The following is a 72089-nucleotide window of genomic DNA, read 5'->3' as shown; positions in this document are numbered from 1 at the left end:
GGAATGCACAAGAGTAGCTTCAGAGTGAGGAGACGGCGTCAGCGAGGGAGTTAGGACTGGTGGGATTCAGCGCATTGGTGGGACAGTGGCAACGGAGGTAGCTCGGATGGGCCAGTGCGACGCGAGAGGGCCAAAAGGCGAGGTCCTTACCATTGCCGGGCAGTGGAGGGTCGGATACACCGCACGCTGTGGGGACAATCACACGTGCTCCCATGAGCACACACACGCGCTCCTCCAGCCGAGTGAGCTTCTGCAGCTTGGCGCGGCCACCCCTGGCATGGGCCTGGCGATTAAACGCTACTTTAGCCTGCAAGAGAAAGGACGGGCTGTAAGTGCGCAGTGAAGCCCTGATGTAGTGTGCACTGCCTCCCATGGTGGAATAGCTTGGACAGAGTGAAGCCCTGATGTAGTGTGCACTGCCTCCCATGGTGGAATAGCTTGGACAGAGTGAAGCCCTGATGTAGTGTGCACTGCCTCCCATGGTGGAATAGCTTGGACAGAGTGAAGCCCTGATGTAGTGTGCACTGCCTCCCATGGTGGAATAGCTTGGACAGAGTGAAGCCCTGATGTAGTGTGCACTGCCTCCCATGGTGGAATAGCTTGGACAGAGTGAAGCCCTGATGTACTGTCCACTGCCTCCCATGGTGGAATAGCTTGGCCAAAGTGTAGAGTGCCGAATGGCCATTTGATGCTCATGACTGTCCCAATGCTGCTGGCTGAGGGCTGGCCAAAAGGACTTTCAGGTCCCTTTGCCCATCATGTCAGGTGTACATGCAAGAATAAGGAGGAGACTGGAAAGGCTACTCACCCTCACAATCCTGGTCAGATCGTTGTATTTCTTACGGCATTGTGTGTGGGTCCTGGGGGCCTCGCCGGTGAACGTCACCCTCTGGGCGATCTGCTTCCAGGCTTTGGTGTAGTCGTGGTGGGTTGGATTCCTCCCACTGTCTGGAAACAAGATCTTGCGCCTCACCTCCAGAGCTGTGACCATTATGTCCAGATCACCCTCTGAGAAGCGCAGGGCACGCTGACGGGCCTTCTCTGGCGTTGCCATGACTCCCTGGGGCTGAGCAGTAGTGTTGAGGCCTCTTTGCAAGGCTGCAGTGTGCAGGGCGTGGCAGCAGACCAATTCGTCCCTTCCCCCTTTAAGAGCTGGTCGGCACCACGGGGTCTGCTGTCAGTGCAAAAATGACCGCACCCGTGCTGCGCCCCGCCTGGGCGCTATCCCTCTGGACCGCCGGCTTAGCGCCTAAAGAGAGTAGTGGAACGCCTCTTTTAGCGCTCCACCAACCTCTTAGGGCGAAGCCACTGAATTCCCGGCAACGGGGCGCTAATTTGGGGCGGGCGCTAACTTCGGGCGGGCGCTAAGGTTAGCGCCCCAAAACTGCCTATACTGAAAATCTAGCCCAACGTGTTAATTTAAATTTTTTGAATTGTAATTCAGTAGTGATATTATTAGTGTATAAGTTTTAATGTGGTACCGTTCCGGAATTGTATTGTGAATCGAGGTCACGGGACCTGATTACACCCCCCGAGCCAGGGGACCTGGCGAGATGTTTTTTTTAGTCTTTTTCAGAGTTCCGGAAGGCACAGAGGACCAACGTGTCGATGAGTGCTCAAGGAAGGAGCACTCCCAGCCCGCAAAGGAAGGGGTCTGCAGGAGGCGGATGCCCACAACATTTAAACTGTTACTGGAAATTCAATTTAAGATTAAGACTGGAAATTCAATTTAAGACTAAGGGCTAGATTTTCAGTATAGACAGTTTTGGGGCGCTAACCTTAGCGCCCGCCCGAAGTTAGCGCCCGCCCCAAAGTAGCGCCCCGTTGCCGGAAATTCAGTGGCTTCGCCCTAAGAGGTTGGTGGAGCGCTAAAAGAGGTGTTCCACTACTATCTTTAGGCGCTAAGCCGGCGGTGCAGAGCGCTGCGCCCGAGCTCGGGCACAGCGCACGGCAGACACTCTGGTGCCAGTGAGCTCTTAAAGGGGAAGGGTGCATGTGTTTTTTGCAAAGGCAGAGTCTGGGGGGGAAAAGATGAGGAGGAGGAGGAGGAGGAGGAGGAGGAGGAGGTGGAGGAGGAGGAGGAGGAGGAGGAGGAGGAGGAGGAGGAGGTGGTGGTGGTGGAGGAGGTGGTGGTGATGGTGGTGGTGGTGGTGGCCGGAAACATAAATACACCATTCACAACAACACACTGGATCCTTCCATTATAGTGCAGGAGGAGGGCCCTTTAATTTGCGCTCCCCAGGGTGTGTTGCGTTCCATTTTACAAACGCTCTGGACGCCAGCCGCACAATCGGGCGGTCCGACTGAAGTTTGTATTCGGGGCGGCCAAAGGGCGTTGCACGAGGATGTGATGTCATTTTCTGCGCCCGCATCCGGGCGGCCGCTAAACTTTGCGCCGGCGCTAACGGGCAACTTAATTTGGGGCGGGGCGCAAACTGCGCTGCGCCTGGGCGCTACACGCATAGCGCCCGAAAATCACTTCTCTTAAGGCGCTAACTGCTGGCGCAAGCAACTGAAAATCTAGCCCTAAGAATTTACAAAACTTGTTAATTATTTTACTGCTTGTTTGGAGTTAAGGGAACGAATTGCATATGCCTATGAATTGTTATGTTTGCATTGTGAAAATTTAAAATACATTTATGGCTGAAGAATAGTGCCATTCAATAAAGTGCCAGGCAATTGCATTGTAATAAAAAAAAAGGAAAGCTCGTTGTCTTCCATGTGTATTTTTAGCAGATATGTTGGCTGGGTGACAATCCCATTAAAGATGTTGTATCATGTTAAAATTATGTTACAAGTGGTGCAGGGGTGTCGGACCCCCTCCATGCTTGACTTATTGTGAATATAAGTGGTGCAGGGGCATTGGACCCCTCCATGTATTGATTATTTAATTAATCTTGTTTTCTGTCAATAGATGCCTACCGTACTGCGATTCTCTCTGGGCAGGGGAGATGGAGGTGTCGGGGGATCGTAGATAGATTTAGATAAGTATTAAGGAAAGGTTGTTTGTGGGGGGTCAGAAATTATTGCTCACTTTTGGACAGGATACTACAAGCAAGTTTTAGTATCCGATGGGAGACTGTAAGGGTTTCTCAATAATTTCGAAATTTCCTACAGTTCCAAAGATTGAATTTTGATTAAAGAATACCTGGGTAATATACCTTTAAAATCCAGGGATCAAAATGGCCATCAGACCTCATGGCAGAAGACAAAAGACATTCAAAAAGGTAGCTTGCTTGTGTCTGTGAAAAAGGGGTAATCAAAGATGGCTGATGGAAGGTGTCGTCGACAGTGCTATCAAGCAGCACTTACTCACGAATAACCTGCTCACCGATGCTAAGCTTGGGTACCACCAGGACCACTGGGCTCCAGACCTCATTACAGCCTTGGTCCAAGCATGGACAAAAGAGCTGAATTCCAGAAGTGAGGTGGGAGTGACTGCTCTTAACTGAGTGCGGCATCATGGAGCCCCAGTAAAATTGAAATCTAAGGGAATCAGGGGGAAATCCCACCACTGGCTGGAGTCATATCTAGCACAAAAGAAGATGGTTGTGTTTGTTGGAGGCCAATCATCTAAGCCCCAGGACATCGCTGCACGAGTTCCTCAGAGCAGTGTCCTAGGCCCAACTATCTTCAGTTGCTTCATCAACGACCTTCCCTCCATCATAAGGTCAGAAGTGGGGATGTTCGCTAATGATGGCAGAGTGTTCAGTTCCATTTGCAACACCTCAGATAATGAAGCAGTCCATGCCTGCATAGAGCAAGACCTGGACAACACTCAGGCTTGGGCTGATAAGTGGCAAGTAACACTCACCCCACACAAGTGCCAGGCAATGACTTTCTCCAACAAGTGAGAATCTAACCATCGCCCCTTGATATTCAGCAGTATTACCATTGCCAAATCCTCCAGCATCAGCCTCCTGGAGGTCACCAATGACCAGAAATGTAACTGGACCAGCAGTCTAAATACAGTGGCTACAAGAGCAGGTCAGAGGCTGGGTATTCTGTGACGAGTGTCTCATCTCCTGACACCCCAAAGCCTTTCCACTATCTACAAGGCACAAGTCAGGAGTGTGATGGAACACTCTCCACTTGCCTGGATGAGTGCAGCTCCAACAACACTCAAGAAGCTCGACACCATCCAGGACAAAGCAGCTTGCTTGATTGGCACCCCATCCACCACCTTAAACATTCACTCCCTCCACCACCAGCGTACCGTGGCTGCAGTGTGTACCATCTGCAAGATGCACTTCAGCAACTCACCAAGTATTCCTTAGTAGCACCTCCGAAACCCACAGCCTCTACCACCTAGAAGGACAAGGGCAGCAGGTGCATGGGATCACTATCACCTGCAAGTTCCCCTCCAAGTTAGTCACCATCCTGACTTGGAAACATATCGCCGTTCCTTCATCATCGCTGGGTCAAAATCCTGGAACTCCCTCCCTAACAGCACTGTGGGAGCACCTTCACCACACGGACTGTAGCGGTTCAAGAAGACGGCTCACCACCACCTTCTCAAGGACAACTAGGACGCCCACATCCCAGGAACGATGAAAAAAAAATGAACAGAAAGGTACTTCAGCACCAGCCAGACCACCCCCTGTAGACTATTCAAACTTTAGCCAAGTATAGGAAAGCTCCAAAAATATGTACAATTGCACTAGCAGCCAGTAGAAATAATCCAGCAACTAACCTGTAAGTAGTTCAAGATCCCTCTAAATAGCGCTGGTAGGTGGGGGTGGGGGGGGGGTCCTTCAATCCGTTTAACGCTTGTTCAGCCATGTGAGGTTAAGACAGGGTGTTGACTGGAGTGTGGAGTTGCAAATGGCAGCGCTGGCGTCAAATCTGGGTTGCACACTGATTGGCTCCTCTACGGGCTGCCGGCAATCATTATGTGTGTGCGCGCAAACCCCTTTATCAAGACGGCATCCTGCACACATCCCGTCGGAAGCGTGTGCACACATCTTGGACCCTGTTTTTGAATGTTAGGTGGCCATGTAGCGCCTAACTTAGCCGTGAACATTTCCCCAGTCATCATCATTAGCATACCAGTGTTTCCTGATGAAAATCATTGGTTTTACAGCCTCTGGGACTTCTTGGTCAGTCGCCCCTGATTGCCCTGAAATTTGCGCATGAACAGAGTCCGAGCACTTGGGGCTATGTGGAAAGTCCGAGCAATTGTACGCAAGCGCGAAAGCTGAAAATTTGTGCATGTGCAGAGCTTGCACATTTGTCTGCACATGTGGAGGTTACAGGAACACAGGGATCCTACTCTTGTTTGGCCTGTCATTTGATAGCAGACTGGGAAAAGAATTAAAATTCTTTGTACTGTTCAACATTATTTTAAACACTTCTGTTCCTAAAAACCACAAAAAGAAAGTGATTGTGCCACGTCGAATTTGGTAACAATACAGAAAATTTCCTGAAGTTAGCAACCGCTACTTTAATTTTAACATTTAAAATATTTGTAACTTTTCCAGAACAAAATATTTTGGGATTCAAAGGCTGAATCATGCACCAAAATGTATTAAAAAATCAATATTTCCTTATGGAGACATTCCCCAGATTCATTTGGAAATAAATGTTATATCTTCAGCATTCATTTCTTACTTCACAAATTTCTAAATCTACCACTGACAAAAATGAATTTTTGTGTATGTTACAAGTAATGAATACAACAATTGTAAGTGCCATGCACTCTCAGCATAATCACTCGTTTTCACATCATAGGCAAAGCATTTAGGTTTTGTTTTTCAAATTTAAACAAGTATCAAATTATAAAATGTGATAACTGAAACACTAGTTCAATTGCTGGAATCTCATGTAATAAAAGAATTTAACCTACTCAGTCACTGAAAAGTAGAGGCCCTAGCCAGGGGCCTATATTCGGGTTGTTTGTTGGTTATTATATATGTTTACAGCTTTTTTTTAAAGTTGCTTCTCAGCATTTCTGAGGTTTTTAGGTTGCTACTGAAGCAGACAGGCTATTTTTCATAAAATACAAGTTGGTCTCCTCATACAGGAACTATTCAAAAAGAAAATGAAAATGATGCTGTTCAGGCTGATCTCCAAAGCCAGGTGGCAGCAGTAATATACCTTCTGATTCAGACCCCTTCACCTCTGCTCAGTTTGCTTCTACCAGCGTCACTGTGCACGATTCTGTTCTAACAGAGATCTGCCAGGAACTTTGAAGATAGGCGTCTCTCAGATACACTTTAACTACTCATTAATGGTGACATCTACTAGTCAGTTGACCAGCAACAGTAAACAACAAATAGGTCAAGGAAGGAAGCTCCAGCAGCATACAAGAATGGTTGTAGGAAACCACCTGAAGAAATGCTGAAAATAAAACTGATATTGGAGAGTTTTCTGATATATGTAAGGTAGGGGTGAGAAGGTGCTGGGGAGGGGGCACACCCAATGAGATGTGGCATACCAGTCTCCTGTAGGGCATATTTTCTTCCTTAACCATCTGGCGCCTTTTAGTTTGATACTTCACCTGTCACGCTCTCTGACTCTCTACTTTCATGTCTTGGCACGACAGGAAGCAATAGGGCAGGTGTGTAAAGAAGTTAACACTTGGGGAGGGCACCTGACTAAGTTGATTGGGAAGCATTCAAGCTGACTAACTAGCTAAGCAGCTGGGCTGGGAAGCACTCAAAGGCAGGGGCACTGGGAAGTACTGAGGGAAGGCTGGCAAGCAGGTGGGCTGGGATGTACTGGAGCAGGTGGCTGGGCCAAGAAGGACTCGGGGTGGACAATTGAGTATGCAGGCAGGCCAGAAAGCGCTTGGTCTGGGTGATAGAGCTTGCAAGTACAGTGGTATATCAGGCAGACAGAGAGTCAGCAAGCAGGTGGGATAGCACATTAGGCAGATAGAAGTACTTCGGAGCCAGGTCTGCCCAATCTAACTCAATCCCCTTCCCCCTGGGTACCTGTGTACATTGCTAATTAGTTCTGCTCCAGCCCTCGAAAGTATTCTATTTTATGACAACTGAATTTCTGATATATATCATTACCATGGATACTTTTATATGAGACTGCTATGTATACATTTGCAAAACAACTTCTCTATAAGTTATGGGGTACACATACTAGCTATTAGTAAATAGGAAAGGATATGCCACATTCTCTTGTTTCTTGCCTGTACTAATTTTATTTGTATGCTTGAATGATTTGGTGGTGGACACTGCAACTGCAAGATTAAGGATTAAAGTTGAATTAGTGAGGGGGGTGTAGCAGTTTGGCTGCCAAGTCATTTCCAAACTTACAAACAAGTTATAAACTCACTGTATCAATATAACTGAGCCAATAATTGGAACTTCATTCATTGGCATTAAAAAGTCTTCAAAAGAATCTTGCCTTAGCTTATCAACGTTGCAGATTTGAGAGGATGTTGTGAAAGCCTGCAAAGCACTACACTTTATTACTAGAAATTTGATTTCCTACAAAGCTTCTTGATAGACATAAAACCTCCTTCACTGATAATGTTCACCCTTCCATTGTTAGATTGTCTAAAGGAGGAATATTGCCTCCAGAACTAGCTATTATCATCTTTTTAGTTTAACAACACAGAACAATTTCTTATCACAATTTCAGTAAAATATAGACTGGCACTGGACGAGTTAATTCTATTAGCCTAACGTTGTTGTTTATCCAATTCTGAATTCAGAAGCAAATTCACAGGGGGGTGAAATTGGGTATCGCCCCGTTGGGGGCGCTAACTTTTGAGAATTTGAAAATTTAGTGCCAGGCGCTAAAGGTTCTGAACTTCTAGTAAATTGAGTGTTAGCACCCCAGGAAGGAAGTGGGATGCTAAATCAAGGCTAATGAACTCAGTGGGGTGCTACAGGGGCACTATCAGCAGAGCACTAATGAATTTTAGGTGCAATGCTTTCAGCAATGATCATTCACACTGGTTCCTTCCAGCTATTAAAGGGGAGGTTGCATCATTGTGCAGATGCCAGCCTAGACTGCTGCTGCCCAGCCTGAGGTGGCGCAATGTACAGCCGGGCCTTCCAGGCTCAGAGCTGGTCGAGGGCGTCCTGCAAGGCCATCTGTAGTCTCTGGCACCAACACTAAGCAGCCTTCCACCAGCTCTGCTGCAGCCACTGGGGATAGACTACATTGGAGCAGTAGATTAGGGAAAGTCACTGTAAAGTGGGGAAGCAAGGGTTTGCACAAGGGTGATTAGTCAATATTGTTGTTGTATATATGTGGTTAATGGTTGTTGATAAATTTATTACTGGAATGTTGCAGATTTGGTGTGGTGTCTCATTTCAGTTCTGTGGTGTGGTATGGAATCACAAAGTGATGGAATGATGGCGACGTGCTCAGCAACCGGAATGAGGACTCGAAGTCACTGGAAACAAAGTCTGATGAGGTGGTCACGGACCGACCTTGCAGAATGTCGATTGAGTGGCTGCCTCCTCCGTCGCTGCTGTTCGTCCTTCTGTTCCTCCTGCTCCTCTTCCTCCTCCTCCTCCTCTTCCTCCTTCTCCTCCTCGTCCTCGTTCTCCTCCTCCTCCTCCTCGTCCTCGTTCTGCTCCTCCTCTTCTTCCTCCTCCTCATCCTCATTCTCCTCCTCCTCTTCCTCCTCCTCCTCCTGAGGTGGTGCGGCTATGCCTGGTGGCAATGGCTGCGCCCTCGTAATGGCCAAGTTGTGCAGCATGCAGCAGATGATGACGAAAAGTGACACCCGCTCAGCCGAGTACTGGAGGGTTTCTCCTGATCGGGCAAGGCAGCAGAACCGTTGCTTGAGCACTCTGATGGTCTGCTCAATGATGTTCCCGGTGACAGCAAAGCTCTCATTATATGAGTGCTGGGCACGAGTGTTGGGGTTGCGGGGGGGAGTTATGAGCCAGATGGAGAGAGGATAGCCCTTGTCTTCCAGCAGCCAGCTGCAAGCTTCATGTGGTGGCTGGAACAGATCTGGCACACTGGTCTGACACAGGATGAAGGCATCGTGGCTGCTGCCAGGATAGCGGGCATTGACGGTCAGGATTCACTGTGTGTGGTCTCACACCAACTGCACATTACGTGAGTGGTGGCCTTTGCGGTTACGGAATTGTATGAGGATTGTTATGAGGTGCCCGCAAAGTGATGTGGTTGCAGTCAATGGCGTCCTGCACCATGGGGAAGCCCGCTATCCTCGCAAAGCCACATGAGCGCTTGCACTGCTTCTCTCTGGTCACGGGGAAGGAATGTAGTCCCTTCTCCTTCTGTACAGAGCATCTGTGACCTAGCGGATGGAGCAATGGACGGTAAACTGGGAGATGTTGGAGATGTCGCCTGTCGCACACTGGAATGATCCGCTGCCGTAGAAATTGAGGGCGACAGTGACTTTGACTTCCACTGTGAGAGCCGTAGTGGTCCTGATCTCAGGCTCGAGGTCTGGCTGCAGGAGGTGGCAGAGCTCTGTGACCACGCCCTTGCTGAAGCGGAGTCTTCTAACACACTGGTCCTCAGTGAAATTCATGTAGGAGAACTGCTGCTGGAATACCCTGGGTAGGTAAGGCCTCCTGTTGAGAGCCATGTTGGCCCTCCTCCCTCTGGCCACATTTTGCACTCTTTCTCTGTGCCTCAGTTGCCTCTGACATTGACGCTGGCGGGCAAGGTCCAGTGCCAGTACAGCCCCCATGAAAGGATCCAAATATTGCACTTTCAAACCTCCCCTCAATGAAACTCAATATTCTTTATGTGCCAGAACACTCGTTGAAATGCAAAATGCTCAAATCGGTAAAAAGGCCTCTTTGCCGATGTGAAATTAACAACACAGCATTGTTGGCCGATGAAAACTACACCGGAAGTGGACGCCTTTAAATAGCGCTCCTCCAGGGGACATCCAACTGAAAGCCGCCTCCCCTACCTGTCGCTATTAATGGCAGGCGCACAAGCAGGGGGCGAGAGGGAATTTTTCATCCGGGGCGCTGTGCACGGCAATGACATCATGATCTCCGGGCGCAGGAGATCGGGGTGCAACGTCTTACCACCGCCGCCGCAAAACTCCCACTGAGTTTATCGGGAGGCATTGATATTGCCGTGCCCAGTCGCAAACCATTTGCACCCCGTTAACGCCCCCGGAGGCGCTAACGGGAGGCGCAAAGGAGCCCATTTTTTAGCCCTTAATACAATTTGCATATGCAATTGGCATTTTAGTTTATAACTTCATCTAGTCATATAATCCCTGCAGATAGATTCTCCATTCAAGCATTACAGCTGTTTCACAATCATCGTACATAACTAGAAAGCCACCTGTCATAGTTGGATTCAGTCCATTAGGTGTTTTTTTTGTGTTCGTAAAGACTTGCCTAGAGATTTGAAGCTAAGTGAATTCCAGCTGTCAATATGGGTATTTTCACTAATTGGTCATTTTGCCTGTGGAAACCTGAAACAATGTTAAAGGTAGACATAGCTTGATTTAGTTGGAGCTGGAGATGTTACAAAAAACATACTGCAGGTTTTATAACTTGGGTGAAGTTGTTAGAAATTGACAGTATATGGGAGAATACACCTCTCCTGGGATGAAACCCCATTAAAGTAAATTTTAGTTGAAACTGGGAAGAACGCCGCAGAAAAATTAGACATAAACTACCAGGGCAAACTTGAATAGGAGTAACAGTTAACTATGTGGACAAATAGGGAGGTATAGATTTCAAGTGTCGGGTTTCAAGGAAACAAATTGCAGAGGGAAAAATATTTATTCAGGTAGTTGAGACTCCGTTTTGATACACTGGTGTACCTGAACTAATACCATTATTACATCTTCTATTTAGTAATGACCCACAAAAGGTCATAGCCTAGCAATTGGACCTCATTGTAAAACGGGCACAAAGAGGGCCAAATTGGGGCCCAAGAAGGCCTGAAAGATACTGAAAGATGCTGGACCTGCTCCACTCAGGTTTTGCTGGCGTGGATGTGGCCGAAATGGCGAGCGGAAATTGGCTGCTGCGTTTCCTACATTACAACAGTGATTACACTTCAATGGTACTTTGTCAGCTGTAAAGTGCTTTGGGTCATCCTGAGTTCGTCAAAGGAACTATATAAATTGCAAGTTCTTTCTTCTTACTTTTAGAAAGCTGTTGCCATCACAAAAGATAAGTTAAAACAAAAAATTGATGTGGGGCCAGAAGGAGCAGGCATGCTCCTGTTGGCTTCATAGCCCTCCTGAGGGCCACGGACATGATCAGCCTCCTCCCTTTCTGGCACTTACCTGAGGCTGCTGCCTGTAAGGCAGGCAGCCTGAAAATCATACCTGCCGAAGGGCAAGCTGCCTGTGGGGGTGCGACAGGTGCTAGCTGCTTGTGCAGATTATTTAGATGAGGCCCGTGGCCCAATTTTGGGCCTCCTGGTTTGGGCACTCGTTGCTGCTGCATTGTTGCCTTCACACCCAAAACCAGGCACCACCAAATTTCCACCTCCATTTGTCTTGACTTAGACATGTGATTGAATTACTATTAATACAATATTACGGTCATATTAACAAAATAGTTTGTTAAAAGAATTACCCTTTACTTTTGCCGCACAGCTGAATAATTTTAAGTTATGAAGGAGGACCTAAGAAAGAATTATTTGGAAACTGCATTGGAAAGAAAAACAACTACAGAAAATTAGCCTGGAAATGATTGCCCTGTTCACTTTATATCCAAAAGTGTCTACCAAGAATAAGATTTATTCAAAATGGGTTTATTAAAACCAAATTAATTAGAATTCTTTGAGGAAGTAACAGCAGCAATGAATATTTTAGATTTTTGTTTTCAATAAGTATTTGATAAGGTCCCTCACAGGAAACGAGATGGTGTTGCAACTTTGATTGGTTATTGATTGAGTAATAGTAAAGAAATAGCTTCAGCTATGAAGAGAGACCGGACAGGCTGGGGTTGTTTTCCTTGGAGCAGAGAAGGCTGAGAGGGGACCTGATTGAGGTGTACAAAATTATGAGGGGCATAGATAGGGTAGATAGAAAGGAACTTTTCCCCTTAGTAGAGGGGTTAATAACCAGGGGGCATAGTTTCAAGGTATAGTAATCTGGGATGTAATGTTTAAGTTATCCACCAGATGGAGCCAAAGATTAAGGGATCATATTCACCAGTGTTTAAGGTAATGTCCTGGTACACCAGTTAGTATGGTAATGTGGCATTGCATTATGGGTATGACTCAGAGGTGAATCCTCCATCTTGCATCGTGCAGTTAGAAATACTGGGCTAGATTTTCAGTATAGACAGTTTTGGGGCGCTAACCTTAGCGCCCGCCCGAAGTTAGCGCCCGCCCCAAAGTAGCGCCCCATTGCCGGAAATTCAGTGGCTTCACCCTAAGAGGTTGGTGGAGCGCTAAAAGAGGCGTTCCACTACTATCTTTAGGCGCTAAGCCGGCGGTGCAGAGCGCTGCGCCCGAGCTCGGGCGCAGCGCACGGCAGACACTCTGGTGCCAGTGAGCTCTTAAAGGGGAAGGGTGCATGTGTTTTTTGCAAAGGCAGAGTCTGGGGGGGAAAAGATGAGGAGGAGGAGGAGGAGGAGGAGGAGGAGGAGGAGGTGGTGGTGGTGGTGGTGGTGGTGGTGGTGCTGGTGGCCGGAAACATAAATACACCATTCACAACAACACACTGGATCCTTCCATTATAGTGCAGGAGGAGGGCCCTTTAATTTGCGCTCCCCAGGGTGTGTTGCGTTCCATTTTACAAACGCTCTGGACGCCAGCCGCACAATCGGGCGGTCCGACTGAAGTTTGTATTCGGGACGGCCAAAGGGCGTTGCACGAGGATGTGACGTCATTTTCTGCGCGCGCATCCGGGCGGCCGCTAAACTTTGCGCCGGCGCTAACGGGCAACTTAATTTGGGGCGGGGCACAAACTGCGCTGCGCCCGGGCGCTACACGCATAGCGCCCGAAAATCACTTCTCTTAAGGCGCTAACTGCTGGCGCAAGCAACTGAAAACCTAGCCCACTGTGTTTTGCTTGCAGCCTGTAAGAGATGTTTCTCTGCTACACCGTATACTTAAACAGTTGGGTTTTCTGCCTAAGAACTCACTTCTCTCAGTTTCGGACCTTACCACTCGGATATCACATATTGGCGACGGGGGTCAACAGATCACACCTTGAAAAAAAGTAAATGAAAGAGCGCTGAACAACTGATCATGGCTGCTATGGTAGGATAGATCTCTGCTTTTGATGTTCAGACTCAGACCTGGGATGAGTACTGCGAGGTGCTGATGCATTTCTTTGAAGCAAATGATATGGATGATGTTGGAAAAAGGAGAGCTATTTTGCTCACTTCCGTGGGAAGTCAGACGTATAGTTTAATGAGAAACTTATGCAGTCCTGCAAAGCCGGGAGACAGTACATTTGCTGAATTAGTGGCCTTGCTGAAGGAACATTTCAATCCCAGACCGAGTGAGATTGTACAGCGTTTCAAATTTAATTCACGGAACAGGAAACCGGGAGAGACTGTATTGGATTATGTAGCGGTGTTGAGAAAATTGGCACATGATTGCAATTACGGGAACAACCTGAAAGACATGCTGAGAGATAGGCTTGTCTGCGGGATAATGGATGATCGAATGCAGAGGAGATTATTGTCCGAGACGGGGCTTACGTATGAAAAAGCGTTGGAACTTGCTCAAGCCATAGAGATGGTGAACCGAGATGTAAAAGAAATACAAGGTTCAGACTGGGCTACTACAAAGCAAGTTGGAAGTCAGGTTAATGTGCACAAGTTAAAGTTGCATCAGAAACCACAACGTGAGCATGTAAAGGCATGTTATAGATGCAATGGCGATCACCTGGCGAGGGAATGCAGGTTTCTGGAGGAAAAGTGCCACAAGTGTGAAAAAAAAGGACACATAAAACATGCATGCAGGGCAAAAGCAACCGGGGAGGAATACAAACCAAAAGGGGAAGGAAAGCAAAACCTAGGAAGAGAAGTGATAAAACAGGGAGCACATCACATCAGCGGAGAAGCTGAGAAAGAAGACGACATGTTCATAATGCATAGTATGGTAGAGAACTTTCCAAAAGTGGATCCTATCACTTTGCAACTGACAGTAAATGACTCTAAGGTCATCTTTGAGGTGGATACAGGATGCGGCGTAACCATAATAAACAGGGAGGAGTACTCAAATTTGTGGAACTGTGCAAAAGTTCCAGAGTTAAAGTCTTGCTCTATGTAGCTTAAAACATATACCGGTGAACATGTGGTGACATTGGATACAGCTACTGTAACTGTGCAACACAGGGACACCGTGGAACAGCTACCTGTAGTTGTAGTATCGGGTTCTGGACCAAACTTGTTAGGTCGGGGCTGGATAAAAGAACTTAAATTAGATTGGGGAGCAATAAATCAAATAGAGGGAGGCAAGCAATTGTCTTTGCAAGAAGTGTTGATTGAACATGAGAACGTGTTCAAGGAAGAACTTGGCACATTTAATGCCCCCCCAGCTAAGATTTATGTAGACAAGGAGGCACTGCCAAGGTTTTTTAAACAACGACCTGTGCCGTATGCCATGAAACCGAAGGTAGAGGCTGAGCTTGACCGTCTTTTGAGAGCGAACATTCTGGAACCCGTGAAATGTTCAGAATGGGCAGCTCCCATTGTACCTGTTTTAAAACCGGACAATTCGGTAAGACTCTGTAGAGATTACAAATTGACAGTAAATAGGGTGTCTAAATTAGAACAGTATCCTATTTCCCAAAACAGAGGATCCCTTTGCAAACCTGGCTGAAGGGAAGAAATTCACAAAGCTGGATATGAGTCATGCATACTTGCAGATTACACTAGATGAGGAATCCAAGAAGTATGTAACCATAAATACACACAAGGGTTTGTTTACCTATAACCACTTACCATTCGGTGTCTCATCTAATCCAGCTATTTTCCAGAGGACTATCGAGGGTGTACTGCAAGGGATCCCACATGTTTCAATCTATCTGGATGACATTCTGGTGATGGGAAGAACTGACCAGGAGCATCTGAGCACTCTGAGAGAGGTACTACAAAGATTGGATAAGGCTGGATTACGGCTCAAGAGGAGTAAGTGCACTTTCCTAGGGAATGAGGCCGTGTTCCTGGGACACAGAGTGGACACCACTGGGCTCCATCCAATCAAGGAGAAGGTACAAGCACTGCAGGAGGCCCCAGCTCCTACCAATGTGACTGAGTTAAAAGCTTACCTGGGACTGCTAAACTATGATAACAGATTTTTACCAAACTTGGCAAGAGTGTTAGCACCTCTTCACAAACTTCTGCGCAAGGAGACACAGTGGCAGTGGGAAGAGGAACAGAGGGTTTCATTTGAACAGTCCAAGAAACTGATGCTGTCCTTGGATGTGCTGGTTCACTACAATGCAGAGAAAGACATCATTCTCTCTTGTGATGCTTCACCTTACGGGGTGGGGGCAGTTCTTTCACACTGCTTGGATGATGGAACAGAAAGACCAATAGGGTTTATGTCTCGAACTCTGACACCAGCGGAAAAAAACTATTCCCAGTTAGATAAAGAGGGGTTAGCAGTAATGTTTGGGTTACAGAGGTTTCACAAGTACATATATGGCTGGGAGTTCACCATATGCACCGATCATAAACCTCTTCTATCTCTTTTTAATGAAATGAAAGCAGTACCACAGACGGTGTCACCCCGGATCCAGAGGTGGGCAGTGACGTTGAGGGCATATGGGTATGTCATCGTTTACAAGGCGGGCAAGTACCATGGGAACGCAGATGCCTTGAGCCGTCTTCCACTGCCAGGTACACCTATCCGTGCAGCTCCAGAGGACAGAGTTTTGATGTTGGAGGACACGGACATGGCAATTGTGACCACAGAAAAAGTAAGGACATGGACTGGTAAGGATCCAGTACTGTCTAGAGTCCGAGAATATGTGATGAGGGGTTGGCCACAGCATCCAGAAGGGACTGATTTCATACCTTACAGTGTCAGGAAGACAGAGCTGAGTGTGCAGGATGGTTGTGTGTTGTGGGGAGCACGAGCGATTATTCCACAGCCAGCACAATAGTCTATCCTAGGGCAACTACATCAGTGTCATCCTGGAGTTTCGCGTATGAAAGCCTTGGCAAGGAGTTACTTGTGGTGGCCAAAGCTAGATGAGGAGATAGAAAATCTAGTCAAGACATGCAGCACTTGTCAAGTACACAGGAAGGCACCAGCAGCGGCTCCTCTCCACCCCTGGGGGTGGCCGGATAGACCATGAAGAAGATTACATGTAGATTATGTGGGTCGATTCATGGGAAAGATGTTCCTCATAATCACTGATGCACATTCCAAATGGATGGATGTGTATCCTGTAAATTCTGCTTCATCTACTGTTACTATAGACTGCCTGCATAGGAGTTTTAGTAATCAAGGGCTACCGGAGATCATAGTAAGTGACAATGCCACGTGTTTTGTGAGTACAGAAACAAAAGAGTTCATGAGAAACAATGGCATAGTGCACGTGACCTCAGCTCAATATCATCCGTCTTCAAATGGACTTGCGGAGAGAGCCGTACAAACATTTAAGGAGATGATGAAAAAAAGTGCGGAAGGGAGTTTGGCAACCGAGGTGTCACGAGTTCTGTTCAGCTACAGAATACACCTCAATCTACCACAGGACTCTCTCCTGCTGAGCTGTTGTTAGGACGTCGACTACGCTCCACTCTTGACCTGGTTCACCCAGACCTAAAAAGGAAGGTGGAAAACCGACAAATCAAACAAAAGGAGAACCATGACAGAAGGACAAAGAGCCGCAGTTTTGGAGAAGGAGATGCGGTCCTTACCAGGAATTTCAGTTATGGTCCAAAATGGATTCCTGGCAGCATAGACTCAATGACCGGTCCAGTATCATATACGGTCATGGTGGGAACTGGTCAGGTAGTACGCAGACATGTAGATCAGATACTGACCAGACAAGGGGAAATCGAACTGGAGGTTGCAGAGGAGATGTCGGAGGACAAGTTGGCCCCCAGTTATCCAAATGCATTGGTGGTACCACCACCACGAACAGAGCCAGTTCCACCTGGACCCCTTCGTCAAGAGGAAACCATCGTAGCAGAGTCAGATACTCTGAGTACTGCTCAGGAGCAGCAGGTGGCTCTACCACAACCAAGCAGGGACTTGACTGTAAGACGTTCACCAAGGCCTCGCAAGCCGCCAGAGAGATTGCTAATGACCTGCTAGATTCGTTCAGTATGGACTATCGTTAAAGGAGTTTCCTTAGGGGACTTTTTAAGAATGTTGTTAAGAAATTAATGTAAACTTAAGAGGAGGGGGATATAGTAATCTGGGATGTAATGTTTAAGTTATCCACCAGATGGAGCCAAAGATTAAGGGATCATATTCACCAGTGTTTAAGGTAATGTCCTGGTACACCAGTTAGTATGGTAATGTGGCATTGCATTATGGGTATGACTCAGAGGTGAATCCTCCATCTTGCATCGTGCAGTTAGAAATACTGTGTTTTGCTTGCAGCCTGTAAGAGATGTTTCTCTGCTACACCGTATAATTAAACAGTTGGGTTTTCTGCCTAAGATCTCGCTTCTCTCAGTTTCGGACCTTACCACTCAGATATCACACAAGGTAAGGGGCAAGAGGTTTAGAGGGGATTTGAGGAAAAACTTTTTCACCCAGGGGGTGGTTGGAATCTGGAACTCACTGCCTGAAAGGATGGTAGAGGTAGGAACCCTCACAACATTCAAGAAGCATTTAGATGAGCAGTTGAAATGCCATAGCATACAAGGCTACCGACCAAGTGCTGGAAAATGGGATTAGAATAGATAGGGCTTGATGGCCAGCACGGACACAATGAGCCTCTTTCTGTGCTGTATAACTCTATGGGGGAGAAATTAGGTATCGCCCCATTTGGGGCGCAATTATCAGCCGGGTGCAAAGGTTAGCGCCTGGCACTAATTATTGCCTCCGACTGCAAACGTGGCTTTTATCGCCCCTGGAGGTGATTGGAGCTCATGTGATGTCAGTCAGCAATGGAACACAGACACAATGGCACCGCCAGTTCTTAAAGGGGAGGGTTGATCTTGTTCTCCATCCACATCCTGCTCATTGCAGCTTTGAATCTCGGCCTGGATATACCTGTTCATCAAATCTGCTGGAAAGAACAATGGAGAGACCCTGGGAAAGGGCTCACAGTGCAGCCCCCTCAGACTCTTCTAAATCGATACAAGGAAGGGCAAATCAAAATGAACTTGCGAAGTGCTGCTCAATACCCAAAACTCCTTCACACAGCCTTGAATCTGTCCAGAAGTCTCTCTCTCCCTCTCTCTCAGAATGCGTGGTGTAAAAATGTCACCAACAAAAAAAGGCAGGAAGCGGTCGCCTTTAAATAGCGCTCCCCCAGTCCCTTCCTGACTGCAAAACACTCCCCTCAACCTGTCGTTGCTAGCGGCAGGTGGTAAGGCAGGGGGCGCCACTCAATATCCAGTCCAGGGCGCCACCGGGGCATTGCACACTCAACTGACATCACGATCTGTGGGCGCAGGGGTTCGTGATGTTAGTGTTTAGCGCCGCCGCAAAAGTCTAGTTAATTTCGTGAGCGGTGCAAACATCGCCGCGCACGGGCACTAGTTGCTTTGCGCCCCATTAGCGTCCTCTTAAGGCACTAACTGGAGGCGCAAACCAACTGAATTTTCCCCCAAATAATCTAACGGTTGTAGCTGTAATTGATACAGGTTCTAACTCAATAACTCTAATTATGGGATGCTCCTATTGAGCTGTTTACATGTATAACATGACCTTTACATTTCTAGTACTCAATGGTGTAATGATCAATAACATGTCATTCTATAGTGGACACTAGGTGGAGCCGTAGAGCTGTGTAGAGCTATATATAGCTGTATGTATATAAGACTACACTACCCAGCTGTATGTATATTAAGACTACATTACCCATGAGGCAATATGCTACCCATAAGGCAGCAGTCAAGATGGATGCCTCTACAGATACTGTACCTAGTCCACATGTGCCCAATAAAGTGTCTAGCAAAAGCTAGCTGTGTTCATAATAAGAATGTCTATTTATTAATGAACATAAGATGGTACCAGGATGGTGAAGATCTGCTGAAAATTGTGAAAAGCGACATGGAGAATTTGAAGCCACCAGAGCATTTCAAACTCACGGGAAATATCGACTACAATTGGCATACTTTTAAACAACAATTCGAACTCTACATTGCAGCCATCGGATTCGGTACGAAGCCAGATGCAAGGAAGATAGCGTTGCTGCTTACGGTTGCAGGCCTACAGGCGATAGAGGTATTTAATACATTTGTATTTAATCCAGAGGAGAACAGAGAAAAATTAGAAGATGTGCTAAAAAAATTTGATGCACATTGCTCTCCCAAAAAGAATGAGACCTATGAAAGTTACATCATCCGTTCTCGGACACAGCAGCAAAATGAGACTTTTGATAGCTTTATAACTGATCTGAAACTGAAAGCACAGACATGTAATTTCTCTGAGCTCAAAGCATCCATGATTCATGCCCAGGTTGTGTTTGGTATTCATGATAAAAAAGTCAGGGAATGTCTGTTGAGAGAAACTGAACTAAATTTGGAAAATGCTGTGAAAATATGCCAAGCCAGCGAGCTAGCTCGAAAGCACGCGAAGACATTCAGTGAAATCAGTAATGATGCGATTGTAATGAGTGCTAATGCTGCTGTCGGTGCTGTGTCCTACAAGGGGAAGAAACGTGGGCAGAACAGAAATGAAAAGCAATCGGAGGATGACATTTCTAATTGTAAACACTGTGGTTACAAACACCAGTTAAGACAATGCCCAGCGTTTGGAAAAATGTGCACAAAGTGTAATGGAAAGAATCACTTTGCCAAACAATGCTTTTCAAAAGTAAAAACTAAGAAAGGGCAACGAGTTAATGTAATTGAGGACATTGATTTAAGTGAGACATTTTTTGTAGGAATGGTATCATGTGACAATATCAAAAAGGATACAGAAAATGTGCAGCCCTCAGAAATGAACAATGCTGAACATAAAGTTAATGCAGTAAAAGAGGACAAATGGATGATCCCACTGCAGGTAAATGGAGCATTAGTTACCTTGAAACTAGACACTGGGGCAAAAGCAAACTTAATCAGTATGAGTGACATTAACAATATGAAAGAAAAGCCCAAAATACAGAAAAAGTCAGTACTACTGAAGGACTATAATGGACAGAAAATAGATAGCTTAGGTGTATGCAGATTAAAGTGACAGTCAAAGACAAAGTGCATCATCTCATGTTTTCTGTTGTGGCTGAAAGACTTGATTCACTACTGGGTGACAAAGCTTGTGAGGACTTAGAACTGGTCAAGAGAGTCTACCGTATAAACTGTGCCATAAGCAGACCAGATGACTCGGTGGATTCTGTAGTGAATAATTTCCAGGATGTGTTCAAAGGATTTGGAGTTCTACCATTCACTTACAAGATCCAACTAAAGGAGGATGCTCAGCCAGTGGTACATGCTCCACGAAGAGTTCCAGCACCCCTGCATGACCGGCTCAAGAATGAACTGGACAGAATGACCACACTAGGAGTCATCAGGAAAGTCGAAGAGCCAACAGACTGGGTTAACTCCATGGTATGTGTAAAGAAAAAGAACAATGATCTGAGAATATGCATGGATCCAAAGGACTTAAATGCAAACATAAAACGTGAACACTACCAGATTCCCAAGCGAGAAGAAATCACCAGTGAAATGTCAGGTGCCAGATACTTTACAAAGCTCGATGCCTCACAAGGATTTTGGCAACTAAAACTGGATGAAGAGAGCACCAAATACTGTACCTTCAACACACCATTTGGCAGGTATTGTTTCCTCAGAATGCCTTTCGGGATAATATCTGCATCTGAAATCTTTCATAGAGCGATGGAACACATAATTGAAGGTCTGGAAGGAGTTCGGGTCTATGTTGATGACATCATCATCTGGGGCTCCACACTGAAAGAACACAATGAGAGACTGACTAAAGTGCTACAGAGCATACACCGGAATGGACTGAAGCTCAACAAAGCCAAGTGTCAGTTTGGTGTCCAGGAAGTCACTTTCCTAGGAGACAATCTATCTGGTAAAGGAATAAAGCCAGATATGGAAAAAGTAAATGCCATACTCAAAATGCCCCGACCCACTGACAAAAAAGGAGTGCTACGCATCATGGGGATGATAAACTTCATTGGAAAGTTCATTCCTAACTTGTCAGCCAAGAAAGCCTGTCTGCAAGACCTGCTACATAAAACAAATGAGTTCGCATGGACAGAAAGACATGAACAAGAGTGGATAAACCTCAAAACAGTGCTGACAACCACACCTGTACTCACCTTCTTTGACCCAACAAAAAGAATCAAAGTGTCAACGGATGCATCAAAAGATGGTCTAGGTGCGGTCTTGCTACAAGCAGAGGGTGAAGATTGGAAGCCTGTTGCCTATGCCTCCAGGTCTATGACTGATACTGAGTGTCGATACGCCCAGATTGAAAAGGAATGTCTAGGCTTGGTAGTTGGACTAGAAAAGTTTCATGGCTACATATATGGACTTCCCACCTTCACAGTTGAGACAGACCACAGCCGCCTGGTTGCCATCATAAAAAAGAACCTGAATGAGATGTCTCCAAGGATTCAACGACTCATGATGAAGCTGCAAAGATATGACTTTGAACTGATCTACACACCAGGCAAATACATATGTTAGCAGATGCACTATCCCGACCACCCACAATAAGTCATGTGAGCTCTACTGAAGAAGACGTGGATGTTCATGTGAGTATGGTCACTGCTGCGCTGCCCGTGTCAGACACAAAATCAAAGCAAATAGCAGAAGAAACAGTAAAAGATACAGGGCTAGATTTTCAGTATAGACAGTTTTGGGGCGCTAACCTTAGCGCCCGCCCGAAGTTAGCGCCCGCCCCAAAGTAGCGCCCCGTTGCCGGAAATTCAGTGGCTTCGCCCTAAGAGGTTGGTGGAGCGCTAAAAGAGGCGTTCCACTACTATCTTTAGGCGCTAAGCCGGCGGTGCAGAGCACTGCGCCCGAGCTCGGGCGCAGCGCACGGCAGACACTCTGGTGCCAGTGAGCTCTTAAAGGGGAAGGGTGCATGTGTTTTTTGCAAAGGCAGAGTCTGGGGGGGAAAAGATGAGGAGGAGGAGGAGGAGGAGGAGGAGGAGGTGGAGGAGGAGGAGGAGGTGGTGGTGGAGGAGGTGGTGGTGGTGGTGGTGGTGGTGGTGGTTGTGGTGGTGGTGGTGGCCGGAAACATAAATACACCATTCACAACAACACACTGGATCCTTCCATTATAGTGCAGGAGGAGGGCCCTTTAATTTGCGCTCCCCAGGGTGTGTTGCGTTCCATTTTACAAACGCTCTGGACGCCAGCCGCACAATCGGGCGGTCCGACTGAAGTTTGTATTCGGGGCGGCCAAAGGGCGTTGCACGAGGATGTGACGTCATTTTCTGCGCGCGCATCCGGGCGGCCGCTAAACTTTGCGCCGGCGCTAACGGGCAACTTAATTTGGGGCGGGGCGCAAACTGCGCTGCGCCCGGGCGCTAGACGCATAGCGCCCGAAAATCACTTCTCTTAAGGCGCTAACTGCTGGCGCAAGCAACTGAAAATCTAGCCCACAGTATTACAAACAGTAATAGAGAACATTCATCATGGTTGGCCAAAAGGATCCTGTCCAAAATACTTTCACATAAGGTCAGAATTGAGTGTCGCAAGCGGACTACTACTAAAACAGAACAGAATAGTCATTCCACAGGCTCTACGTCAAGACATGCTCAAAAGGATTCATGAGGGACACCTCGGAATTGAAAAATGCAAAAGGAGAGCAAGAGACGCTGTTTATTGGCCTGGCATAAATAAGGACATTGAGAACATGATAGGCAAATGTGAGACATGTCAGAAACACCAAAACAAACAAACAAAGGAACCAATGATAGTAGCTGACTTACCAACAGCACCGTGGCAAAAGGTTGGTATGGACCTCTTTCATTTAAATGGTAAAGAATATCTAATAGTGATTGACTACTATTCTAACTATCCTGAGATGGCGCTGCTCTCAAGCACATCAGCAAGCAGTGTCATAATGCATGTGAAATCCATCTTCGCCAGACATGGAATTCCCAGGATTGCCATTAGCGACAATGGTCCGTGCTTCAACTGTAAGGAATGGCAACAGTTTGCAGCACAGTATGACTTTCAGCACATCACATCCAGTCCTTTGTATGCTCAGTCAAATGGTAAGGCAGAGAAAGGTGTTCAAGTTCTCAAGCAGCTACTGAAGAAAGCGACAGAAAGCAAGTCTGATCCTTATCTCGCCCTGCTGAGCTACCGAGCCTCACCTTTAGACTGTGGTTCTTCACCTGCTGAACTACTAATGGGTCGCAAGTTGCGCACCACGCTACCCTGCTGTGCAAAAGAACAGCAAAGTGAGGAACTGAGACAGAGACTTCAACTGTTAAAGCTGAAACAGAAATCATACTATGACAAGTCATCCAAAACTCTAAAACCATTGACAAGGGATGATGTTGTCAGGATTGAGGATCCAGATGCATGGAACAGGAAAGCTACAGTTCTTGAGGAAGTAGGACCAAGGTCATACACTGTTGGAACTGAGGAAGGACAGATTCTCAGGAGGAACCGCCGTTCCCTCCTAAAAACACAAGAGACTATTCAAGAGCAGATTGATGACAATGCCGCAACTGCATCTTGTCATTCACCGCCAGAACAATCTCATGAAGACACATCAGACTTACCCGTGTTGAGAAGATCCACACATGAAGTAAAAAAGCCTGATAGACTTAATCTTTGAGTACAATGTAAAGCTTTGAAAATGTGTTGACTGTTTTGAAAATGTTTATGTTTATAGAGCACTAACAAAAGTGTTACTGATATTATCTTTATTGTTTTCTTGAAAGTTGATTGATATTGATTTTGTTAAACCTCAAAGAAAGGGGGATGTAATGATCAATAACATGTCATTCTATAGTTGACACTAGGTGGAGCCGTAGAGCTGTGTAGAGCTGTATATAGCTGTATGTATATAAGACTACATTACCCATGAGGCACTAGGCTACCCACAAGGCAGCAGTCAAGATTGGTGCCTCTACAGATACTGTACCTAGTCCACATGTGCTCAATAAAGTGTCTAGCAAAAGCTAGCTGTGTTCATAATAAGAATGTCTATTTATTAATGAACATAAGAAATGGATTGAAAAATATGGCTACTGGAGACAGTTTTCAGCCAACCACAAGAAAATTTTCCAGTGTGGGTCCCACTTTAAAATTTGAGGGAAAGTTGCATTGTCATAGATGCTGGATTTTAGATAAGATTTTAAATTATGGCATTGTCTGAATTTCCCTATTCAAGGAACAGCAAAAGGTGCTTCCATTGCCTTAACTAACATTCTCCCCTCAAGCAACATCACCCAAAAAAAATGTATCTGGTCATTCATCTAAGTGCTGTTTATAGCACCCTAAAACGTGAAAATTGGCTTTCACATTTTCCTACAACTGGCCCTGAATTTATCTCCAGGAGGATTCCCCGCTCAGGCCTGAGTTAGAATTACAGTCGGGTCTCAATGATATCATCGGGCCGCAACATGCATATCTCAAGAAAGACCCTGTTGGCCCCGGACGCGTGTCCTTGCTGCCTGCTCAGGAGAGCAGGTTAAAATTGCAGATGTTGCGATCATGGGGGCTTTCGGACAAGTAAGAGCCAGGGCGATTTTAACTGCCCACCCGCCAGCTTTCTGCTGAGCAAGTCTGTGTGAATAGTTTTTTTGACATTTCTGAGAAATATGATAAAACATTTCTTTTTCCATGAAGCTTAGGCAGTTGGACTCTGATAACGATAAAAATTGCTTCAACTTGGTTTGGGGGTTTAGGATGTCAGAAATTGTCAGTTAACTTACAACCTTGTAACACACTCTTGGTCATCTTTTATTGTCAGTTTATTAAATTAACTTGCTGTAATCACCTAACCTGAAATTTACTCTATGGTTCCACCAGACTCCTGTTGTAACTCTAGAAATGGAGCAATCCTGTATAATCTGGGAGTTCTCAGTCGCCCCTGTGAGTGGCAAAACCTCCACCCGCTCCTTACATGCCAATGGCACCATGGAATAAAAGTACTGATCAAGTACAAAGTAATGTGCATGAGCTTTGTAATTATTAATCTGCAGATACAGAAAGATTCCTGATTATGAGATACCTAATAGAGATAGAGCATCCATTTTACATGGAGTTAAGAGGTTCACAACATTGTCTCTTTTACAATCAGTGAATATGTACTTTTGGTTTTAGTTCAATGTATGAAGCAATGTAGTTTGATGTTGTGTTGATCACTGATGTATTGAATGTGGAAAAATAAAACTATTACTATAAATTTCAATGTTACTATAATAAGATCTTAAAATGCTCTTCAATGCTTTCATATTCATATTTCAAGTACAAGACTGTGATATACACTAAAGTGGAAATGTGATCACAATGGGATCTCTGGGCTGAACAAAGCCACACACAAAACAAGCTACTGATATACATTGTCTTTTTATACAATATTCTTTTTAAATGTAGTTTTCCACATGCGGTACAAGATTTGCGCTAAGCATCTATTATTGTATTGACAAGTGCAATTGTTTCCCTGTGGAGAAGGGTTAGACGTGATATGACCCAGGGGCCAATATTGAATCCACTTTTGTTCTCAGTACATAAACAGGATTTGGGCTTGGGCATAGGAGCATGATTTTCAAATGTGCTGATACTGTCGCCACTGTTGAATCCGTGATTCTTAAAGTATGATGTTTTCCAATAACTACACGGAGGCTGTAATTTAACAATCAACAGGTGTTTACTGGAGGAGGGTAGTCTAAAAACTGACAGTACAGAGGCATGCTCAAGGCTTATATACAGGTGTGGTCACTGCCGGTACTACAGTATACAGGAGCTGTAAAAGTAGTTCTCTCTTAAAGGTACATACACTACAATTCCTCCCCTTTTAGATTAGCAGTACCCATAATGTTCAAATAACAATTAACACTTTAACATGCACATTAAACTGAAATAATCCATTTCTAGATTCAGTCTTTGGGGCGGCTTCCTGATCCTTTCTGGATAGCGCCTTTCCTGAGGTTCTTGTTCTTGGTGCGGAGGTGATTCTGGCCCCTTTTTGGCGGTTATTTCATCAGTTTCCACTGCTACTGTTTCTGAGGTAGATGCTTCCGGTATGTCGGGTTCATCCCCAGGGACGTGAGACATGGGGTTGACTCGTTCCTGTGACGCTAAGATCTGATCGACGTGGCGTCTCACAATGTTCTCCCCGACATCCACTGTGTACATTAATGGCCCCGCCGTATGCATATCGTTCGGGGTTGCCATTTCTCTGTTCGGTAGTCACGGGCCAAGACTGGTTGTCCTACATTGAAGCTCCTTGTCGGCTTCTCATTGATGTGCTGGAATTGTTTATCCTCAACATTTCTTCGCACATTTGGTCTGAACAAATCCAGATGAGATCTCAACCTTCGGTTAAAGAACATCATGGCCGGGGTCTGGTTGGTAACTGCATGTGTCGCATTTCTGAAGGCTAACAGGAAATTGTCCACCTTATGCTGTAGTGGAATTTCATCATCGCACATGGCCTTTATCGCCTTTTTAAAGGTTTGTACGAACCTCTCAGCCAATCCATTTGTGGCTGGATGATACGGGGCGGATGTTTAATGCCTTACCCCATTCCTTCTCATAAATTTCCGAAACTCTTCGGACACAAATTGTGGTCCATTATCAGAGCAAATCTGCTCTGGCAAGCCGTTCCTGGTAAATATGGTCCGTAGGACTGCAATCGTTTTCTCTGTAGTGGTTGAGGACATTTTTATCACCTCAGGCCATTTCGAGTGAGCATCCACTGCTATTAAGAACATTGAGTCCATGAATGGACCATCAAAATCAATATGCACCCGTTGCCATGGAGAGGAGGGCCACTCCCATGGGTGTAGAGGGGCATGTGGTGGTGCATTTTGGACCTTCTGGCATCCTGAGCAGCACTTGGTTAGGTCCTCGATTTGTTGATCGATCCCCGGCCACCACACATAGGCCCTAGCAAGGCTTTTTATTTTCACCCCTCCCAGATGACCTTCGTGAAGCTCATTGAGCACTCTCTCCCTTAACTTGGGTGGAATTACCACTCGGGATCCACACATCAAGGTCCCCTGGCATACTGACAGCTGTTCTCTTCTGGATGAGAATGCTGGCAACAGTGAGTCGCCATGTGTTGGCCATCCCCTCACCGTCAAATTATATACCCGAGACAGTGTCGGATCATTGCGGGTCTCCTTCTCTATATCCGCGTTAGTTACTGGCAATCGTTCAATTATTGACGAATAAAATATCTCGATATGGTCCACTGCTGGAGCTTCCTCCACAGTAGGCAGTGGCAGGCGTGATAGCCCATCAGCGTTTCCATGCTGTTTCGTGCCTTTATATTCTATTTCATATTGGTTCGCCCCTAGAAAAAGGGACCATCTTTGTAACCGTTGGGCAGTCATCACCGGAACGCCCTTCTTTGGATTGAAGATGGAGACAAGTGGTTGGTGGTCAGTCAGCAAGGTGAACTTCTGCCCATGCAGATAGTGGTTGAATTTTTTTACTCCCCATACTAGGCTGAGGGCCTCCCTGTCAATCTGGGCATAGTTGCGCTCAGCTGAGGTTAGTGACCGAGACGCAAAGGCTACTGGCCTCTCCAACCTGTCTGGGAATTTGTGCGACAGCACCGCTCCAATACCATAGGGTGATGCATCACATGCCAACCGAATTGGTAGTGCTGAGTTGAAATGGGCCAACACCTCTTTTGATGTGATCAATTCTTTGCACTTCTGGAAAGCTCGTTTACATTCGTCATTCCACTTCCATGGTGCCCCCGTTTGCAGTAGGGTGTTCAGTGGGTGTAATACTGTAGACAAATTTGGTAAGACCTTATGGTAGTAGTTTACCAGCCCGAGGAACGACCTCAGTTGTGACACATTTTCCAGTGCTGGAGCCTTGACTACTGCCTCAATCTTTTCAGGGGACTTATGTAACCCCTCTTCATCAATAACGTGGCCACAATACGAGATCTGCTTCTGGAAAAACTCGCACTTGTGGTGATTAGCTCGTAGCCCATATTCCTTTAATCTAGTGAGCACCTTCTCCAGGTTGGCGAGGTGATCCCTATCATTTTCGCCTGTGACCAGGATGTCGTCCGAATAACACTGGGTCCCTGGAATCCCTTGCAGGACTTGATCCATTGCCCTTTGCCAAATAGCCAGAGCCGATACTACCCCGAACACCAGCCGGTTGTACTGGTAGAGACCTTTATGAGTGTTGATCGTGAGGTATTGTTTCGAGGCTTCTTCTACCTCCATTTGCAAGTACGCCTTGGCCAGATCAATTTTGGTGAAGCGTTTACCTCCAGATAGCGAGGCGAAAATATCCTCAATCCGTGGAAGCGGATATTCTACCGTGTGAAGGATTGGGTTCACTGTCACCTTAAAATCCCCACAGATGTAGACCTTCTTTGGTTCTCCAGGCGTATTACTCAACGACCTCTTCATTACAGGAACGATGGGTGTAGCCCACTCGCTCCAGTCTACTTTGGACAGTACTCCTGAACGTTCGAACCCTTCCAGCTCTGCTTCGACAGCTGGTCGGATCGCACAAGGCACCGGTCTGGCCTTAAAAATCTTTGGGCTTGCATTTTCCTCTATTTTAATCGTTGCTGTTATGCCTTTTAGTGTTCCGAGTCCCTCCTGGAACACTTCTTGTGCATCAGTTAGCATTTTTGACAGTAGGCCAGGTGTGACGTCGTCATCCTTTTTGGCCTCAACCTTCAGTGCCTGTATGGAATGCCAATCTAATTGTATCTTCCGGATCCATTCACGTCCTAGTAGTGGTGGTCCTCCATCTGGCAATACATATAAGTCCATTTTAGGTATTTCCTGGCCTTTGTATATCATGCTCACCCTTATTTTTCCTTTGGGGTAGACTTTTTGCCCCGTGTACTTCTTCAAGACAAACTCTGTAGCTTTCAAGGGTATATGTGAAAATAGCCGCTTGTAGTCCCTTTGGTTTATGACTGTTAGGGCTGATCCTGTGTCCAATTCCATTTTCATTTGGACTCCATCTATCTTGAGTGTGACCCAGATAGTCTGGTGATCCTCCATTTTGGTTACCTTATGTAGTTTCAGACAACCCAGCTCCTTGCTTCCGGAGTCTGTATCACTTTTCTATTCATCTGAACTACTGTCTATCACCTTATGTACCTTTTTGTACTTCTCCTGTGGAGATTTCTTGCTGTTGGTTTTCTTCCCTGACCTGCAGACTCTTGCTATGTGTCCTGCTTTTCCACACTGTCTGCACACTTGGTCCTTGAACCAACAATCCTTCTGGTCGTGTGTTGTTCTGCCGCAGCGATAACACTTCCTTGCTCCATATGACATTTCATTGGTGCCATATTCTTGCGGTCTCCGTTGTATCTCTGCAGCGCCCCGTGCAGCTGCTTCATGTAATACTGCCATGCTGAAAGCTTCGTCCAGCGTAAGATCCTTTTCTGATAGAAGCCGTTTCTGGGTTCCTTCACTTTGAAGCCCACGCACAAACTTGTCCCTTAACGTATCTGCTAGTCCCACTCCAAACTGGCAGTGTTTCGATAGCTTGCGCAGTTCCGTTAAGTACTCAGCATTACTTTCGTCTTTATGCTGGTTCCTTTTGTGGATCTTAAATCTTTCTGCTATCAGCAGCGGTGTGCGGTTTAAGTGGTCCTGTAGGATTTCTACTGTGCCTTCGAAATTCTTATCCATGGGCTTCTCTGGGGTTATTTGGTTTCGCAGTAAGCCATAAGTTTTGCATCCATGGAATTTAACAAAACCAGTGCTTTCCTAGCATCTGGCAATTCACTCGCCCTGCAGTACACCTCAATGCGTTCCACATATGTTGCCCAATCTTCGACTTCATTGTCGAACGCAGTGATACTGCCACTCTTCGGCATCCCTGGGTGTGATTTAACTGTCTGAAATGGCGTCTCCCGCACTCTCCCTTCTTCTCTGCTGGCACAAAATGGCGTCTCCCGCGCTTTCCTTTCTTCCCGCGCTTGCCCTTCTTCTCTGCTGCGATTTCTAAAAATGGCGTCTCCCGCGCTCTCCCTTCTTCTCCGCGGCTCAATGGCGTCTCCCGCGCTCTCCCTTCTTCTCCCCGCGGACGCTGTTCAGCCCTTGAGCCCTGGCTGTGCTCTGCGCGTTCTCCTGTGCGCCTTTCCCGTTGCCGCCACTCGGTCCTGAACCCGGCTGCTGATTTACCCTCTCTCTCTGTTTTGTTTTTCCTCGACGCCGCTCGGGTTTCAACAGCCGGCTGCGCCCTGTGCGCTTCACCCTCTCTCTTACCCCATCGACGTTGCTCGGCTTTTTCTCTGCCGTCGGTCGGCTCCAGCCGCCGCTGTCCAGGAAGGGTCTGCGCTGTACCTGTTGCCAGTCTGTTGCTGGATCATCGTGGCTGGGGAACCAAGCCCGGCTCTCAACAGCCTCCTCTGCGATGTTCACTCTCTGCCGGATGACTGGGCCGTTGCTCGTGGTCGACGCCCGTGCTTCTGGCCTCGACTTTCTTCCACCGCGCTCCCGGAGCGAATCCTTGAAGGGAAATGCAGAGTTGCAGGTAGATTCGAATCAACCTCGTCGCCACTGTTGAATCCATGATTCTTAAAGTATGATGTTTTCCAATAACTACACGGAGGCTGTAACTTAACAATCAACAGGTGTTTACTGGAGGAGGGTAGTCTAAAAACTGACAGTACAGAGGCATGCTCAAGGTTTATATACAGGTATGGTCACTGCCGGTACTACAGTATACAGGAGCTGTAAAAGTAGTTCTCTCTTAAAGGTACATACACTACACCCACCACTTATGCCATCCCCGTTTATCCCGGACAACCTCCTATATCCGGCAAATGGTGCTAACTCTTTGCCATTACCATAGTGTGGAGATGCCGGAGTTGGGCTGGGGTGGACAAATGTAAGAAGTCACACAACACCAGGTTATAGTCCAACAGTTTTATTTGAAATCACAAGCTTTTGGAGTGCTGCTCCTTCATCAGGTGAAGTGGAGAGATGCATAAAGACACAGCTTATATAGTCAGAGAATAATGCCAGATGATTACAGGTAATCTTTCTAACTGCCATTTATCACAATCGGCCGAGATATAATCGCAGTGATCAAAAGTGTGAATGGTGTCCAAACAGGTTAGTCAGGAAAACATTACATCAAAGAACAACGAGGTGGGGTCACAAGGGGTCAAATGTTGCAGATGCTTTGGCCTGTATGAAAAACAAAAAACAGACAAAAAAACATTTTTTTTTGTGCTGGAAATCACAGCAGGTCCGGCCGCATCTGTGTAGAGAGAACAAGCCAACGATGACTCGAGTCTGGGTGACCCTACGTCAGGTGGGGTTACATGTAGCGTGACATGAACCCAAGATCGCAGTTGAGGCCGTCCTCATGAGTGCGGAACTTGGCTATCAGTTTCTGCTCGACGATTTTGCGTTGTCGTGAGTCTCGAAGGCCGCCTTGGAGAATGCTTACCCAAAGATTGGAGGCTGAATGTCCTTGACTGCTGAAGTGTTCCCCGACTGGGAGGGAATACTCCTGCCTGGCGATTGTTACACGGTGTCCGTTCATCCATTGTCGCAGTGTCTGCATGGTCTCGCCGATGTACCATGCTCCGGGGCATCCCTTCCTGCAATGTATGAGGTAGACAACGTTGGCTGAGTCACATGAGTATGTACCATGTACCTGGTGGGTGGTGTCCTCACATGTGATGATGGTATCTGTGTTGATGATCTGGCATGTCTTGCAGAGGTTGCCGTGGCAGGGTTGTGTGGTGTCGTGGTCGCTGTTCTCCTGAAAGCTGGGTAATTTGCTGCGAACAATGGTCTGTTTGAGGTTAGGCGGCTGTTTGAAAGCGAGTAGTGGAGGCGTGGGGATGGCCTTAGCGAGGTGTTCGTCATCATCGATGACATGTTGAAGGCTGCGAAGAACATGGCGTAGTTTCTCCGCTCCGGGGAAGTACTGGACGACGAAGGGTACTCTGTTGGTTGTGTTCCATGTTTGTCTTCTGAGGAGGTCTATGCGATTTTTTGCTGTGGCCCGTCAGAACTGTCGATCGGCGAGTCGCGCGTCATATCCCGTTCTTACGAGGGCGTCTTTCAGCGTCTGTAGGTGTCCATCACGTTCTTCCTTGTCTGAGCAGATCCTGTGTATTCGCAGGGCTTGTCCATAGGGGATGGCTTCTTTAACGTAGCTAGGGTGGAAGCTGGAGAAGTGGAGCATCCTGAGGTTGTCCGTGGGCTTGCGGTAGAGTGAAGTGCTGAGGTGTCCGTCTTTGATGGAGATTCGTGTGTCCAAGAATGAAACCGATTCTGAGGAGTAGTCCATGGTGAGTTTGATGGTGGGATGGAACAACTTGTTGATGTTATCGTGTAGTCTTTTCAGTGATTCTTCGCCGTGGATCCATAGGAAGAAAATGTCGTCGATGTATCTGGTGTATAGCGTTGGTTGGCGGTCCTGTGCAGCGAAGAAGTCTTGCTCGAACTTGTGCATGAAGATGTTGGCGTGCGAATTTGGTCCCCATGGCTGTTCCGTGTGTTTGGGTAAAGAACTGGTTGTCGAAGGTGAAGACATTGTGGTCAAGGATGAAGCGGATGAGTTGTAGGATGGCGTCTGGAGATTGGCAGTTATTGGTGTTGAGTACTGAGGCTGTCGCAACGATGCCGTCATCGTGGGGGATATTGGTGTAGAGTGCCGAGACGTCTATCGTGGCGAGGAGTGTTCCTGGTTCAACTGGTCCGTGGGTGCTGAGTTTCAGTAAGAAGTCTATAGTGTCGCGACAGAAGCTGGGGGTTCCCTGTATGATGGGTTTCAGGATGCCCTCGACGTATCCAGAGAGGTTTTCACACAGGGTTCCGTTGCCTGATACGATAGGACGTCCGGGTGTGTTGGCTTTGTGTATCTTTGGGAGGCAGTAGAAGTCTCCCACGCGGGGAGTACCTGGGATGAGAGCTCATAGGAAGCTTTGAAGGTCTGGATCGAAGGTCTTGATCAGTCTGTTGAGTTGGTGGGTGTGTTCTTTGGTCGGATCTGTGGGTAACTGTCTGTAGTGTTCCTGGTTGTCAAGTTGTCGGTATGCTTCTTTGCAATAGTCTGTTCTGTTCTGTATGACGATGGCTCCTCCTTTGTCTGCTGGTTTGATGACGATGTTGCGGTTGGTCTTGAGAGCATGGATGGCATTGCGTTGTGCTCGGGTGACATTCTGGACTGTCTTGTGAGTGCGGCTGATGAATCTGGCGTTGATGCATCTCCTGACAGCTTGAGCATACATGTCAAGCTTAGGGCAGCGACCCTCCGGAGGGGTCCAATTTGACTCTTTCTTCTTCGGTTGCTGCACCGCGGATCCCTCTGTCTGTTGTTCCGGATCATTGGTTGTCTCATTGGGTTCGCTGCTGACATCTTGGGATTTGTGGAAGCATTCCCGGAGCCTCATTCTCCTGATGAATTCCTCTGTGTCTGCCGCGAGACCGATGGGGTCCATTTTGGAAGTGGGGCAGAAATTGAGCCCTCGGCTGAGTACTTCAATTTCGTCTGGTTGAAGGGTGTGGCCGCACAAGTTGACGATGGACTTCCCTGTGGTTTCAACCATGGTACCGGGGGAGGCTTGGTTGCTGCTGGTGCTGATGCCGAGTTTCTCAAGCTTCCTGTTCTTGGTGTGCATGTAGGCAGTGTAGTTCCGTTGCCTCACCTGTTTGGCGGTGTCTCGTAGCTGGTCTGCTGCGTCCTGAGCACAGGCTGAGAATATGGACTCTATCTCGGTTTTGAGGTTGCGGCGTCTGCTGTAGAGCTGGTGTACGAGATGATTGAGGAGCGTGCAAGAGGTACGACGGCAGAGTCTCTCAGCATACTCTGTGTTGTAAGTCGACTTGAGTGGGTTCGTGATCTGTAGTACTTTCGGGATCTTGTCTGCTTTCTTGCTTCTCTGTAGAAACTTGATGTCTGTGTCGATATGCACGATCTTCTTGGAGATCCTCTCCACTTTGAGCCGGCAGTTTGTGGTGTCGATAGTAGCCATGGTGTGGAGATGCCGGAGTTGGACTGGGGTAGACAAATGTAAGAAGTCACACAACACCAGGTTATAGTCCAACAGTTTTATTTTAAATCACAAGCTTTCGGAGCGCTGCTCCTTCATCAGGTGAAGTGGAGAGATGCATAAAGACACAGCTTATTTAGTCAGAGAATAATGCCAGGTGATTACAGGTAATCTTTCTAACAGCCATTTATCACACCTCAGCAGAGATATAATCACAGCGATCAAAGGTGTGAATGGTGTCCAAACAGGTTAGTCAGGAAAACATTACATCAAAGAACAACGAGGTGGGGTCACAAGGGGTCAAATGTTGCAGATGCTGGGGCCTGTATGAAAAACAAAAAACAGACAAAAAAACATTTTTTTTTTGTGATTGCCAGCATGCTTAAGGGTGTGGATGAACACAGTGACCTAAGGGTTCAAATATTGAGAATGGAACTGAATACAAAAAGTAGAGTCATACTTAAAAACAAACATTAGGAGGATCACTCAAAAAAGTAGTCAAATCCTGGGGGAGTAACACAAACTTTAGGAGTGGGACTGCCTCTGTGATCACTCCATCATGGATGCATAAGGACTCTTTTGCAAGACTTGGCCTCTTGGCACTTGGAATACCAACTCCTTGGGTAGTAAAAAGCCCAGGAATAAATGTGTATCTTTATCCTACAAAAAACATGTGGGATCAATGACCATTGTCTCAGGTGCCATGATTACCAAGTAGTTGAATGGCCTCTGGACCCAAATACAAATGATGTCCTGGGTGTGGCTCTGATCATTGACTGGGACCTGCTTGTATGAAAATCAGCATGTGCTCATGTAACCTCTTCAATGAATATAGGCCTTGGGTTGTGGGATTCAAGTACATTCCTCAAAGGCTGCCTGGCGCTGAGCACTGAAGGACTCTTAAGACTGCCCATTGCTCCCAATGGCTGATTGGAATATGTCGGGTCTGGAGCATCAAAGGTGGTGCTTCGGCAATGATGCTCTCCACTTTCTTTCCAAAGTTCACTAATTAAGCAGCATTGGCAAAGGATTCAGTGCAGCACACACATTGATCACGTAGCTGTTGTGTCTCAAGGGGTTTTATACCCTTACCTATATAACAATGAAGAAGGACTCCGGGGTGGAGAGTTTAGTTAACGGCCATTTTATTTACAATGTGCTTCTTCACTCAATGCACTACATTTCCTATAGTGCATTGCGAATCACCACTACGGTATCCCATGTGGGACAATTCTAATACACATTCAAAATACACAACATATTTCCTCCCCCTTAAAATAGAATGTCCACAAAACAGAATAACTGAAAATGACTATAACTTTGGAAGAGAGGGTAGACTGTCTCTACATTCCGCTAACCCTGGGGATTATTCTGCCCCATGCACACAAGTTAGCACTAACTGTAACTAAGGTGCTCTGGAGGCTGCCTTTCTCTTTGGGGTAATGCCTAGTCTCAGGAGCAGGCTCTGGCTGGCTCTCCCCTGACCCTGCAGGCGTGGCTTCCTCCCTCAATGGCACAAGAGTGGATGGTGCCACCGTCTCAGGGTCGGACAACCAGCCCCTGCTGGAGCCCCCAGCAGGTCCTTGATCCTCTGTTTCTTGGGTTACCTGTAGTGACTGTCTTGGCAGTAACTGGTCTACATGCCATCTCCATGTTCGGTCGTCTCCGGTGCGGACTCGGTATGAAACAGGGCCCGTCTTTTGAATGACCATAGCCGGGACCCACCACTCCGGGGTGGTGTAGTTACGCGCGAGAACTTTGCCCCCCACCACAAAGTGTCGTTCTTTGGACCTCTGAGCTCGTCTGCTGACTTGATCCTGCTGATTGGCGTGCACCACTGCTTCTGTGGACGTTGGCCTCAGCAGGTCAAGGCGTGTCCGTAGCTGCCTTCCCATGAGTAGGTAAGCAGGAGATGCTCCAGTCGTAGCATGAGGCATGTTTCGGTATTTCAGCAAGAAAGCATTCAGGCGCTGCTTCAGAGGAGTATCACTTCTTGCCGCTTTCAACGTGCGTTTCAGCATTCTGACAAATCTCTCCGCCAACCCATTCGTGGATGGATGATAAGGCGCGGAGAATGTGTGCTGGATTCCATTGCTCTTGAGGAACTCCTCCATCTCCTGGGATGTGAACTGTGTTCCATTGTCAGTTACGATCTGCTCCGGCAGACCAAATCTCCCGAACATCTCTCTCAGAGTCTCGATGGTTTTCTCCGTAGTGGTAGTGGACATTACTGCAACCTCCGGCCATTTGGAATGGGAGTCCACCGCGACCAGGAACATCGCTCCTTCCACTGGTCCCGCGAAGTCCAGATGGATCCGTTGCCACGGTGTCGCCGGCCATTCCCATGGATGCAGTGGTGCTACTCTTGGCGTATCCCTGGTTGTCTCGCATGATGGGCATGATTTCGCTTCAACTTCAATTTCATGGTCCAGACCGGGCCACCAGAAGCAGCTTCGTGCCAGCTCCTTCATCCGGACAATACCACAATGTCCTAAGTGCAGCTCGTTGAGGACATGTTTCCGCAACTTTGGTGGTATGATCACTCGCATGCCCCAAAGGAGGCATCCTGACGTGACAGACAACTCCTTCCCTCTTGACAGGTAAGGTAGGAGCTCAGGTGGTGCGTCTGACACCCGTGATCCGTCTCCTCGCATCACCCGATCCAGCACCTTGGATAGCGTAGGGTCCACTCTGGTCTCTTTCTTGACCTGCCGGGCCGTGATAGGGGCATTGCTCACCATGTCAAAGTAGAAAATCTTCTGCTCACAGCCTTCAGAGGGAACAGGCAGTGGAAGCCTTGACAATCCGTCCGCATTGCCACGTGCTGCTGACCTCCGGTATTTGATGTTGTAATTGTGAGCGCTTAACATCAGCGCCCAGCGCTGCATCCTGCACGCTGCCAGGGAGGGTATTCCTGTGTGTGGACCAAAGATCGATGTCAGAGGACGATGATCCGTCAGCAAGGTGAATTTTCTTCCGAACAAGTAGTGATGGAACTTTTTGATTCCAAAGATGATGCCCAAAGCCTCTTTTTCGATCTGCGGGTATTTCACCTCCGCCTTGCTCAGGGACCTTGACGCGAATGCAATCAGCTTCTCTTCGCCTGAGGGAAAGATGTGGGACACGACCGCGCCGACGCCATAAGGCGACGCGTCACAGGCCAGCTGAATCTGCAACGACGGGTCAAAGTGCATCAACACTCTGGGGTCAGTCAAAGCTGCTTTGTCTTTCTTGAATGCAGCTTCGCACTCCTTTGTCCATGCCCAGGCCTTGCCCTGACACAGCAACTCATGTAATGGCTTCAACAGTGATGCCAGCTGTGGAATAAACTTTCCGCAATAGTTCAGGAGACCTAAGAATGACCGCAGCTGGCCGACATTTGTAGGTGCAGGAGCGTCGGCAATAGCTTTCACTTTCGACGGTGCTGTGTGTAGGCCGTCTGTGTCGATGACATGGCCTAGGTACTCCACTGATGGCTTGAAAAATTCGCATTTGTCCTTGCGAACGCATAAGCCATATTTTTCAAGTCTTCCCAGTGTCTTCGTCAGGTTCTGCAGATGCTCGTTGTCATCCTTTCCTGTGACAAGGATATCGTCGAGATAACATTGTACCCCTGGAATGCCGCTGATGGTCCATAGCCCACTGAAACAATGCTGGTGCTGACGTTATACCAAAGGGTAGGCGGCAGTACCTGTAGAGGCCCTTGTGGGTGGTGATAGTGAGGTACGTCTGTGAGTCCTCTTCTACATGCATCTGCAAGTAGGGTTGGCATAGATCAATCTTGCTAAACTTCTGACCGCCTGCTAGACCCGCGAAAAGATCTTCAATGATGGGGAGGGGGTACTGTTCAGCTGAGAGCACAGGATTCACTGTTACTTTGAAATCTCCAAATAAGCGAACCGCGCCGTCACTCTTCATCACTGGTACCACGGGCGTGGCCCACTCACTGTGCGAAACCGGCACCAGGACCCCTATCTTGACCAGACACTCCAGGTCAGCCTCCACCTTTGGTCTGAAGGCGTAGGGAACGTTCCTGGCCTTCAGGAATCGTGGCTGGCTGTCAGGCTTCACCTTGAGTTTGACCGTAATCCCCTTCATACTCCCCAATTCTCCGTCAAAGACAGCCGCATGCTTTGTCAACACTGCCGCTAGCCCCGCCTCTTCGACTGACACCGCATTCACTTTTTTCCAATCCGGATGAATTTTCTCCAACCATGGCCTGCCCATCAGGGATGGATAGTCACCCTTGACCACATAAACTGGCAGCATCACGGTTTGTCCATTAAGCTCCACCTTGACCTCCGTCTTACCCAGCATTGGGACTGTTTCCCCTGTGTAGGCCTTTAAGATGAGCTTGGCCGGCGTCAGTGATAGATGGTTCAGTTTTTCTTTGAATAGCTTCTCTGAAATCAAGGAGACAGCGGCCCCTGTATCCAGCTCCATTTTGACCGGCATTCCCTCTAGTAGTGGAGTGACTCCATAGCCTGATGAGCCTCCATTCACCGTTAACACATGGAGATTCAGCTCCCCATCAGAGTCTGTGTCACTGTCTTCCTGTTCTTGTTTCACCATGTGTAGGTTTTTCTTTTTAGAACGCCAGTTGGATGTGTTTCCTTGTTTGTTTTTGTGTGCCTCTGTGTAGGATTGTTTGCTTTGCCCTTTACACACTTGTTCAATGTGTCCTTTCTTTTCACATTTCCGACAGGTCAGGTCTTTACACCAGCAGTCAGATGGCTGATGACCTGACCTTCCACATCTGTAACACTCTCTGGCGCCCCTCGCATGCTTATCCGGTGTAGCTGCTACCCTGTGCACTCTTGTTGCAGCCCCCAACAGCTGTGCATCTTTAGCTGCTAACTCCATAGACACAGCGAGCTCCACTGCTGATTTAAGCGTCAGTTTGTCAGTCGTGAGCAAGCGCTTCTGTGTTACTTCACATCTTAATCCACACACAAACCTATCACGGACAGCGTCATTTAGAGTTTCACCAAACTCACAATGCTCAGTTAGCTTCTTTAACACTGCAACACATTCGGCTATGGACTCACCCTCCCCTTGGTTTCGTTTGTGAAACCTGAACCTCTCGGCAATCAGCAGTGGCTTGGGTGCGAAATGTGTTTCCAAAACTTCCACAATCTGATCATATATCTTAGCGCCGGGCTTATCCGGGTGCATCAAACTCCGTAACAAGCCAAATGTTTTTGCACCGATCACACTGAGGAACGTCGCCACTTTCACATCATCTTTAATGCCATTTGCAGTCACGAAAAATCCGAAACACTCTGTATAAGCACTCCATTGCTCCGCCGTTTCATCAAATGGTCCAAACGCTCTGGTTAGCATAGCCATTTTGTTATCTTTTTTTTTCTTTACAGTCCTTTTCCTTCACTTTTTTTGTTATTTTTACAGTCCTTTTCCTTCACTTCATTTCACTGTATCGTTACTCTCCCCCTTCTTATTTGTGTAACACGAACCGCCACCTTTACGAGGCGATTGCATCAGCACTAAACTGCGGGCGCGCCATTAAGTAAAGACAGGAACTTCTTACTTTAAACATCGCCGATTCCAGTGCAAAGTGATGCGCAAGTCCGTCGTCCTCATCGCCAGTTTTGTTGTGTCTCAAGGCGTTTTATACCCTTACCTATATAACAATTAAGAAGGACTCCGGGGTGGAGAGTTTAGTTAACGGCCATTTTATTTACAATGTGCTTCTTCACTCAATGCACTACATTTCCCATAGTGCATTGCAAATCACCACTACGGTATCCCATGTGGGACAATTCTAATACACATTCAAAATACACAACAGTAGCTATGAATAGCTTGGCATACCCTTTACTTTCCAGTTGCAGTTTTTGATGTAGCTGAGAAACTTCAGACCACTGGCTGCATCAAGAGGGCAACTCAACAACAACAACTTGTATTTATATTGCGCCTTTAACATAGTAATACATCCCAAGGCACTTCACAGGAGTATTAAAAGGCAAAAAAAGTCAAAACAATTGACACCAAGCCACATAAGGCGAAATTAGGGCAGGTGACCAAAAGCTTGGTCAAAGAGGTAGGTTTTAAGGAGCGTCTTAAAGGAGGAAAGAGAGGTAGCGAGGCGGAGAGGTTTAGGCAGGGAATTCCAGAGCTTAGGGCCTAGGCAACAGAAGGCATGGCCACCAATGGTTGAGTGATTATAATCAGGTATGCTCAAGAGGGCAGAATTAGAGGAGCGCAGATATTTTGGGTGGGGGGGAGGGGTTGTGGGACTGAAGGAGATTACAGAGATAAGGAGGGGTGAGGCCACGGAGGGATTTGAAAACAAGGATGAGAATTTTGAATTTGAGGCGCTGCTTAACCGGGGGCCAATATAGGTCAGCGAGCACAGGGGTGATGGGTGAACAGGACTTGGTGCGAGTTAGGACATGGGCAGCCGAGTTTTGGATGACCTCAAGTTTACGTAGGGTAGAATGTGGGAGGCCAGCCAGGAGTGTGTCAAGTCTAGAGGTAACAAAGGCATGGATGAGAGTTTCAGCAGCGGATGAGCTGAGGCAAGGGCAGAGACGGGCGATGTTATGGAGATGGAAATAGGCGGTTTTAGTTATGCTGTGGATATGTGATCGGAAGCTCAAATTTGACATCAAAGTTGTGAACAGTGTGGTTCAGCCTCAGACAGATGTTAGGGAGACGGATGGAGTCAGCGGCTAGAGAACGGAGTTTGTGGCGGGGACCGAAAACAATGGTTTCAGTCTTCCCAGTATTTAATTGGAGAAAATTTCTGCCCATCCAGAACTGGAGTCTGACAATTTAGAGACCATGGCGAGGTCATTGATGTTTTTGGCAAGATGCTGACCTCAAAATATTTGCTGGAAATTGAACATTCATTCCATTTTACTGGCATCTAGTGGCATTCTTATAATAGTTGTTAGCCTTACGATCATTTCTTTTAACCTACCATGATCACTTTTAACTGCGAGATTTTAAACTATTTTAATGATTTGCAGAATAAACAAAATAAGATGCAAATGCCAAGTACTTGCTACTCACAAGGTAATGCTCAAAATAATCACTAGAGGGCAGCATACAATAAGTATACCATACTTCGATGTCAGCGTTTGTAGCTTTAGAGCTCTCTTCTCTGTATTAGGTTGTTTATAAAATCATAGTTAAGTCAAGCTTTATGTAAGTTAGGATGGTTTAATATTATATTGTGTTAAAAGAAGTGGAATACCCTTTATTTAAAATGATTGGATCCATTAGTTCCCATTTCGATATGTTTTTCTGGAATACATTGCACTGTTAATACAAAGAGGATGAGATATTTATAAAGTCAGAAAAAAGCTTGGGTCACGACCAGATTAATAATTACTTTTAATGGCAAACAATTTTTTTCAAGCTGTTTTTATTTAGATGAACTGCTATGTTCTGACTCATAAATGTTGATGCTTAGTGAGCTTATTATTTAAATACCCAGGCCTTGTTAACTTGAAGACATCTCATTAGCAGTGAACTTCTGCTCTAAGCATCACAATGTTATTGCCATTTAAATAAAAGTTACTATCCAGCACTACATGTAATATCTTTGTAATTAGCTCTGGCACTACTTACAATGGAAACTTGGAAGATAGCATAAAAGTTAAAACACTGAAATCTGCTTTAGCGATAATGTGTTGCTATAAATACTGAACTGGCATTAAGCCAGAACCTACAATGCTGAATCCTGGTATTGTAGATCTATTACATTGTTAAATTGGACTTTGGCCACAGTATATCCCACTGTAACTCAGCTGACTCCCCATAGTATGATTCTAGAATTTATATTCCCCATGTTTGACCAATAATGGACAGTTCAATGTCTATATTACAGAGAGAGTACTGTTCCTACGTAATGCTCTACCTGAAGTAAATAGTTTCGTTAATTCAGACTTCAATATCAGCTTGGAAGGGATTAGAATTTGGGTGTGACAAAATAAAATTCAAACTGTAAATTAACTTAGCACTGTGTTACTAAGTCAAAAATAACAGCATTCCTTACCCATACTTGAGGTAATAATCTCTACCCATTTTTATTCATGTAAAGAATACTTATAGCCTTTGCTCATAATTATTAATGTAGTATAGTTGTGGCAAATTGGATTTTGCCTAGCTTTCTTGAGCTGGATTCTTTTTAGCTTATAATATTTCTGCAATGCTAGTTTCAGCAATGTTTGTAACAACAAGCCAGCAACATGAAAATGAATTTGCAGGATCTTGCGGAGGCAGCGTTGGTGGTACCTCACCAGTGCTTTGACTTCCCTCCTGCCAGAATTACCCTTCAATTGACATAACCTGCTCAATGGTTATGCCTCTGAATGATGGCAAAATTGTGGAACTTGTAGTAGACGATGATCTCAGAAACCTTAGCAAATAACACAAAATAGAGGAATTGCCATTGGAATGCACTTTTTTCCTAAATTTTGCCAATGGTAAGATGCCCTGATGTATTCTGGCAATTGAAGTAATATTTCAAGATGCTTACAATGTAATTGACAATGATCTTCATTATTGCATGGGTCTTGTAACTAAAAATTTGGAAGCCAATACTATTGGGCAAACACCTGAAAAAAAAGGCAAAAAATAGCACTGTAAAAAAAAAATCATCTATTACAAGTCTAAAGATAACTTCCACTGTCAGATATTCATCTTCAAAAAACTGGTTTCCCTTTAAATGCTAATTTCCTCATTAGCCTATAAAGTGCTGGCCCAAAGACCCATTTTATGAGCACACGCAAGGTGCAGCGAATTCTTGGCGAGAAGCACAAGAAATTGCATGTGCACGAATAAGCATGTTATTACAATGCTTTTCAATAAAATGAAGATCTTTCCTCTTTTTGGATCTAAGGCCCACCGTAAGCTTTAACTGGAAGTTTGTGAGTGTATAGAATGGGCGGAGATCCGCTCTGTCTCCACCAGCAAACGCAACTGAAAATGTCTGCTATAGTGTGGAAGTGTTGTAACTCACAGTAGGATGGAAATTAGCTTCTACAATAAACAGAAATCGTGTTTATATTGAAAGTTATTACAGTAATGTCAGCACTGAGAGGGTTAAAACCTATTGTTGCAATTAAATAATCATGAATGCAATTGCAATCACTGCACCTTTAATGCTTCCTTTGAGACATCCGGATTTTATGGATTGCATATTTTTCGTATTTCTAATGCGGGTACTGTGTATGATTAAGTAGGCTTTGCATTAGAGTAGGGAAAAATTGATTAAAGACTGAAACAATACAAGAATGAACTTGTTCAATTATAAACTGCAGCCACTATCAGATAGTTTGTGGCTGTGAACAGAATCTGTGATTGGATCTCTTCAGATATCTTGGGGGGAAAATTCAGTTGGTAGCGCCTCCCATTAGCACCTTAAGAGGGCGCTAAGTGGGGTGCAAAGCAACTAGCGCCCGGGCACGGCGATATCTGCGCCTCTCGCAAAATTGACCGGACATTTTGTGGCGGCGCTAAACAATACCGCCCGATCTCCTGCGCACACAGATCTTGATGTCATTCGAGAGTGTAACGCCCTTGGGGTGCCCCGGACCGGAAATTGAGTAGCACCCCCCTCCTTTCCGCCTGGCGCAACCAACGACAGGTTGACTGGAATGCTTCCCAGTCACTGTGGGGCTGGGGGGGTGCTATTTAAAGGGGGCCTCTTCCTGGCTTTTGTGTGGTAGCCATTTTTGCACCACTCGTTCTGAGAGAGAGAGAGAGAGAGAGTTTGAGAGAGACAAAGAGAGAAAGAGAGACTTCTGCATTGAGTCAACGCTGTGTGAAGTAGTTTTGGTTTCTGACCATAACTTTGCAGGTACTTTGCTTTTTGACCTTCATAACTTTGATTGCCCAGATACTATGGGGGCTGCAATGGATGGGAATGTCGTCCTTCTCCATCACATTCAGAGGGCACAGAGACGCAGAGAGAGAGTGGCAATCATGGCCAGACGGAGGAGGGCCAACAAGGCCTCTGTACAGGAGACCTTACCCTCCCAGGGTTTTTCGCCAACAGTTCTCCTACATTAATATATCTAAGGGGCAGTGTTTGCGAAGGCTGCGCTTCAGCAAGGAGGTGGTCACTGAGCTCTGCCACCTGCTTCAGCCAGATCTGCAGCCTCAACTGAGGAGCAGGACGTCTCTGTCAGTGGCAGTGAAGATAACAGTGGCTCTCAACTTTTATGCCACCGGCTCATTTCAATCAGCTACTGGGGACATCGCCAATATCTCCCAGTTCGCGGTGCATTGCTGCATTCGTCAGGTAACAAATGCCCTCTTTAAAAGGAGACGAGAGTACATCTCTTTCCCCATGACCCCGGACAAGCAGCAAGAACGCACAACGGGCTTTGCGAAGATAGCGGGCTTCCCCATGGTGCAGGGCGCCATTGACTGCACGCATGTGGCTTTGCGGGCGCCGCAAGAGAATGCCGAGGATTTCCGCAACCGAAAGGGCTTCCATTCCTTAAACGTCCAGTTGGTCTGTGATCACAGACAGCTGATACTCGCTGTCAATGCCCACTTTCCTGGCAGCAGCCACGATGCCTTCATCCTGCGCCAGACCTCTGTGGCAGACCTTTTCCAGGCACCGCATCACCCAGGAGGTTGGCTTCTCAGGGACAAGGGATATCCTCTGTGCACCTGGCTGATGACACCGCTCCATACGCCCAGCACCCCTGCTGAGCTACGATACAACGAGAGCCATCAAGCTACCAGGAACATCGTTGAGCACAGAATCGGCGTGCTCAAGCAATGGTTCCACTGTCTGGACCATTCTGGAGGAGCCCTGCAGTACTCGCCTGAGCGAGTCTCCCACTTCGTTGTTGTGTGCTGCATGCTGCATAACCTTGCAATCCTCAGGACCCAGCCAATGCCACCAGGCATTGGAGCACCAGCAGAGGAGGAGGAGGAAGAGGAGGAGGAAGATGAGGAGGTTGATCATCAGCAGCACCAAGGCGGGAGGCACACAATGTACAAAGTGGAAGGGCCGTCCGTCAAAGGCTCATAGCAAGTCGCTTCTAGGTCCCCTCTGAGGAAATGGCTTCTGCCATTCAAACAACCTGAATGAAACCATCCCGCAACCCCTAAGCCGGTCAAGGCAACAATGAGGGCAAAGACCAATCATGTACATTTTGAATGCAGACACTTCCTTATTTCACAAACTCTGTGTGTCTCATTTCCGCATGACAAAGTAATAGAAAGAAACACAAAAAAAACCAGTCATTCACATAACTGGCTCTCACAACCTGGAGACAATGTCCAAAACAGTTACAAAAGTTTGACCACGAACCTTGGCCTTCAATAAAACAATGAAAAACATTTTGTCACACTTCCTACTTTTTGCCCTTCGAGGGTGATCTGCTTCCCTTGCGAAATTCCCCCCTTCCCACTGTAGAAGTGCCTTACTTCTTAGCTCTGGGTAATGACTCAATACACACTTGGATTCATCAGACGGACAGGCCTTTTATTTCATTTTCTTGCAAGGGGAATCAGCACCTCTACTCAAGGGGTGAGGCTACTATTCCAATGATACAGCGTAAGCGTTCTATATTTATACAGTGTAACAAACAAGTTTGATTGACATTCCTTTGTTCCTCTATCAGGATACATTTTAGATTAATCATCAGGTAGAAATAACATATTGACAGAAGGATCCTGGACACATAAGTCAACCGTTAATCTATAACAGGGCATGAATCGTGTAACCGGAGGTCCTCTTTAATCATATATTGGGAGGCTAGCTTTGCTTACGGTCACAAGTTATCAGGGCATTGGTACATCAAAGGAACTCATTATTTCACTTCTACATTCTCATTAGGTGGGCAGACATCTGTTCTTGGCTGTAGTTCGAGTACGTGCAATAGCTCTAGTTACACATCGACACTTGCCCAGTGTCAAGTCTGAAAACTTTTACCCAGCAAGCACTTGAAATTAACCCCTTATATCATGTAGATTTCCTCACCACCCTGCAGCTCCTCCGTAATGGGACCCCAGTGGCTGGAGCAAGGCTGGGGGAAGGCTGCTGATTGTCACAAACTGAGACTGCAGATGCCCTTGAAGGATAGCCCGGACCAGCTCTGGGCCTGGAGGGCCTGGCTGCTGACTGCACCAACTCTGCATGGGTGGCAGCAGTCTGTCCTACAGGTGGTGGCAACTGCAGTGGAAAAGTGCCAGTGGTGGCAGCAGGAATGCTGTCATCTTGAGAGAGGACAGCAACTCCCTGCTTGACCGACACACTGGCACTCCCATGGGGCAGCACTTCAGCATCTGGAGCAATCTGATGGAGCACAGATTGCTGGCCTGCTGCGGCGCGGTGAGAGCCCCGGGGAAATGTGCCCGATCCAGCGAGGGTAGCAGCAGTCAGTGCTCACGTGGCCTCAATCTGCGTCTGCATGAGACCAGCCACTGACTGCATTGCAGCACTAAGCATTTGTGTGGCAGCCACCTGTGCTACAGCGAAGTGCTCCATACTCCTTGCCAGTGAGTCAATGGATTCGGGCAACCTTGCCACTGCAGCCATGAGCTCAGTGTGCCTGTGCTCTGTCTGGGTGCTCATTTCAGCGAGGACCTGCTCCTCCTCTGCGTCCATTGCAGCAGGACTCGAAGCCATACTCTCCCTCCGGGGAAAAGGCCCCCGAGCTTCCCTACCCCCATCGCGTTGCTGCAGCCCGCTGGGTCCTGGAGCTTCACCCTCATCAGACCATTCCCCCCTGCTCCCCTCCAGGGAAGGCATGTTCCCAGTGTGGGCATGGGCTGCCTCGGTAGAGGGTGACGCTGATGCTCCAGCTTCCTCTTCCTCCTCGCCTTCAGCTTCACTCCCACTGCAGCTTGAGGGCCCATCCCCTCACCTGGTGAATCACCATCTGAAAGCAGGGAGGTACAAGAGTGACTTTAGCATGAGGACAGGGTGGCAGCAAGGGAGGCATGAGTGCAGCGGTTTAGTGATTTGGATTGAAAGTGTCAAAGGCTGCTGTTATGAGGAACAAGTGGAAGGAGAGAGGACAAAAAGGTGATGACCTTACCATTGCTGTCCAGAACAGGATCTGTAAGAATTCGCAATAATTTACAGTTCTGAAGATCAATTTTTTTGATTAAAGAATCCCTGGGCGTTGTGCTTTTTAAATTTCCAGGGATAAAAATGGCTGTCACCACATGGCCGAAGACAAAGGACAATGCTTTGTTTACAAAGCAATTGAATGCTATTAGCATTTGTTTGTATATCGAGTGGATACATCTAAACTGCAGAAGAGACTTTTGTACCTTGAATGGGAAACGTTTAACAATTGAATGGGTTTTAAATCACCCAGCACTGGACAATAGAGCTGTTGCATTCTTTTGTTTCAGCCCAGGGAGCTCCGGAAGACACATTAACCCAGTCTAACCACTTTGAGTTAGCCAATCACAGCTTTCTCTTGTGTATTGGACCCTTTGGGTGGGGAATTTTGCACACAGCCCTTGCAAGGCAGAACGGCAGGGGCCTCGCCAGGTATAAAGATAACGGCTGAGAAGCTAGCTCTCTCTCTTAGTTCGCTGGACCACAGGTGAGCAGAGTGTTCTGACTCCTCAACAAGGCAACCTAGCAGGAGTTTGGGGTGGTGATTTAAGGGTAATTGCTAAGATTGTTTAAATAACATTGTAGCCATTGTATCCCTCATTTCCGCTGTCTGCAACCCCCTGTTATATAGTTTTACTGTAATTACTGTGTTCGTGTGGTATAGTTTATTCTTTGGATTGCAGTTTATTTAGGTAATAAAACTTGATTTTTTTTCTCTCATCCAAACCACTTGTTCCGTTTTAATATCATTAATTATAAGTTCCTCCACTCAGAACTAAAGGAGGGGTAGCGATTCGGAACCGTTGTTTTAAAATTGGTTTTATTGGAATTGGTCTGAGTGCAGGCAAAGGCTGCAAGACCAGGAAAATTACTTTAAACCAGTTTAAAGAAGCCCCCAACCCTTACAATGGCGAGCCAGCCAGGAGTGGAGGCAGTTTTTGATTTAATAGGTGGTCTGGATCTGGAGAAAGCATCAGCTCTTGTTTCTCTCGTTGTTTTTAGTATGTGGGTAGCCCTGCGGATGTTAGCAGCAGCGTGTAGGCTGACCTATCGGGGTATAGGTGGCTGGGTTAGGAAGGGTGTGAAGAGAGAGCAGGAGGAAAGGTTTAGGGAAGCAAAGGCAGCTTATAAGCTGGCCTGCGCCCTAAGGTTTGAGGAAGCAGATCATGGCCCCTGTAGGACAGAGATAGAAAGCCTTAACATGGCTTTAAATGCATCAAAGGGGATGATTTGCCTGATCAGCCCGAAGGCAGGTCAGCTGGACTTTACTGGCAGCCCAAGTAGAACCATCCCACAGGCAACACCCAGAACGGTGCTGGATTGGGAATTAGAGACCCCAAGACCGCAGCCCACAGCTCCGAGTCTTGAGGAGCTCTGGCAGCAAGGAGGGGTGGACAATGGGGTGGTAGAAGAACACCAGCAGGCCCCGCTAGGCAGGCGGCGACTAGGACCAGTGTACCCCCTCCAACAACGGAGGTACGGTCCGCCCGTGAGGAGTGAGCCTGAGAATACTAATCCTCAGCCCACAGCAAGTTCGAGTTCACAGGCAAGCACTGTGGATTGTGTGGGGGGAGGAGCCATTCATGTTCAGAGTAAGCTGTTTAAGCAGGGGAACAGGGAAGGAGAGTTCTGGGACCCCTGTAGAGCAGGTCCAGTAGCAGAAATCCAGGGCAAGGGAGGCACACACGGGATAGTTTTGGCCCCAGAAAAAAGGCAGGTCCAAAATTCCCCAGTTAAAGCCACCTGGGTGAGGGAACATGAGTTTGCTGTCCATGCAAGTTCAAGTTCGCAGCTTGTAAAGACAGGCACTGTGGCCTGTTTGAAGGGACCAGCTTCCCAGCCCGCTTCTAGAGTGGTCCCCCCCATGATGTGGGACCCTGCGGGGGCAGAGATAGCAATCCCTCTTGCAGGAGACATAGGGAGGGTGCTGACACCAGGTTTTAAACATGGGGGAGCAGGTTCCCAGCCAGCTAGGGCTGTGACCCAAGCACAGGGTACGCCAGCCAAAGTTTCCCCCATAGAGACACCCCTCAGAAGGTCTCAGCGGGTGCCCCAGCCTAAGAAAGCATGGTCACCCACTTTACAGTGGAGTAAGGCGGACTCCCGAACCGGGGAGAAGCCAAAGAACAGAGGTCCCCAATCAACAGCCATAAGCTGCAGGGACCAGAGACAGGAGGCAGTCCAGCTTCGCTGCACCCAGCAGCAATCTGCGACAGTGCCAGAGATTAGCCTGGCCGTCCGGAGACGGGCGGCATTTGTATTATAGCTATGTGTGAATATAGCGTGCTTTTAAGGTGTATTTTAAGTTTTGTTGATTTAATCAGTTTTAAGTTTAAGTTTAAAGAGTTTAAGTTTCCATGTGTGCCAAATGTTTGTGTTTTGGTCCGAGGTCGAGGGACCCGACCATGTCTCCACCTAAGGCAGCAGGTCAGTGAGGCCTGGCTGCATGTCCCTTTTAAGTTTTTGCAGGAGATTGGAAAATGAAGCAGCCATGTTCGCCCAGCCCGAGCTGGACATCGAATGAAGATACGGAATGTTGGGGATCACCTCGCCACTGGACGAATCCAGGAGGCCCCGCAGCGATCTTCGGGAAATACCGGACAGAGTCCGGAGGAACTTGCCTACTCCTCCTATGGGGAGGAGATGGCTCCAGCTGGGTGGGGCACGGCCCCCAACCCAGCACTATCCTGACCGAAGTTCACGTGCGGGAGACCTCGCTGTTGAGGAGTCATGATGGGGAAGCGCGGGCGCCTTGTGATAGGGACGCGTTCCCCGGGGGTGGGTGGTGATGGCCCGGGAATGATTGTATAGAGGAGGGGGAGACCCAAGAGTCGCATGGGTGTGGTTGGGGGAGGGAGGAACTCACCCGGGGGCCCACGGGCAAAGAGGATAAGTGTGGCTGGGAAGGATGAGTGGGTGGCCGGATCAGTGTGGGGCCAGGGAGAGCCGCCACACAGGCACCCATCATTTTCTGCAGCCAGTTGAGGGAAGACGGGAGGGGGAGGGACTGGGAGTCATGAGATCCCATACTCCCCGGTCTCGGTCTGTGCCAAGGTAATTTTAAACATGAGGGGTACCCCGCCTCCACGAAAGGACAAGGGAATGGCTCGGGGCTGGCGGAGCAGGCTGGTCTGTAAATCCATTCTGCCTGTTTTAAAGTTTAAGATGATCAAAGGGGGGTGGAAGGTACTTTTACTGCCCGAGTGGGAGGAGCAATACCCACTCGAATTTCGCGACCCATCATCGGCACGTGATCGGGGTTCATTTAAGCATGTTGTTTAATGATTTTTTGTATTTTGCGTTGCAGCCCCAAGTTGAGCAGAGGCATCGGATCCTCTCTGTGCTTGGGACCAGTTTGTGACATCTCCAAGTTGAGCAGAGGCGTAGGACCCTCTCTGTGCTTGGGATCATTTTGAGTACATTGTGTAACTAAGATTGCAACATTTTGTAATAAGTTATGATGTAAAAGGTGATTGTAAATTTGGTTTACCTTGTATAATTTTACAAGCGTGTAGGGGTATGAGACCCCTTATTGAAAACTGAAGTATCTGTAAGATGCCTACCGTACCATGGTTTTTTTTTCTTGAATTTAAGGGGAATAGACGGGACGGGGATCAGTGGCAGATAGCTATTAGGTAAATACAGGGGATGGTTGTTTGTGAGGGGTCAGAAATTATTGCTCATTTCTTCAAGAGGATACTACAAGCAAGCTGGAAGTATCCAAGGGCGGACTGTAAGAATTTGCAATAATTTACAGTTCTGAAGATCAATTTTTTTGATTAAAGAATCCCTGGGCGTTGTGCTTTTAAATTTCCAGGGATAAAAATAGCTGTCACCACATGGCCGAAGACAAAGGACAATGCTTTGTTTACAAAGCAATTGAATGCTATTAGCATTTGTTTGTATATCGAGTGGATACATCTAAACTGCAGAAGAGACCTTTGTACCTTGAATGGGAAACGTTTAACAATTGAATGGGTTTTAAGTCACCCAGCACTGGACAATAGGGCTGTTGCATTCTTTTGTTTCAGCCCAGGGAGCTCCGGAAGACACATTAACCCAGTCTAACCACTTTGAGTTAGCCAATCACAGCTTTCTCTTGTGTATTGGACCCTTTGGGTGGGGAATTTTGCACACAGCCCTTGCAAGGCAGAACGGCAGGGGCCTCACCAGGTATAAAGATAACGGCTGAGAAGCTAGCTCGCTCTCTTACTTCGCTGGACCACAGGTGAGCAGAGTGTTCTGACTCCTCAACAAGGCAACCTAGCAGGAGTTTGGGGTGGTGATTTAAGGGAATTGCTAAGATTGTTTAAATAACATTGTAGCCATTGTATCCCTCATTTTCGCCGTCTGCAACCCCCTGTTATATAGTTTTACTGTAATTACTGTGTTCGTGTGGTATAGTTTATTCTTTGGATTGTAGTTTATTTAGGTAATAAAACTTGATTTTTTTCTCTCATCCAAACCACTTGTTCCATTTTAATATCATTAATTATAAGTTCCTCCACTCAGAACTAAAGGAGGGGTAGCGATTCGGAACCGTTGTTTTAAAATTGGTTTTATTGGAATTGGTCTATTATGAGACAGCTTGGACTGCAAGAAAAAGGACGGCATCTGTCTAAATATGCAGCCATGTTCGTGCCTGAAATGCCTCCCATGGTTGAATAGCCCTTACTGTATGCAGCCATGGTCTTGCCTGAAATGCCTCCCATGGTTGAATAGCCCTTACTGTATGCAAAGTGTGGAATGTGTGTGTGTGTTTGATGAAAGGGCCATAGGTGTTGGATGAGTGTTGGGCATTGGGGCTTTCAAGACCCTCTGGCCATAAAGTGAGGTTGAGATGGAGGGATGAAGAGGTTTTGACAAAAAGGCACTCACCCTGACGACCCGAGTGAGGTCGTTGAACTTTTTCCTACATTGGAGATGGGTCCTAGGCACCATGCTGCTTGAGGACACTCTCTGAGCCACCTCCCTCCACACTCTTCTGTACTCGCGTGGCAAAGGCCTCCTGCCACTCTCTGGGTACAGAATGGATCTTCTGCGCTCCACCGCGCCAACCAGAGCCTCCAAGGCCCGCTCGCAGAAGCGCTGTGCTCACTCGCTGGCCCTCTCCATAGTGTTTGGCTGCTAGATTTAGCCACAGGTCTGCCCAGGCCGAGATTCAAGGCTCCAATGAGCAGGGTGTGGCTGCAGAGCAAAATCGACCCTCCCCTTTAAGAACTGACTGGTGCCAGTGTGTCTGTATTCAATCGCTAACTGACAGCACCTGCGCTGTGCCCGCACTCTGAGGTAGCGCCTCGCTCCTCGGCCTTAGCGCCTTAAGAGAGTTGTGTAGCAGCTGATTTAGCGCTCCAATCACCTCCAGGGGCGATAAAAGCCAAGTTTGCTGTCGGAGGTGATAATTAGCACCAGGCGCTAAACTTTGCGCCCGGCCGATAATGGCGCCCCATATAGGGCGATAATGAATTTTTCCCCCCTTTTGTTTAGTTTTCTAAACTATAATCTTATGAATCTATGATGAAGAATCACAGAACTTCTGAAGGTAAATGAACCTGGCGTGGATACTTAGTTCACTTTGATCTGAAGAAATCTGCGTTTGTGAAACAGAATACAACTAATCAACTGGAATCATTTCATAGAGAGGTGAGAAACATACCAACTTAGAAAGCTAGCAAATGTCAACTAAATGCTTCAAAAAAATCTAACCCTGGCACCTCAAGAACAGCCCTGATTATAAGCCTATGACATGTGAAAACAAGTAGTTGCATGTAGTTAGTACCTTAAGTTTTAGGTATAACGTATAAGTCCTGGGCACACAGAGAGAACCCAACGCACACAGATCCCTTTTATTAGGAGAAATCCGAAAGTGTGACCCAGGGGAAAAGGATGCCATTTGTCAACACGGATGAGATGCCACTATTTTTTTTTAAATCAGCAGGTTTCTGTACAAGCATTGCTGAACTTTTGTCTGTGATTATTCTCACTTCATTGAGTCCTTCACATGTCATAAGGCTTATAATCAGGGCTGTTCTTCAGTTGCCAGTGTTAGAGTTTTTTTTGAAGCATTTAGTTGACTTTTGCTAGCTTTCTAAGTTGACAAGCATGTTTCTCACCTCTGTATGAAGTGATTCTAGTTGGTTAGCTGTATTCTGTATAACCAACAAACCTTCACTTATATTGGAGGAAACAAAACATAAGTACATGAAAGCTTGAAGGGGGACATCCCAATGATAAGGGCACAAAAGTGGTGGGTCTAGAAGCACACACTGTAGCCGCGATTTCCCCTACCTCAGCGGGTCCGTGGTGGGCGACATCGGTGGTGGGTCCCGAATCCGCTGCTGTCTCTAGCCCGCTGTGTAGAATGATTTTACATTGATTGGGCTTGTTAAGCCCTGCCAATTGAAGGAAGTGGGTCTGATGATGTCATTTGATGATGCAACATCAGCCGATTTCCTTAAAGGGACCATGCCCAAATTAATTTTGACAGTTGTGCTGTCAGTGTTCTACAGCGTTGAGGTGCTGCAAACACTGACAAGCACTGCACAAAGGTGCACGCCTGCATCCAGGCTCTCCCATGACTCCATTCATATGCTTATGGAGAGAGTCACAGCACGCAGGGAGGTACTCTTCCCTTCCAATGGGCGGAAGAGACCTCCCCAGGAGACAAATACAGCCTGATTGCACATTGCACAGGAGGACACAAGCAGGGATGTCGTCAGGAGGACCAGGCTGCAGTGGCGCAAACCCTTCAATGATCTCAGTAGATCACAAAACGTTACTGCCAAGCCACACTCAACCTTATCCTGCAGTGCCTCTCATCACACACCCATCACTCTGCCTTCCCTACTCTCCTCCTGCACATCCTTACTCACACCAACTTACCTTGCACCTCCACCCATCCCTCTCTATCTACATTATCACTTCCCCATCTCACTAGCCACCCCTCACACTCACCCTCATCCCAGTCCAATCATAACAACTAACAACTGTAGAGATTCCCATATCTCTGGTAAACAGGATCGAGTGCAAACCAATATGGTGGGTATTTTGGACTAAAAATTGAGTAGCGCCCCAATTGGGGCGCTAACTTCGCCGGGGCGCTAAAAGTAGTGCCCCGGAAAAATTAGCGTCCTCACACCGGAAATTGAGTGGCTGCACCCCAAGAGGGAAGCGTGGCACTACTAGAGGTGCCCCGCATCCCTCTTGAGGTGCTGTGAGTCAATATTGTGCCGCGGTATTGCAGGCCTTCCTCCCCTTCTTAAAGGGGAGGGGCCTTGTGCAGCTGGGCCCCCGGGGATCAGGTGTGCAGGCAAAAGAGCCCAGCACTCAAGAGAAGTGCTGGGCTCTTGGAGCGCAGCCAGCACTCTGTGGGGGGAGCCGTTCAGGAGGTCATTGACGGGAGCGGAGCCAGGTGCTGGCAGGCGGCCAGCAACAAAAATGGCCGCCCCACACCTCACCTTTAAATTGCGCCTCCCCGGCCACTGTTAGGCCCCCCTGACCCCGTCGGACATAGCGTCCGGCGGTAAGTCAGGGGGCGCTCCCGAAGATCGTGGCCGGGGCGTGAGCGGGGCACTGCGCACACCAATGATGTCATCACCAGCGGTGCAGCGCCGCGGGGCACTACCGGTTAGCGCCACCACTAACCTCCAGCTGAATTTTGCGGGAGGCGTGGGCAGTGCTGCGCCCGGGTGCTAGTTAGTTTGCATCCTGTTAGCGCCCTCTTAAGGTGCTAACGGGAGGCGCAACCAACTGAATTTTCCCCCCATTGTGTTTAATCGGACTTTAGGATGGAATATAACACACTAGGGGGGAAAAATTCGGTATCGCCCCATTTGGGGCGCTATTATTGGCGGTGCGCAAAGTCCGACAGCAAACTTGGCTTTTATCACCCCTGGAGGTGATTAGAGCGCTAAATCAGGCGCTACACATCTCTCTTAAGGCGCTAAGGCCGAGGAGCGAGGCGCTACCTTCACAGCGTTGGCAAAGCTCACGTGATTTCAGTCAGCAATGGAACACAGACACACTGGCACCGTCCAATTCTTAAAGGGGAGTTCTGATGAAAGGTCATCGACCTGAAACGTTAAATCTGTTTCTCTCTTCACATGTGCTGCTTGACCTGCTCAGTTTCTCCTGCATTTTCTGTTTTTATCTTGAAGGGGAGGGCTGATCTTGCTCTCCATCCACATCCTGCTCGTTGCAGCCTTGAATCTCGGCCTGAATCTCAGCCAGGAGAGACCTGTACATCAAATCTGCTGGAAAGTACAATGGGGAGAACCAGGGGAAGAGCTCAGAGTGCAGACCCCATAGTCTCTTCTAAATCGATACAAGGGCAAATCAAAACCAACCTGCAAAGTGCTGCTCAGTACCCAAAACTCTTTCACACAGCGTTGAATCTCTCCAGAAGTCTCTCTCTCTCTCAGAATGCGTGGTGCAAAACTGTCACCGACAAAATCAGGCAGGAAGTGGTCGCCTTTAAATAGCGCTCCCCTAGTCCCTTTCTGACAGCATAACGCTCCCCTCAACCTGTCGTTGCTAGTGGCAGGCGATAAGGCAGGGGGCGCCACTCAATTTCTGGTCCGGGGCGCTAATGGGGCGTTGCGCACTTGACTGACGTCACGATCTGCTGGCGTAGGAGATCGTGGCAGTAGTGTTTAGCGCCGCCGCAAAATATCTAGTTAATTTCGCGAGCGGCGCAAACATCGCTGCGCCCGGGCGCTAGTTGCTTTGCGCCCAACTTGGCACCCTCTTAAGGCACTAATGGGAGGCGCAAGCAACTGAATTTTTCCCCCTAGTAATACAGCAAAAACATACGATCATGACAAGCAGCTGGTACCGACCCAATCGGACAGACGGCTGGCATGCGTGAACATGCTTCTGGCCTCTCTCTCTCTCTCTCTCTCTCTCTCTCTCTCTCTCTCTCTCTCTCACTCTCTCTCTCTAGGGCCTTCGATGTTCAGCTCTCCCTTCCACCGTCTGTGGGCAAGCCCTTGGGGTGTCACTTTTTAATCTCTTTTAGGGTTGGGCCTGAGGCCACGTTATTGACAAGACCATTTAACCGACAGAGGTTCCTCCAAAACTTCATCAACCAATGACAGCTCAAGTTCTTTGTCTTGGTTCTTGGATGAAAGCCCTCCCCAAAAGAGGGTCTCATTACTTCATCCAATTTATCTTTCTTGTTTTTACATTTTGAAGGTTCCTCCATTGGAATCCATCTTATCTCTCTTGACTCTATCCTCCTTAACCCAGCAAGTACAAGGCCCGGCCCTGTCCCTCTTAATCATGGCCCCAGCCAGAGCTGTCGCACATTAACCAGTCGCTATCTCACCTTCATCTAGCAAATGGCCCATTCTAAGATGGATACCTTAGCCTCATCAAATTCCTTTCATTCTATGTCTTTTCCTAATTATCTTTTAATTATCTTCACAAGCAGTTTTGCTAAACAAACTCCAAATTCTATCTGTGGAGATTATAATATGGTTATTAGTAATAATGGAAGAAACATAGGTTGGGCCTTCACTGGCCAAATCTTCGATCTATCTATATATATAAAGCGGTTTGTCTGTTTGTCTCTCTGTTTGTCTCTCTGTTTGTCTGTCCGTCTGTCTGTCCGCTATACACTCAAAAGTTATAGAGCGTACCTATACGCATGTTATATCAAAAGAAAGCTTATCATTAGGGGAGTCTAATAGGTATATTTACTTTTTGGTCAGACAAAAATTGTTCGGACAGTATACAAAAAAGGTTCAAAAAACGGCAACATTCCGCTCATTAGCGTTGAGTGACGTGATGGTTGACCAATCGTACAGGGGATTAACCTGGTGGTTGACCAATCGGTGCATCATGGGGGGCATTTCATTGCATGTGTGGGTGGGCCTAATCCTTCTGAGCTGAGGTGAGTGGCCGCCATCTTGATTCCTAACTATTCTTTATTTTTCCCACTTTCTGTGTGTACCCCATTAGGTTCTTTTCTGCAGTTGTCTTCTTAGCTATGGGGTGCTTAAAAACCTGAACTTTAATATTTAGGAATCTCTCTTTATTGTAGTGGATGCGCGGAGCCGTGGCCTAGCAGCCTGGGCCTCGAGTTCAGCGGATTCTCGGCGCGCCCGGAACCTGTCGAACCTGCTGAAGGCCGTTCATTTCCGTGACCACGTCACCGTCTTCGCCTCGGCCAACGGCATCCGGGTGACGGCCGAGGCTGCCAAAAGCGTCCAGGGGAACGCGTTCATCCAGGTGCCGAGGCCCGGGCCCCGGGGCGGAAAGAGAGATTGGACTGGGGGATGAGGGCTCGGGGAGGGGAGAGGGGGGAGGGGAGAGGGTAAGAGGGAGGGGGAAGAGGGAGGGGGGGAGGAGGGGGAGGGGGGGAAGAGGGAGGGGGAGGAGGGGGAGGGGGGAAGAGGGAGGAGGGGGAGGGGGGAAGAGGGAGGAGGGGGAGGGGGGAAGAGGGAGGAGGGGGAGGGGGGAAGAGGAAGCAGGGGGAGGGGGGAAGAGGGAGGAGGGGGGAGAGGGAGGAGGGGAGGGGGAAGGGGGAGGAGGGGAAAGAGGGAGGAGGGGGAGGGGGGAAGAGGGAGGAGGGGGTGGGGGAAGAGGGAGGAGGAGGAGGGGAGGGGGAAGAGGGAGGAGGAGGAGGGGGAGGGGGGAAGAGGGAGGGGGAAGAGGGATGACGGGGAGGAGGGGGGGGTGGGGGAGGGGGGAAGGGGGAGGAAGGGGAGGGGGAAGGGGGAGGAGGGGGAGGGGGAAGGGGGAGGAAGGGAAGGGGGTAAGGGGGAGGAGGGGAGAGGAGAGGGGGAGGGAGGAGAGGGGGAGGGAGGGGGAGGAGAGGGGCAGGGAGGGAGAGGGGAGGGAGAGGAGAGGGGGAGGGAGGGAGAGAGAGTAAAGCAGGGAAAGACAAGGGGAGGGAGAGAGAGAGGGTGAGGGAGGGAAAGAGTGAGGGGGTGGGAGAGGGAGGGAGAGCTCGCCTTCTTCCTTCCTTCCTTCCTTCGCAGGGGTCCATCGGGCCAGGCCTGAGGCGCTCCTTCCCCCCCTCTCTCTCCAGGTTTACCCCGAACTAAATCCAGCAGTCTCTCTCTCTCTCTTCCCCCCCGTCTCTCTCTTCTCCCCCCAGTCTCTCTCTTCTCCCCCCAGTCTCTCTCTCTTCCAACAACAACATGCCCTCAAAAAACCCTCGGCACCGCCGGGCACTCCAGCTAGTTAAAGATAAGTTAACAAAGTCAAAACCCTAACTTACAAACAACAGATAACTAGCCTGGCAGGGCCATCCTATGGGCCCCCATGTGGAATGTTTATGTTTCACCTAATCTAACTGATTAAAAAGACTGTCTCAAATTCTAATGCAAGCTTTCCAGGAAAACAAAACTTATCATTTAAACACAGTATTATTTGCGTAGCCATATACATTTTTAAGCACCCCTAGTTTCTAACAACACACAATGGTAGGCACTTGTGTGTTTTAGCCAATGTTCATGTGAAGTTTCTATTAATGTGCCGTCAAACATTGAAACCTTTATTTTCAACACTTTGCCTTTTGGACAGGTCTGTGTGCACCTTTGGAAGTGGTTTAGTGAATTGCAGTGAATGGTGAGACATAACGGTACCCCCCCCACCCCGCAGTTTTCATGAGTGTGAAATGAATGGCTTGGGTATTGTAACGATAGTTTATGGTGTTGGTGTGGGGAGGTGCCAACCTGGTGCATTATGTGGCAGCCAGGGTGTACAGCGTTAAGTGAAGTAAATGTGTCCATGGTGAAGCCATCTCTGGCATCCTGGGCAGCAATCTGATCGGGTGCTGATGCCCTGTGTCCTGTACAGCATCAGGTGATTGTGGAGAAGGTTAGTGTTGTTGGTGCTGCTGGTGTGCCTGGTGCTGCTGGTATTGGGGCTGATTGTGGTGGGATTCTGAGGACCAAGGTGAGATTTTTTCAAGGGCACCGATGCTGATGGAATAGATGGCAGGTGAGGCTGAGATGACAGAAGCGATCTGTCAATGGTGAGAGAGGTTATTTCAATGAGGTGACACTGGATAGAGAGTTTACTCCAAACACTTGCAACCTGCATAAAGCTCAATCTGTCTTCCAAATGCAGTAAGGAACAGCTTCCGAGCTTGGAAAGTGAGATGGGAGCTTTTATAGCACACTTGCAGTTGTCAAGTAATGAGATGATCCCATGGTCATACAACTCCCGACCTGCTTACCTGACGTGATCCCCGAGCAGCATGGACCCCGTGGGCGACCTCGTAAAATGGAAAGGTGAGCTCAAAATACTTTTTATTGGGCTGTTAACAAGGTCATAGTGACCTGAACTACCTCCCTCGCCGATGCATGTCGAGTCTGTTCAGCCCTGACAGACCCAACACCTGGGAAAGTCACATGGCGGCGGGTTGACAGTGGGGTCCAAACCCGCTGTCAAAAAATATTTTTTCCCACCTGACCTGCCACCGATCGCACCCGTTGACCCCACCACCCTCTCCCGCCAAAAAAAAATTCCCCCCTGTGTCTCTATAACTGGCAGTGTCTCCCCCATTCTGCACCACAGGCCCTTGATCAATATCTCCTTTTCCCAGCCTGAGGTCCCTAAGCAGCAATCAATAACAAGAGCATACACGTCATCCTAAATAACTGACAAAAGCTGACAGACGGCTTTACAAAGTGAAATATAACTCTTCCATTTTTCTGAATTACTAATTCTTTGGCAACAGATTTGACACTGGTAAAAATGCAATAACATTGGTGACTATAATAGTTCTTGATATTGTAGCTCTTTCTTGATTTATAGCATGATTCTCTAGACAAGGAGTTCCCACTCTATTGCTGTTTCAACTTACTGAAATAATAGAAACAAACACTTTTTTCCCCACTAAAATATGATGTGAATACTAATTCAGAAATCTGAATTTTAATAGGTGAAAAATAGCTTCTACACAAATTATATTTTCAGAGTAATATATCAACACTGTTACAGAATCAAAATCAAATCACAGAGGTAAAATTGGTCTTCCGGGATAGCGCTAAACAGTCAATAGCAACTTGGTAGGCTGTTTTACACCCCATCCGATTTTCTTTTTGATTGAACTCAGAAGAAAAGAAAATTGACCGAGGTGTGAAAGGGGCTGCCGATTTGCTGTTGCCTGTTTTGCATTATCCCGGAAGACTAATTTCACCTCCACATGTCTATTTGTTCAGCAGTGTCAGTTTTGTCACACTTTCTGAATTCAAATTAATTGACAGGAACATGAGTGCTTTGCAGACTGAATCTTGTGCTAACAATAATGAATCTTAACATCTCCATTAACATGAAACCCTTTTCTTTTGGATTTTGCTGGCATGCTCTAGGTTAGTTACTATGCATGGGCAATCGACACCCTGTGGCTCTTTCCTGACAAGAAATCTAAATTCTTGTGTCAAAAGTAGCATTATTTGACTTTCTGAAGTACGTTTTCATAGTCTGCTACTGGGGAAAGTGTAGACATGCATACAGAGAGTGAATTGAAAGCCTGGAATGCCACAGGAACCATTTCAATTTTATTTGTTGGGCCACTTTGGACTCTTTATTTAAGAATAATAATGAAGCAAATGCAAAGGGTAAAAGTGTCACCACTTGCAATGGTGGACCTCTTGATTCCTATCAAGTATCTATTATCAACATTAAAGGTAAGTACCACAAATTCCTTTGACATCACAAGCTATGGGGTAGATTTTCCTCTTCACTGTTCAGGCAGTAGATTATAAAATCCACTTTTTTTTTATACCATTGATTTCATTTTCTACGCATCACAAAACCTACTGTATTTTGAAGCAGTGGAACTCACTATAAGTGCTATCTACTAATGGGTTTACCCTCCACACTGCCAAATACCAGCTACCCCCAGCATAGATCCAGAGTTTTTTCTTAAGCAGGAAATGTGGATACACTCATACACCAATAATACTTTCCAACAGTGTTAAAAACTATCAATAATTATTTTGAGGAGAAAAGTCAGCACTATCCATGCAGACCAGAACCTTATAGGTAAACTGAGATTTTCTCAAATTTCATTGAATTATTTAGCATAAATTATGCTCACTTCACAGTTGGATTGACAAACTGATTCAGGGTCATGTTAACTTTGGGGGATGGTGTAAAATGGGCGTAAGTTAAAATCATCGCCCCAAGTTAAAATTACCCCATTAAGTGGCTCATTAGCTGCTTGATCAGCATTAAAGAACCATTCCTTTCATATGTTCATACTGTTAAAGGTACATCATGATTGGTTTATTTTCGTTCACAATAATCATTTGTGTGTTATAAATTATGAAGGAAAACTGTCATTACTCCATTTTTAAAATTCATTTCTCAGAGTATGGACGACATTGGTAAGGCTACATTTATTACCCACACCTAATTGCTTCGAGAGGGTGGTGACGTTGGGTCCGTCTTCTTGTGTGGTTTGCTAGATGCCTTCAGAGAGCATTAAGAATCAACCATGTAGTGTGGACTAAAGGCACATGTAGGCCAAATGGGGTAGAAGTGCCAGGTCTAGAAACAACGCCCCACAAAATTGCCTGACTTCATTCACTCTCTCAGCAGCCTGAGGGTAGTCTAATCGATGGTTAGTAAATTTATTTTGATACCAACTGGTTAGTGTAAGATGGTTCAGTGAGCCTCGTCAGGTATCATTCATCTCTAGGCCTACACTGGGACGTACGACACAAGACAGTTCCTTATTAAGGAGTTAAAGGAGTTAAAGGGGGGAATTAAGGATGTGTCTGGTTCCTTGGCATATATTTGTCTGGATACTGAAATCCAGCTTTCTTGTACAGATTTCCTTTCCTGAAGGACAACAATGAACCAACGGACTTATACAGCAATCCAGCAGTTTTCATAGCCCACAAAATACCAGATTTATTGAATTTAAACCATTGTGGGCTTCTCATGACTTCTAGGTCGATTGGTCTGGATTCCCAGCATAGCAATTGTATATTTCATATTCCCATCTGAATTGAGTAAAATGCAAGGAGGCTTCATTGGTTTGAAAAATGTTGTCTCATAGAAACATTTTTCACCATTGATATCTCCTGTAGTCACAAGAACCGACTGATTTTCATGGACAATTTGGACCTAGGTCTTTGAAACTAGAATAATTATTGTCAAGGATCACCGCACCAAGGTGGATTGTGTTATAAATATTATGTTGAATGTTCTTACAGGAGACAGAAATTATATTGTGTTGTTTTTTAGACACCACTCAAAGGTTCTGTAAATGACAAAAGGAGATTTTAATATGTGTATTTGGTTGTGCAGTAAAGTGATCTTGCTTTTACATACTTTGTTTTCCAAAATTGTTTGGTTCTTGTTTATTTAGGAATCCAATGTAAATCTGTATTTTCTGGTTTTCAAAGTCCCCACCACTTATACCATCCACACTTATCACAGACTGCCGCCTATACCTGGCAAATAACGCTAACCATATGCAATTATCATAGGAGTCAATTACAAAGGTGCCACTTATAACATATTAAATGCTCTGACTATTTTGGGCATACTTTGTGATGCAATCCTTTTAACAGATTTTCCTGCTTCAATAAATGCAGATTTTCGTCCTGCATCCATTTCTCGTCTTTTGGCAGCTGCTTGAGAGTTTGTTCTTCTTCTCTAGCATTCCTTTCTTGCTGTGCCACTGTGGTACTCTCCCATTCAGTTGGATAAAAGGTCAGTGCTGTGGTCTCACAAAGTCGCCTGGCTGCTTCCTGCCTTCCTGTTACCTGTTTTACCATCCACCATCTATAACATCGGTGCTGGGTCCCTTGCTGTTTGTAGTGTACATTAATGATTTAGATATGAATGTAGGAGGTATGATCAGTAAGTTCACAGGTGACACGAAAATTGGTGGAGCGGTAAATAGCGAGGAGGGAAGCCTCAGGCTACAGGACAATATAGATGGGTTGGTCAGATGGGCAGAACAGTGGCAAATGGAATTTAACCCTGAAAAGTGTGAGGTGATGGAAAAGTATGAGGCAAGGGAATACACAATGAATGGTAGGACCCTAGGAAGGACAGAGGACCAGAGGGGCCGTGGTGTGCATGTACATAGATCCCTGAAGGCAGCAGGACAGGTAGATAAGGTGGTTAAGAAGGCATATGGGCTACTTGCCTTCATTAGCCGAGTCATAGAATATAAGAGCAAGGAGGTTATGATGGAGCTGTACAAAACACTAGTTAGGCCACAGCTGGAATACTGTGTGCAGTTCTGGTCGCCACACTATAGGAAGGATGTGATTGCATTAGAGAGGGTGCAGAGGAGATTCACCAGGATGTTACCTGGGCTGGAGCATTTCAGCTATGAAGAGAGACTGGACAGGTTGGGGTTGTTTTCCTTAGAGCAGAGAAGGCTGAGGGGTGACCTGATTGAGGTGTACAAAATTATGAGGGGCATAGATAGGGTAGATAGAAAGGAACTTTTCCACTTAGTAGAGGGGTCAATAACCAGGGTGCATAGTTTCAAGATAAGGGGCAGGAGGTTTAGAGGGGATTTGAGAAAAAACTTTTTCACCCAGAGGGTGGTTAGAATCTGGAACTCACTGCCTGAAAGGGTGGTAGAGGCAGGAACCCTCACAACATTCAAGAAGCATTTAGATGAGCACTTGAAACGCCATAGCATACAAGGCTACGGACCAAGTGCTGGAAAATGGGATTAGAATAGATAAGGCTCGATGGCCGGCGCAGACACGATGGGCCGAAGGGCCTCTTTCTGTGCTGTATATCTCTATGACTCTATAACAAACAAACCACGTTGACACCAACACGCTCGTTATAAGTGGTGGGGATTGAATATTACAGTCAGAGAAGGATTTTAAAGAATTTTTGTTTCAAAAATACCTAAGCAAACCATGTCATTTATATTTCACACTTTTGTGTACCTTTTATTTTGGAAAAGAAGCGGGCTAAAGTGAACAAACTCTTGAATGACATTTTTTGTAATGTTCTCTTGAGTGACATTGAATATATTTCAACTGGAGAATTTCCCAAAAGATCATTGCACGCCTGTATACTGGCTGTCACTTGGAAGGGTACTTGATAGCTTGCTGCTTCATTGGGCAGACTACAAATGGGTAAAATGGTTTCTGTCTTGCTTGAATGTCATGCAAAATGTGACAACAAAGCTGACCACTGATGTAACAAGTGATCTAATACAATTCCATGTGACAGCCAGTACACTGAGACATGTCCAAAGGAGAAGTACATCCTACAGATTTGTTGCAGAATCTAAATTGTTGTAGAGGAAAGTATTAATAGTATTATTGGTGTTTTTTCCTTATTACTGCATTTTATAATTTATAACTGCTGGTTAGAGGCAGTCATGGAACAGTTATTTTTTGTCCAACAGCCCTTCTCTAACATTGAGCTTCTGCTGTCATGATATCAATGATGAGTGCTGCTCTCAGTCTTTGCTCTTATTTGTGATAGCACTACAATGGAATGCTGTGTTGTTTCTAGGCTCACTCTCAAGTTTTTGAGTCCCCTGACTCCATGTGGGAAAAAATGGAATCACTACTTCGTTGACCCATAGTGACCTCAGCCAACCTTCCAAGCGAGTCAGCCCTGTTAGTCTCTGCCCCTAAAAGAGAAGGGGTTGACATGTACATTTCTGAAGGTAGTGTTGGCTTTGTTACTCTGAGTCTAGGTTTGTCACTCTGCAACTCTTGTTCTATGTCCATCACACATGTTAAAGGACCAAGCAAAAAACGTTTTTATCCATTGTTTCTGCGGGTTCTTCCAGTTAACAGCTCCACTAGGAAATTTCAGGCATTCAAGTCTGTTCCGCCATTCAATTAGATCATGGTTGATCTGTACTTCAACTCCATTAACCCACTATAAGGCATACCCATACCATATACAAATCTACAGGGTTTCCCCTAACCTGGTCTGTATTTTGCCCTCTGTTCACACAAACTGTACCAATCTGACTCCATAATCAATATGTTGCTAACTGGTGCAGACTTAAATTTACAGTTACAACAAACAATGATCGTACACAAGGCCATGAGGAGACCTAAACATGCAGTACATTTATAATTCCACTGTTTTATTTTCCAATTCTAAACACTATAGGAAGGACATGAAGACTTTGGAGAGGGTACAGAGAGATTGACTAGAATAGTTCCAGGGATGAGGGGTTACAGTTATGTGGAGAGACTGGAGAAGCCTTCCTTAGAGCAGAGAAGGATAAGAGGAGATTTGATAGCGGTGTTTAAAATCATGAAGGGTTTAGATAGAGTAAATAAAGAGAAACTGTTTCCAATGGCTGAAGGGTCGATAGCCAGAGGACACAGATTTAAGGTGATTGGCAGAAGAACCAGAAGCGACATGAGGAAAAACTTTTTTATGCAACAAGTGGTTAGGAGTCGGAATGCATTGCCTGATAGGATGGTGGAAACAGATTCATTTTTAAAAAATGTGTTCCTGGGATGTGGGCATCGCTGGCAAGGCCAGCATTTATTGCCCATCCCTAATTGCCCTTGAGAAGGTGGTGGTGAGCTGCTGCCTTGCAGTCCACATGGTGAAGGTACTCCCACAGTGCTGTTATGTAGGGAGTTCAAGGATTTTGACCCAATGATAATGAAGGAACAGAGATATAGTTCCAAGTCAGGATGGTGTGTAACTTGCAAGTGATGTGTTCCCATGCGCCTACTGCCCTTCTAGGTAGTATAGGTTGCAGGTTTGGGAGGTGTTTGCCGAAGAAGCCTTGGCAAGTTGCTGCAGTGCATCTTGTAGCTGGTACATACTGCAGTGGTGGATAGATGGGGCGCCAATCATGCGGGCTGCTTTGTCCTGGATGGTATTGAACTTCTTGAGTGTTGTTGAAGCTGCACTCATCCAAGCAAGTGGAGAGTATTCCATCACACTCCTGACTTGTGCCTTGTAGATGGTGGAAAGGCTTTGGGGAGTCAGGGGGTGAGACACTTGCTGTAGAATACCCAGGCTCTGACCTGCTCTTGTAGCCACAGTATTTAGGCGGCTAGTCCAGCCAAGTTTCTGGTCAATGGTGACTCCCAGGATGTTCAATAGTAGCTTTCAAAAGGGAATTGGATAAGTGCATGAAGTATAAAAAGTTGTAGGGATATGGGGAAAGCACCAGGGAGTGGGACTAACTGGATTGCTTTTTGAAAAAGTCTGCATAGACGCGATGGTCTGAATGGACTCCTGTGCTGTACTATTCCATGATTCTATGATGCTTCAAGCTTTTCACACATGGCAATTAGCAGCAGTCAATCTAGATAATCTGATTCATGACTCCAAGTTAATGGGACTTTGACTTTCCACAATGAATCTGGACAGCTCTAACCCTGTCTTCTGTTTCTATATTCGTTGCATTTTTCCTCTACAATCTCTTTCTGAACTTCAATTAGACACAGGAGTCACTGAAGTGTGGTTAAAAGCAACATTTATTCACCACCAAAGGAAATTCAGAATCAGCCACACAACAATTATTGAATAAATGGACTAGACTATTCTATCAGGTTAGAAAGTTAATTTTGACCAAAAGTGCAGTAGATATTTTGGGGAATGAATTAATCTCGAGCGATAGCAAATCACCAGCGTATTTTGCACTTCACCAGATTTTCTTATGGAGAAGAAAATCCCAGGTGGAGCATAAAACGGGCTGTCAATTTGCTATCTCCCATTTTACACTACCACCCAAGTCGAATTTATACCCCTTTGTTTCCACATTTATAACTTTCAGCAGCAACTGTAGCTTATCCATTGAAGAAACACTTCTGGCCTTGCTGCAGTGCTTTTGTTTTTATATGAAACATCTTCTCTCGTGCCACTGTTTACAGACACCTTTTATGCCCACCTGAACAAGCAGATGGGATCTTGGTTTAATGTCTCATCCAAAAGACAGTTGCCTGGAGTTTCCACTAGGTTGCGCTGTTTTTTTTTCAGGGCGCCTGAAATTGTCCAAACCAGCGCAAAAGATTACGGAATTTCAAGTGCAAATTACATTCAGCGCAAATCAAGAGACCGCGATCTTTTGCACTAGTTTAAAAAAACATCGTGCTGGAAGCTGGCCATGCTCACAAAACTGGCCACGGCCCCAGATCGAATTAATCACCATAGCGAGTTTCTGCTAATTGCGCCTGTTTGAGAGCCTTCAAGGAAAATCTTAAAATTAAGCTTTTTATTTAAGCGCAAGGGCGCTAATAAGTACGTTTTAAATTTTTTTAAAAGAAAACCATTAAGTTCTAAAATGTTGCGTTGGTTCATGGCAGATTTTACATTCAGCGATATTGTAAATGAGTTTGAACAGACACTTGAGAAAAAAACACTTCTCAAAACTTGTGCAATTTTGCGCCCAGATCAATGATTGCCCCCCAAGGCAGAAACTCTACTCCAGCATCTCCAACAATATTGCGCTCATTAGTTCTGTATTGAAGTGTCAGCCAACGTGATGATCTCAACTTCTGGAGTAAGGTTTGAACAGATGACCTACTTTATAGAATCATAAAATGATACAGCTCAGAAGGATACAGCCATTCAGCCCACATTGCCTATCCTGGCTCTTTGGTAGAGCTATCCAATGACTCTCTCCTTAGGAGAAAACAGATGGCAGCTGCATGTGAGATTGCAGAAGCCATCTGTCAATTCTCCTGATCAGATGAGGCTCCAAAGAGACATCAAATCTTGTCATCTGCAGATATATATAAACAGAATAAAAATATTTCTCACCACATTCTCTCGCCTGTGCGCCATTGCACCCGTCACACTACCTCTGCAGCTGTCATTTGCACACTTACACTGCAGCAGACCCACAGCTCGCCTCACTGACCCTGGCAGAGTTTTCCGCCATCGGGAAGCCCGCATCAGCAGGTTGAAAATGGGGAAAAGCCTCTTAACTGCCTGTTAACTACCTGTTAACAGGCAGTTAATTGGCTCTAATCTCCTTCCTACCGCTAGGAGATGGGTCCCTGCACGAGTCGGGGACCCGCCTCCCGACAAGATGGTTCGGAGGCGGGTTGGGAGCACCCCGCTCCCAATTTTTCCCATTTTCCCAGCAGTCCTGCCTCCTCAGGGCTGGTAAAATCCAGCTCCTGCTGAGGCCTAACCTGTGTTTTATAAAGGATTTATTCTTACTTTAAAACGTATCCATGTGATTTTTCTCTCTCCTATCACTCTGTTACTCTATCTTTGACATCTCCTAGGCTGGAAAATATTATGGGCTAGAAATTCAGTATAGCCACTTTTGGGGCGGTAAAGTCGGGCGGCCGCTAAAGTTTGCGCCCGGCGCAAAGTCAAGGCCACTTCGCCGATATTCAGTAGCATCGCCCTAAGAGGTTGCTGCAGCGCTAAAACTGGCGATGCACAACTATCTTTAGGCGCTAAGCCGGCGGTGCTGAGCGATACTGCCGAGGCCGGGCGCAGCGCAGGTGCGGTCATTTCTTGATTGACGGCAGACCCGCTGGCGCCGGCCATCTCTTAAAGGGGGAAGGGTCGAGTTGTTTGGCTGCCACGCCCTGGACACTGCAGCCCTCCAGCTAGGCCTGAGCACTGCTGCTGCACCTATTTAGCGACCAGGACGATGCAGAAGGCCTGGGAAAGAGCGCAGCACTTTACTGAAGCTGACCTGAGGCTGCTGGTTCGCGCTGTGGAGCGAAGACGCCATATTTTGTTTCCAGACAGTGGCAAGAAGCCGGTGACCAGCGTCTTCCGCAAAGCCTGGAGGGATGTCTCCAACAGGGTGACATCCAACAGTGTGGTTAGCAGGACTCCTGTACAATGCAGGAAGAAGTTTAATGACCTCACTAGGATTGTCAGGGTGAGTACCCTTTCCAGTGTCCTCCTCATCCTTGCATGTGCACCTCACATTATGGGCAAAGGGACCTGAAAGGCCTAATGGCCAGCCCTCATCCAGCAGCTATGGGACTGGCATGACCATCAATTGCACATTCTGCACTTTACACACTGTCCAAGCTATTCCACCATGGGAGGCTGTGCAGACAAGATCAGGGCTACACACTGTACTTAGAGGCCATCCTTTCTCTTGCAGGCCAAGCTGGCTAACAACAAGCGTAGCCAGCTTGCGACCGGGGGAGGCGGGCCTCAGCACCAGGAACTCACCGACCTAGACCAGCGCATGGAGCGCATCATGGGAGTCCGTGTCATTGGCCCCGTTGCCACTGGAGATGCCGACCCTGTTCTGGGCACCAATGGTGAGGACATGACCTTTTGGACCTCTCTCGTTCCACTTGCGCATCAGATCAACATCCTTTGCCACTGTCCGACCAATGCGGTGAATGGCACCACTCATGCCTCCCTCGCTGACGCCCTGTCCTCACTCTAAAGCTACTGTTGTGCCTTCCTGCTTTCAGATGGTGAGGCACCAGGTGAGGAGGAGGTCCCTGAAGCTGCCAGTGTCAGCCCCTCGGAAGAGGAGGAGGGGGAGGAGGAAGAGGAAGGCGGCCCATCAGTGGCACCCTCAGCCGCGCCAACCCATGGCGATGTAGGGGACACGTCTTCCCTGGAGGGGAGCCTGGGGGAAGGGTCGGAGGGGAGTCCAGATCCTGGGCCCAGCGGCCTGCAGCAACGCGGGAGGGGTGGGGAAGCTCGGCGGCCTTCTCCCCACAGGGTGAGTGCGGCCTCCAGTCCGGCGATGGTCAGCGCAGAGGAGGTGCGCCTCCTCGAGGAAATGGCCGTCGACTCGGAGCGCAGGCACACGGAGCTCATGGGGGTAGTGGCATGGATGCCTGACGCCATAGAGTCATTGGCTAAGAGTGTCAAGGAATTCGGGGCATCACAGGCCAGAAGTCTGGAGGAAGTCGGTGCAGCTCAGGCCAGGAGTCTGCAGCAATTCGGGGCAGCTCAGGCCAGGAGTCTGCAGCAATTCGGTGCAGCTCAGGCCAGGAGCCTGGAGGAAGTCGGGGCAGCTCAGGCCAGGAGTCTGCAGCAATTCGGGGCAGCTCAGGCAGCTAGTAGCCAAATGATCAGTGGTGCCGTCCAGTCACTGGCTGGTCTGATGCGGTCACAGACCAGGGCAACACGGGCACTAACTGCTGCCACACTCACTGCGTCAGCCAGGCATCGCCAGGGCACCCGCCGCACTGCAGCAGCACAGCGGTCTGTCCTTCAGCAGATTGCTGCGCATGCTGCAGTGCTGGCCCGGGCGAGTGCCAGTGTCTCAGGCGACCAGCGAGCGCCTGCCATCAGCCAGCTTGCTCCCATTCCTGCAGCCGCCACTGCCACTCCCCCAGTGGAGCTGCCACGAGCTGCTGGACAGACTGATGCTGCCCAGCCACAGCTGCAGCAGTCACCAGCCGGCCCCTCGAGGGCCAGAGCTCATCTCGGCCGACCCCCAAGGGCATCTGCCGTCACGCCATGTGCCCCTCAGGAGCCTTCCCCCAGCCTTGCTGCAGCCACTGGGCTCACTTTCAGGAGGAGCAGCAGGGCGGGCAGGGGCCACGCAAAGATGCCCAAGGCATCGCCCTCGCGGGCCAAAAACTAGAATGTGTGGGCAGTTGTGTTTGTTTTTTGAGGCCGAAAATTGGATGTTTGTTTTTTGAAGGCCGAGGATGTGATGTTTGTTTTTTACGAAGGCCGAGGATGACGGCCATTTTTGTTGCACTGTTTTGTTAATCCTCTCCAGGTTGTGGGAGCGAGTAATGTGTCTGACTGTTTTTTGGGGGTTTGTTCTGTTTCTGTTTTTCATGCGGGAAGGGCACTGAGTTTGTGGAATAAACCATTTTCTTTATTCAGATTGTCCATGTTTGAACTTTGAAGTTTTTGTTGCCTTAACCGGCTGAGGGCTTGCGGAGCGGCTGCATTCATGTTCTTTCATTGGCACAAGCCATTCCCTGACAGGGGGCCTAGAACCTACGTTCAATAAGCCGCCGATGGGTGGCCCTTGCACCTTGTGCCTCCCTCCTGTGCTGGTCCTCCTCCTCCTCCTGCTCCTCCTGCTCCTCCTCCTGAGGTGGTGCTCCAACCTGAGGTGGCAGTGCCTGAGTCCTGCGGATAGCCAGGTTGTGCAGCATGCAGCAAACGACCACGAAATGGGAGACTCGCTCCGGCGAATACTGCAGGGCTCCGCCAGAACGATCCAGGCAGCGGAACCGTTGCTTCAGGATGCCAATTGTTTGTTCGATGATGTTCCTGGTCGCTTGATGGCTCTCGTTGTATCGCTCTTCAGCAGGGGTCCTGGGCGCGTGGAGCGGGGTCATGAGCCAGGTACACAAAGGGTAGCCTTTGTCCCCGATAAGCCATCCTCTTGGGTGAGGCTGTGCCTGGAACATGTCAGCCACAGTTGTCTGTCGCAGGATAAAGGCATCGTGGCTGCTGCCTGGAAAGCAGGCATTGACAGCTAGGATGCGCTGCCTGTGGTCACACACCAGCTGTACGTTAAGGGAATGGTAGCCCTTCCGGTTGCGGTAATCCTCGGCATTCTCCAGAGGCGCCCGCAAAGCCACATGCGTGCAGTCAATGGCGCCCTGCACCATGGGGAAGGCCGCTATTCTTGCAAATCCCATTGCACGCTGCTGCTGCTTCTCCAGGGTCATGGGGAAGGAGATGAATTGACGTCTCCTTCTGAAAAGGGCATTGGTCACCTGGCGGATGCAGCAATGCACGGCGAACTGGGAGATGTTAGCAATGTCCCCAGCAGCAGGTTGGAAGGAGCCGGTGGCATAGAAGTTCAGAGCCACCGTCACCTTCACTGCCACCGACAGAGACGTCCTGCACCTCAGCTGTGGCTGCAGATCTCTCTGAAGCAGCTGGCAGATCTCTGTGACCACCTCCCTTCTGAATCGCAGCCTCCTAACACACTGCTCGTCAGACATGTTGGCATAGGAGAACTGCTGGCGGTATACCCTGAGTGGGCAAGGCCTCCCTTGCTGACGCCTGTTGCCCCCTCTGCGTCTAGCCA

This window comes from Somniosus microcephalus, chromosome 4, assembly GCF_052327205.1.
Source record: "Somniosus microcephalus isolate GS21.2 chromosome 4, FLI_Smic_1.0, whole genome shotgun sequence".
NCBI lineage: Eukaryota > Metazoa > Chordata > Chondrichthyes > Squaliformes > Somniosidae > Somniosus > Somniosus microcephalus.
The sequence above is the reverse complement of the archived record's forward strand: the minus strand, read 5'-3'. Positions refer to the sequence as shown.